This window comes from Tamandua tetradactyla, chromosome 8 (assembly GCF_023851605.1).
Source record: "Tamandua tetradactyla isolate mTamTet1 chromosome 8, mTamTet1.pri, whole genome shotgun sequence".
NCBI classification, from domain to species: domain Eukaryota; kingdom Metazoa; phylum Chordata; class Mammalia; order Pilosa; family Myrmecophagidae; genus Tamandua; species Tamandua tetradactyla.
Window position 1 is genome coordinate 21797203 of NC_135334.1, and position 69186 is coordinate 21866388.

Sequence of the window (69186 nt, forward strand, 5' to 3'; positions counted from 1 at the left end):
TTGTACAGAGGTCCAGAGGCAGCGGGAGGCTAGGAAGGCCCCGCCCCACCTCCCCTTAACTCCCTCCAGCCACTCCCATTGCAGGGACCTGCAGTCAAACACCAACCCCTGGCCAGCACGCTCACTCACTAGCGCTGAGACCTGCAGACCTGCTTGCCTGCCGAGGGTTCTCCAGCCCCCCATGTGGCTGAGCTGGGATTCTCTTCAGCTCTGTCTCACCCTCAGCCCTCCCTCCCTACTCATCCAGCCCTGAGCCCAGAGCTCCCCTGCACCTCCCAGCCATCCCAGAGTCTTGCTGGCTGTCACATGTTCGCCTCAGATTTCCCCAGCTTTCTTCTTTTCCAAGAGTGGGTTAAAAGGCTCAGCGGTTCATCCCTTGAACCACTCCCATCCCATCCCAGGGGCACAGGAAAAGCCAGGGAAAGGTGATCAAGGCAGGGGGCTAGGAGATTGGGCTTTAGAACCCATGGGCCAGTTCCACCACCCAGCTCTGCCTGCTCCTTTCCAGCTTGTGACATTGAGGGAAGCACTTACTCTGCTCTCAGCTTCCTGTCTGTAAAATGGAGGTGGTAGTACTTGCCTCAGAGGGCATAAGTAAACGAAGCAAGGTATCAGAGCTTGGTGTTTGGCACACAGTAGGTGCTTAAAATAACTTCCCCTCTTCTCTCCACTTTGAGGCTCTGATAAAGAGGTTGAATGAGAGAAACTAGGCTCAGGGGAGAGAGCTCTCCCCCAGGGCAATGAGACACCTTGGCGTAGAGGGACGGGTCTGTCTCACCCAGGGTGGAGGGAGAGGAGGGGAGGGAGTGACTGAGCCCTCCACCCCTCCAGCGCTTCTGCTCACTGTACTCCTTGGTCTGGGCCTGAGGATACTCCTCTGGGAAAGGATTCTTCATTGGGGAAGGAGGTCTGATCCGGAGCCTGGTGCGGGGGGTCTGCCTCTGGGTTTTGAACACCCCACCTCTACTCCCCTACTCATAATCCGATTTATATTCCTACTCCCTCCTCTGGACCTGTCACCATGGCAACAGTTTTCTCAGTTGCACTTCATCAGTTCCTCAGCAAATCTTTTCTTCTGCCCCTCCTTCAATCTCTTTTTCTTCTCCTCTAACAGTCTGCATTTCTACGTACTTATGGTGCTCACTCTTCTCTGTCTCTTGGCTTCTCTGTTTCTCTTATGCTCTCCATTGGTCTCTGCCTGTCTCTGCCCAGATCCTTCTACAGCTTCTCCCTTGTCTCCCTTTCCACGTCTAGGATTGCAGCAGTAAGATGGTGTCAGTTGCCTAGACAAAAACTTCTGCTCCTTCTGCTATCAGGACAGAGAAATGAAGAGTCCTGGAGCGAGAGGGTTTGGGTCCTGGACAGAGGTTTGCCCTCAGTGATGCGAGGGTGGGGATAAGGCTGGGCTGATCTGTTGAACTCTGACCAGGGGGTGGGGATGGCAGGAGGGAACTCAGTGGCGGGCAGTTTATTCTCCAGTCCTAAGTCAGAACCGATGTGGCTCTGGGGGTGTCCTACAGGGCACTGTGCTTTGTTCACTTCCCAACTCACCCCCAGAAACCTCACTCAATGCCTAAAGCGGTCACTGGCATGGGGTGCCTGCCAAACATATAATTTTGGCTCTGACTTCTCTCTTTCCAAATTTCCAATCAAATCTCTTCATCTATTCACTGGTCATAGCCACTGGGGCATCCTACTACCATGCCAAAAATTGACAACTCTAAACCTTCTTCCCCAAGGCTCAGCTCTCTTTGTACTTCCCTGTCCAGTGTGAAATCCTTAGCATTATCTATGAGTCCTCTGTGTTATCCTCCACATCTAGCCAGAGTCCAAGTGCCAACTCTTCTTTTGAGATGTCATTCATATCTGCCATTGTCTCTTTGTCATTCCATATATATCCCCTACACCAAAAGCCCAGCAAGCCATTCCAGGCCCTCACTATAGCCTCCTAGGCAGCTTACTACTTGGGCTTTACCATAAATATAGTCAGCTCTCAGAAACCAGCCCAGCCTTAAACATGATCTTCTCCTTCTCCCCCCTCTCCCCTCCTTCCATTTTTACTTCATTTATTGGGCATCTGCTATGTACCAGGGTCTTTATATTTGTCATCTCATTTAATCTTCACAATAAATTTATAAAGCAGGTATTATCCCATTTTACAGAAGAAATTGATGCCAGAGTAAAGTAATTTGCCCAAAGTTCTATAGCTAGAAAGTGATAGAAGTCTCAAGTCAAGATCTACATGGTTCTATTTGAATAGGGCATGAGATTTTTTTTTGGTTTGTCCAGAGTGATGCCCCGATAAATCCTAGAGTGATTTGAACAGTGAATAAAAAAGTATTTGCGAAGTCCCATTCGGGGAATGGTGAGAAAAGGGGAAAATTCAACTTCCCCAAGTTGAATTCTTGATATTCTCACAAGCAGTGGGGACAATCAAAGGAATAGGCTGAGCCCCCAATTTTGGGGTTTGTTCATGTGAAACTTAACCCCACAAAGGATAGGCTAAACCTACTTAAAATTAGGCCTAAGAGTCTCCCCCAAGAGAACCTCTTTCGTTGCTCAGATGTGGCCTCTCTCTCCAGCCAACACGACAAGGAACCTCACTGCCCTCCCCCTGTCTATGTGGGACATGACTCCCAGGGGTGTGGACCTTCCTGGCAACGTGGGACAGAAATCCTAGAATGAGCTGAGACTCAGCATCAAGGAATTGAGAAAACTTTCTTGACCAAAAGGGGGAAGAGTGAAATGAGACAAAATAAAGTGTCAATGACTGAGAGATTCCAAACAGAGTCGAGAGGTTATTCTGGAGGTTATTCTTACGCATTAAATAGGTATCACCTTGTTAGTCAAGATGTAATGGAGAGGCTGGAGGGAACTGCCTGAAAATGTAAAGCTGTGGACAGGCCACAGTGGCTCAGCAGGCAGAGTTCTCGCCTGCCATACTGGAGACCTGGGTTCATTTCCTGGTGCCTGCCCATGCGGAAAAGGAAAAGAAAATGTAGAGCTGTGTTCCAGTAGCCACGTTTCTTGAAGATGATTGTATATTGTATAATGATATAGCTTTCACAATGTGACTGTGTGATTGTGAAAACCTTGTGTCTGATGCTCCTTTTATCTACCTTGTCAACAGACGAGTAGAACATATGGAATAAAAATAAATAATACAGGGGAACAAATGTTAAAATAAACTTAGATTGAAATGCCAGTGATCAATGAAGGGGAGGGGTAAGGGGTATGGTATGTATGAAGTTTTTTCTGATGTCTTTTTCTTTCTTTTTCTGAATTAATGCAAATGTTCTAAGAAATGGTCGTGATGATGAATATGCAACTATGTGATGATATTGTGAATTACTGATCATAAAGTTAAGAATGTTTGTGTTAGTTTGATGTTATATTTTTTTAAAAAATTAAAAATTAATAAAAAGAAAAAAGAATTTGAAAGAGAGGGGTCAGGGAGAATTGTGCGTGTAAAAATTTGCCTTATTAAAAATAAAGCCTAGCAAGATATTAAAAAAAGATGATGAATATGCAACTATGTGATGATATTGTGAATTATTGATTATATATATAGAACGGAATGATCAAAATAGGAAAAAAAAATAACAATAAAAAAAGATCTATATGGTTCCAAAGTTAGTCAGTCTTTTTTTTTTTTTTAAAACATGGGCAGGCACTGGAAATTGAACCCAGGTCCTTTGGCATCACAAGTGAGCATTCTTGCCCACTAAGCCACCATGGCTTGTTGGTGTTTTGTTAGTTTGTTTATTCTTTGTCTACTAGACAGCTTCCCTACATGACTCGAACTCAGAAATCCTGAGCCTTCCTATTTTCTTAGTCTTCTATTAGACTTTTGAGGCCTGTTATGTTGGACCTACTCCCTCTACCAAATCATATACCTCGGCTACTTCTCCATGTGACCTGGATTGGTGTCAACCAAGAGGACATTTGCATTCTTTAGGGCTTTGTCTTCATCTCTGTCCTGTTATATCTTTTTATCAACAGTTTACATGAAGATATAGGACCGGGCGGGCCAAGGTGGCTCAGCAGGCAAGGACGCTTGCCTGCCATGCCAGAGGACCCGGGTTCAATTCCCGGTGCCTGCCCATGTTAAAAAAAAAAAAAAGATATAGGATGCTGTTTCCACAGCTCTAAGCCTGGAGGGATAGTAAATACTTTGAAAGGCAGGGTAAGGATCCAAACCTCTCCTGCATGTGTAGCATGATAGACAAACATAACAGGAAGTGATCAGAGGTCTATGTGAGGCCTTAGTCTGGACCAGACATGGCTTAGAAGCAGTTCAAGAGAAAAAGAATCAGGAGTTTTAGTGGGTTCCATTTTGAATCATCATGATGTGCTTGCCAAAAGTGAATTTGGTAGTAATCTACGTTAATAGAGATATAGTATCTCAAATAAAGGGGAGGATTGATTATCCTGCTATCCTTTAAGTTGGTCAGGCGTCATCATGGGAGTACCAGTGAACTGGCCATGTTTAGGCTAGAGAAGAGGAGAAGAGTCAGGAGTCATTAGACTGAGGCTGTGCGACCCCAAGTAGTACATGGACTAGTAAGTGGAGATCACTAGGAGATTGAGTTCAGCTCAAAGGAAGGAAAAGCATGTTCATAATAGAGTATATGGAAATCCTGTATTTTATGCATGATTGTTCTCTAACTTAAAAGTAAGAATAAAATAAATGTTTATAAATGGAATGTGCTGCCTTGGGAGGGAGTGAGCTCCCATTACTGGAGGTATTCAAGAAGATGCTGAAGCTCTGTTTGCCAGGTTTGTTGGGAGGAAATTGAGCATCAGAAAGAATATGAACAAGATAGGTGGTCTTTGAGAGCCCTTCCCACCAAGATCTCTGATGTCTCCTGTTTTTGCTCCTCTTTCTCCACCAAGTCTACCTGAGAATCCAACCTGCACTGATCCTTTAATTATTTACCATCTTTTGTTGTTCTTTAATCGTCCCTACCTTATATAAGCCCCTTGAGGGTAGGTGTTTGTATTATCCATTACAGGATAAAAATGTATTAATCATTGACTGTTCCCAGCTTTCCTCTCCTTCCCCTCACCCCCAAGATAATTTTAGCCCTCATCTGTTGTTGGAAATCTTGCTTTGGCCTGCTCCATTCCAGAGCTTTTGTAATACAGACATGGAAAAATAGGAGGTGAGAGAGGACTAGAGAGGCAGGAGGAGAAGGTCAACTTTCTGGTGTGTTGGGGAGAATCTGGCTAATGGATGAATGGAAAAGGGAAAAATTGAAACCTGAGATGATAAACCAATTCATTTAATAAGGAATTGACATTTGGCAAAGAGAGAAAAGCTCTGGTGACTATGAGAGAGAGAGAGAGAGAGAGGAGAAGAGAGTGGGGCTGATTTTGGGTTTGCAGAGAGTGATTAACTGCTGTAAGGTACAACAGAAGAGGAGTAGAAGGGGAATTTTAACAAGGGGTACTGTCGATTAGGAATTGGATCACCTTCAAGAGATACGAGGAAACACTGGAATTCCTTTTTGAAATAACTTTGCATTGCAGGGGTCCAGGATATATTCAGATTACATATCCTGTGACGCTCACAGAACCCAGGATGGTGCCAGGGGCATTGCAGGTACCCCATTACGCAGCACCCTAGTACTTACAGTCTGAGAAGATGTGGTCCTAAGGTTGTGGGATCTTGCAGAGAGACAGAAAACATCAAGGTTATTTCTTACTAGGAGTCATATCTTTAAAAAACCACTTGCAAACGTGGGATTTCAAGTTAAAAATGCCCTAGGAGTTAGACTAGGTAGTAGGTCTTGACAGATGGAATACATGAGGCCCAGGGAGGTTAATCAGCTTGCTCAAAGTCACAGAGCAGGTTTTAGGTCCGGATGGGACTGGGGCATGCCTCGCCCAGAGCCTGGACCACAGTCCAGGGCTGTCTCTTTGGGTTAGGCCAGAGAGCTGAGTGCAGATAAATAGAGGTGTGATGAGAGAGAAGTTGTGTGGGGGGGAGGGGGGGCTGTGAGTTCTGAGCACCCCTTCCTCTGTTTAGATCTCTGCTCCAGGCTCTGAGGGATGTCCAGATAAGAAGGCCAGGCCTGCCTTCCCAGATCTTATGGCCTCACAGGGAAATGAGCCAGGCATGGGAAGAAGGCCAATGGAAAGTTGGAGGCAAGTGCTGCAGTGGTGTCGTGGAAAGAGTCTGGATTGGGAATTAAGAGACCTGGGTCCATCTTCCAGCTATCACTCACCAGTCCTGTGATTTTCTGCAAATCCTTTCACCCCTCTGGGCCCAAGTTTCCTCATCTGTGAACATTCCATCTCTAAAATTAAAAGTTCTAAAGTTCTTCATTTAAGAACAAATGAAAGTAGTAACCAAGTGAATGCTGTGAGGGTGTCCCGCATGGTCCCCGCTTCCAGCATAGTCTCAAAAAGGAGGGCAAGAAGGAAATGTCCCTGGGGCTCAAAACTGTCAGGCCCAGTTGAGCAGTGAGGCGTAGGAGGTGGCTCCGTGGGTCTTTCTCCTGGCCCTGCCTTTGTGGCCTCTGCTATCCCCATGCAGACTAGAACTATGTGAATATTTTGCTCTAAACAAACAAGCCTCCTCTTTAATCAGGTTGAACTAGAGCTTGGAGATAAAGTCATCCAAGTCTCTTATTTTACAGCTGAAGAAACTGAGGCCCAGAGACTGGGAGTGACTAGGCTAAGGCCACAGACTCTCAACTCTCAGCCAAGTCTTCTTTCTTTTGGGACTTGGATCATTTATTAGAAATGGGTTATTTGGGAATGCAGCCTTGGAGACTTTTGATAAATTCTGTCGCAGATTCCTTGTAAGGGTCCTCTTCTATCTTTAGACCCCACCGTGAGATGTACTGTCTGTTTGGCCAGAACCTGTATCTGAGGCCGCAAGAAGTGTCAGCTCAGATGCCACTCCCTGTAGGAAATTTAGTCAGGATAAGTGCCTCTCCTAAGTGTACCAGTATTTCATACACTGGATTGAAATTACTAGTTTGTTGTCTTTTCCCAACTAGACTGTAGGCTCCATGATGGCAGGGAGAAAAAAGGTGAAGGAAAGCTTCCTCCTACTGATCCCTTCTGTTAGATTGAAGATCCTGGCAGGACAGGGCCTGTGCCCAGGACCATATCTGTCTTGTTCACCAACATATACCTGGTGTCTAGTCCAGTGCCTGGCACAAAGTAGTTACTCAATAAATAAGTATTAAATGAATCAATAGATGGAGTTGGTTAGTGAAGGATTCCAGGAGGAGAAGGCAAATGTTAAGTGAGGTATCACAGCCTGGGAAGAAGATAAAATTTTCCCTGGTCAGGGGGGATCTCCTATGCAAAGGGAGGTCTCAGCCAGAGTGTAGGGGAAATGAGGAGAGGGAAGGAAGACAGGCAATTAAAAAAAAAAAAAAAGGAGTCCTTCAAGAGCATGGACTTTGGTTCCCTGGGAGGGCTGCCTGATAGATGGAAGGAAGCGCCTCGCCAGACTGGGGACATGAGAAGGCTGTGATCCCCTAGAACCTCTCAAGAGGAGTCTCTGTATGGGGAGAAACCCAGAAAGCAGTTTGGTTGGTGGGATGGGAGGTGGAGGGATGCTGAAGTGGGGCAGGAGTGGCAAGTAAGTTCGGAAGCCTACCAGGTCTCATATTTGGTACTAGGATCTGGGTGGTGTGGTGGCAAGCTCTGGAAGGTCCTAGGGCACAGAGAAAAAGGACGAAGGAAAGCTTCCTCCTAGTGACCCCTTCTGGTAGACTGAGGACCCTGGCAAGCCAGGACCTGTCTTTGGTTTGTGTCCTATCCTCCTCCAGATGCCTGGGCCCTCGGGTTCTACAAGCAGAGTCCCTAGGGCCGCCTCCAGAGGTAGGAATGGCACGGTTGTGGGAGCTCCTGCTTTCTACTAGTCTTCTGTCCCACAGGGGGAGCATTCGTGCAGGTTCCAACTTTTCCTCCTCTAATCCCCCACCTGAGAATGGTTTTTGCTAGCGGCTGCTAAACCAGATCCAACCACCAGGGGGCAGTAAAAAAAGCAGCCCTTAGGTCAGTGGCCCTCCTTTTCCCCACCCACCAACACCTGAAGGCCAAGAAGGGCGGTGACTCACCTGGCTCTCAAGTACACCCCGGTAGCTCTGTTAACCCCTTCCTGCCTAGGCTGAGGTAACTCCTCACAGCAGAAATGGGGGACAAATTTGATTGGTGGGGTTGTTTTGTACGGGAGGGGCTACGGGAGAGGTGAAGTCAGGGTTTCCAGGTATGCAGACCCTTGTCCTAGCTGGAACTGGGGGTGGCTAGCATCCCCTGTCTCAGTTGGGTAACTACCCCCTCAGGAGCTCAGATGGATTCAGGAGCCCCTCTGGAAGCAAGACAGACAGGAGCTGTGGCCACCTGCGCTGGGCCTACGAAGCGGGATATGGCGGAGAAGGTTGAGGCAGCCACAGAACCCAGACTTCCGGGCTCCCGGCAGCCCTCTATATCAGCCAGGGACCTTTACAACAACCGCGGGTTGAAGCGGTGGGGGGAGGGTGACCAAAGAGTGCAAGGAGAGACGCAGAGGGTGACAGGAGGGCGACAGTGGAGGGGAACGGGTGAACGGTCAAAATTTGGAAAGGGAGCGACTGGATTATGTGCAGTTCTCAAGCGCTCGGTTTTGCGTGTCGCTCCTCGAGTACCAGGCAGCCTTCCAGGGCTCAGACCAGCTCAAGTTCCGGGATTGCGTTCCGGGCCACAAGGTGTTAAGTTCCGGGCCACAAGGGTGGGAGTGCCGAAGTCCCTCCCTTCTTCTTGCCTTCACGGCGTCACCACCTCAGAGTCCACCAGGCTGGTACACAAGGAGTTAAGTCTGCCCGCAATCTGCAAGTCTGGAGCCGGGAGGGGGAGGAGGGGAAGGAGGAGGGGGTAGAGGAGAAGGGGGAAGCAGACTGCAGGGAGACAGCACCAGGAACCCCCTCCCCAGAGACCTGGTCCCTGGGCCCCCAGCCCCAAAAGAGGCCCTGCCCTTCTCGGGGTCGTGCTCTCCTCCCCGCCCTGCCCCCGCCCTCCAGCTTTGTGTCCTCAGGAGGGTGGGCTGCAGGATTTCCAGCCAAGCTTTGGCTGCCTGCTCAGTTTTTCCAAACCCTCCAGTCGGGGAGGCGGGAGCCTTGTCAGGATAAAAGTCCCTCCCCCCTGCCCCTGCCGGCCCCCTCTCTCAGCCTCCGGCTTCCTGCCCCCGCACCTTTTCCAAACTCCTTTCCCTTTCAGATCCTGGCCCCGGCTCCCCCCATCCCTACTGCCATTGGCTCCCAAGTTCCAAGTTCAGGTTGGAGGGGGCCAGGTGGGTCCCACAATCCTGGAGAGGCGCTGGGAAAGCCACATTCCGCAGGCAGTCCCTGAGACGGGCTGGGTGCCGGCCCGACTCCCAGCCTGCTGGCGCCCGCCCCACCACGGGACATGACCCCAGGACCACTGGGAATGGTGGTTCTGGGGTCACCGCCCGAGGATGGAGGCGGTGCAGGGGGCGCCGGCAGACCTGGGCGGCAGGGTCTGCGGCTGGTGCCAGGCCCTGGGGCGGACTTCGAGAAGGGGGCAAAGTGTTCCGAGCGCTGGCACGCTCTGACCAGCAAGTCTATTATATAATAATCACCATCTATCAGGAAGCCAGGCAGCTGGGTGAGTGGGGAAGCCAGGATGCCCGGATCCGCGCCTCCTACAGAGCCCAGGAAGGTGTCTCCACCAAGATGGGGGTGTAGGCGCTGTCTTGAAGTAAAATGACGTGGGGGTCGAGGGGCAGGTGTGGGGCTCTGGGCAGTCGGAAAGCGGACCCGTAAGCCCCGCCCCCGGAGCGCTGACTGACAGAGCCTTGAGCCAATGATTGAAATCACTGTGGAGCTGAAATTTAACCCTTTCTTGGGCCCCTACTTATTTGAGGGGATAGCGCCCCTTCCCAGAAACCCTTCGCCTGCCTGGACCCCTCCCAACTTCGCCTGCTTTTGCCTTAAGCCTGTGAGGGGTACCAGCTGGCGAATCCTTTCGACTTAGTTGCCCCAGGAACAGAAACCGACAGCCTAGCTCCGCCCCAGCCCAAGAGTAAATTGTATTACAAGATATGGTTGTGTGTATACACACTGTGTTTCCAGAAACAGCCTCTCGTGGGGCTGGTACACCCGCCCTGTGCCACGAACAGGTACCCTCACACACCCGCGCCCACGCTGGCACTTCCACCGACGAATGCCGACGCCGATACCCGCTGACACAGCTGTGACACCCCTCGAGACACACTGACACACGAATACACGGACACACGAAGTACACGTGGTTCCCGAGTTCGCCAGCAGAGGGAGCCGCTCGATCCCAGCAGTGAGTCGCCTGCTCTCACACTCGCTGCCTCTAGGGTTCCACCCAGGACGCGTGGCTGCCCAAAGCTCCGCTCCGCAACCCAACCTGGAACCTACGCTGGGGGAATGAGTCATGGCCCCACCCAAGGGAACGCTCCTCATGGCTGCTCCAAAGAATATGCCGAACACTTTTGAACTTTACTGTGTAAAAAAATTCCTTGCAACACAGCCCTCCCGCACCCCTACAGACATTGTTTTCTGGACCCACTCTGAACCAGGCAATATGCCAAACAGATCTTTACTAGCCCATGGACTTGCCCTGTGTGTAATGTGGGAGACTGGTGTACATAAATGGGATGGACCTTTCCTTTTAAGGAGCATCCTGTTTGAGAGATGGCCTTCTCTGGTATTCTATCTGCAGGATCCTGGAGAGGGAAGAGGAAATCAAACCCTACTTCCATAGGTCAGTTACCCTCTTAGCTGCCAAGGTCTTTCATATGAGATCTCAGTCCCTCTGGCATGAGTTTTCTTTTCTTTGAAGTGGCAATAATACCTACCTCGTAGGACTGTGCTGATTCAATCCCAAACCTAGTATAGAGCTTGACAGAGCAGTTAGGAGGCACTCAAGAGGTTCTTGTTGATTGAATCAAAGCATGATCACAAGAGAGAAAGTGTATGAAAGTGCTTTGCAAATTGTCATGGGTTAGGCAGACTTAAGGGGTTATGTTACCATCTTTCAGGATTTGTCCCACTTTCCACCTGTGCCTCCCAAGGTGGGAGCTAAAAACAGCTCAGTGGACCTTGCCCTGTGCCCAGGTGCTGACACCCTCAGTCTATTGAATCAGTCTGTCCTGAAATCCTACTGTGACCCTGGCACATGAGTGCTACAGAGGCTATGGAGACGGAGGAGACATGATTTGGGCCCTCGGGAATCTTTTGGGTAGACCAGACCTCTATGGGAAACATAAGATAAAGCATATCATCAAGTCCTCAGCTGGGTGCTATAGTGTGAGAGGGGGTCAGAAGAGAGGGAGGTCAGTGAGGGCCAGAGCGATCTGGGGAGTATCTGTGAGGAGCCTCAGGACAGAGGACAGAGGACCACTTAGCAAAGGCAGGCAGCTCTTGTCCCCTGTTAGTATTAATTCTGGGTAAGTGGGAGGCAGTGAGATAAGGGAAAATGCCCTGGGAAAACGAGACCCAAATTCTAATCCTGGGCTTAGCCATTTCTAGCTGTGTAATCCTGTGTAATTCATTTAGTTGATGTAGGCCTCAGCTTCCTGCCCTGTGCAATGGGGCCATAACATCTTTCCCACAGATCTGTGGTGAACACTGACACGTGAGAAATGCTCTTTAAAAGTACTTTGTAGTTGTGTTTTTATTGCATCTACCCTCCCATAGGGTCTTGGGTATATGTGTGTGTGTTACTTTGAGGTTGAGAGAGAGAGTTCTTTTGAGAAGCCAAAGGTTTAGCTTGCACAAACATTTTCTCACTTAGCATCCACTCTGAGCTTCTGAAAATTGAGATGAAAAATTTCAGGCCCAGTCCTCAAGGACCTCCTGATCTAGTAGAAGAGACAGATGAAAAACAAGAGATACTTATTGCATAATGGATGTGGGTGGGGTACAGTGAAGAGGGGACCCAGTGCGCGGTGGGAGGCGGGGGGGGGGGGGGCGGCAGGGTTCAGGCAACTAACTCGCCTCCCAATCAGTGCAGGAAGGGGGGTAGCTCGGTCCGATCTCTCCCTCGCTTGGGATGTTGCTGGCGCGCCCTGAGGAATGGGAAGGCAGGCAGGCAGAGGAGATCAGAAGCCCCCCTCCCCACCCGCGGTCCCACCTGCCTCCCGCTAGCCGGCCGGGCGCCTTACCGAGTCAGACCACTGGGAGGCTGGGGGAGCCGGGTTGGGCGAGGAGGCGAGCGAGATGGGGGAGCTCTTATTTTGACAGGGGCCTCTCCGGGCTCTGGTATGAAGGCAGAAGGAGGCAGCCAGAGAGCCCCGATGCTTATTCAGGCTGGGGAGAGCAGCGGAGTGGAGGGGCGAGCGAGGCTCCGACAGCGCAAGGGAGCCCGGGGAGGCGGCGGCGCGCGGCGGAGCCAGTGGCCGGACATGCCCCGGACCCGGGGCCGCTGCACCACCGCCGCTGCCCGGAGCCAGCCGGCCGGACGCCTGCACGCCTGGGTCCCCCGGCGCCGCGCCGCGCGGGGGCTGCGACCCGGACCCTCGGCGTCCGACCAACAATAAGCGCCCAGACAGCCCCCTCCCCGCCCCGCGCCCGCCGTCTCCGCCGGCCTCGGGGAAAGTGAAAGGAGGAGGCGAAAAGGAAGGAAGGAAGAAAGGAAGGAAGGAAAGAAGGAAGGAAGGGAGGGAGGGAGGAGAAGCAGGAACCGGAGCCGTAAGGTTCGGGGCCGAGACCCCAGCCCCGAGCTCGGGGCCGGGCGGGTGTGTGCTCTCTCCCGCCGCTGCCCAGCGCCCACGACCATGCTCCGCGATTGGGAGGCAGGAACCTAGGCGTCCAGCGATTCCGGATACCCTCTCTTGGGCCGGGCTGGTATTGAGATCAAGGCGTCCAGGATCAAAAGATCACCGCCTGCCCGCCCCCCTCCGTACCTCCAACTGGCGAGCAGGAGGACCCCAATTCACCCACCGACCCTGACCTGGTCATGGCGTCCAGCTCCGGCCTGGCGTGAGGACCCCTGATCCGCGCGAGGTGAGGGGTGGGCTGGGGACGAGGGTGAGAGCCATGCCAGGCCAGCAGAGGCGCCAGGAGGGAGATCCAGTTTGAATTGGGGAGGGGGGTGAGGGGTACAGTCTGATTGTCTCTTGCCCTCTGGCATGCACCCTCAGGCTGTTCGGGGAACGGGAAACACCCCCAGGACCAGTGGAGGCTACTTTTAAGTCCCAATCACCCAATCAGGTTGGCAGTCTCAGAGCACCTTGGGGGGGTGGGGGAGAAGGCCTAGGGGCAGCCAGGGGACCCTGCCACCCTAGCGCAGAGAACAAGGCCGGCCTTGGGCCAGCTGAAGCAGCGAACCCTGCCCTGGGGGCTTCTGGGAGATGTAGTCCCCCTGCCAGCCTCACCAACCCCTTGGGTCTCAACACCCCAGCACTCTCCCCGAGCTGATGGGAGCCTCCAGGGGGAGGAAGGCTGGGATTAGGGAGAGCTGGGGAGGGGTTCACCCTCTGCCCCCAGGCACTGCCTAGGAGCAACCACTGTGACTGGAGGAATCTCCCTTGCCGCGGATTCTTAGTGGTGTGGACTTGGCCGGGTTGGGGGGTGGGGTGGGGCAGTCACATAGTCCCTGAGAAGTGTCCCTGCACTGCTAAGGGGGAGGTGGCCCCTGACTTGGTCCGAAGGAGCCCTTGGGGGAGGAATGTGGAAGAGAGAAGTGAGACTTGGGCTTTCTTGCTTGGCTGGGGTATGTTCTATCCAAGGGCTGCTGGAATTTGGTTTGTACTCTTCCTTTCTCTTCTTCTTTTTTGGGGGCTGGGAAGGAGAGTGCCCCTCACAGCCTGGGAGTCTGGACGGTGTCTCTCTGGAACAGTGAAGCCAGGATCAGCTTCTGTCTGTCTGTCCAGCTTCCTTCCTTCCGGGTTTTTCTGACACCCCCTCCTCCCTCTTCCTTCTGTCTGATGCTTGGGGTGTGTACCTGTGTCTGTGTCTGCAGGGGGCCTCGGCTGGGTGAGCAGGGGCATGTGCTTGAACCCTGCCAGAGGGGCTCTGAGTCCCCTTGATCTCTGGCCCTCCCACCCAGCCTTCGTTTCCTGTTTTACCCAAGAAAGCTGTCTTTGCACTGTATCTGCTTAACCCTACTGATGTCCCTGAGCCATTTTCTGAATGAGACCTCCAGGGTGGGTGGGCTTCCACCCCCACCCGGCCTCCCCTGTGCCTCAGCTTCTCCAGGGAGCAGCCACTTCTGGGCAGGGGCTTCCTGGTTCCTCTGCTGTCCTAACAGCCCAAGCGTGGAGTCAGGACCACGATTTCATGGCCCCAGGGGAGGAGCATGCTCAGGCCCTCTCTTCCTGGTGTCAGCTCTGAGGCGCTTGCTCCTGGGGGTGAGGGAAGGGGGCCTGATGAGAGCCACAGGATAGGGGATGAGCTGGTGAGGAAGGAGAGGGCTTGGGAGGGAGAAGGGGAATATGGTACCAGCAAGGAAGGCACTGCCTCCCCAGAGTGATCTGGCTCCTTGACCTTGGAGAACCTGGCCCAGAAGGCCAGCCTTCTGGCCACCTCCTGCCAGGGGTTGTCCTCTGCTTACCTGTGTTATTCTTGACTGGGCTGGGGTGGGAGTTTGTTGAAGGGGATGCTGCTGGCGAGGGGTAGGATACCTATATTTTTGGATCCAGAGTAAGTCTTGTGCCTGGGGTGACTGGAGGCAGATTCTGGAGGTCCATCTGGAGGGTCAGAGTGAGTCTTTGATTGCTGAGGCAGGGAAGGGATTATAGAGTCTTGGAGAAGGATTGATGGTCCACGGAAATCTGGTGCTAATACAACAGTGGTAACGTGGCATCTAGTGGTCTTGCTTGCTGCATCTGCATTGGGCGCCCATGACTCTGCTTCTGCCTACCTGCTCCTGGTACCTGGGTTAAGCAGGAGTCCTGGGCTGGGGCCTCAACTTCCATGACCAGACTGGGCAATACACTTTTGGGCAGAGGCCTAGCGGGTGGCAGTGTTGGCTCGGCTAGGGCTGGAATGCCTGGCACCTGCTTTAGATTAAAGGAGATGCCGTGCAAAGGGGGGCTGCCTGCCGGTGGGGGGGAGTGGTTGGGATGGGGCTCCGGGGAGCCCAGGAGTGGGATGGGAGGGGAGTACCAGAGTAGCAGGCTGTGGCAGCTCAGGCAGGAGGGGTGGGAGCCACTGGGTTACCCAGCTGTGTAGCCCCTCCTCCTGGGAGTCTTGAGAGGAGGAGCTGGGGGCACCCCCCACACTGCCTCTGGCGCCACAGGCTGAAGTTCTGTCCCAGTACCCTGAGAGTGCTCTGAGGAGCCAGGGTGTCTGAATATCCAGTCTTCCCAGGATTGGAAGAGGCCTGCAAACAGATGAGGGGGCACATTGTCTTGATGCCCTGTCATTCCTCCTGGGGACTCCCTGGGTACTGGTGGCGAGGCACCTCAACAGCCTGGGCACCCAGGAGTCGACCGAAAAATGGCATCCCTCCATTCCTTGTGCCAGGAGCCCTGGGCACTGCCCGGGTGCTGACCCGGAGGGAGGGGGCAAAGGGGTATGTCACCGTGGGAAAGTGGGCAGCCGTGGGAGCTGAGCGAGTACAGGCTGGGTGCCGCGGGCAGGGAGCCTCTGCCAGGCCCGCTCTCCCTGGGGTGGGGCCAGCTGTTCCAGGGACTGGCTCAACCTGTTGAGCGCCTGGCTGCTCTGGCTTGGCATCTGTGCCCCTGCCTGCCAGCTCTGCCAGCTGCCCACCCGTAGCCACACAGTGGGGCTGCCCCAGGGGTCTGGGGAATGGAAGGACCAGGATGGGGCTGTGTGTGTGGGTGAGGGTGCTGCCAGGGCTGAGTAGCTCATCCAGAGAGTGCTCCGTTTCCTCAGGTCCCATCCTTCCACCCCCAGAGCCCGGCTGGAGCTCTTTGAGAGCTGGGTAGCCAGGGGCGAGTAGCTGAGGGGCCACACAGACGAAGAGCTCTTAAGGTGCTGCTGCCTGACACTTAGATGGGCGTCCCTGAAGGCAGCCTAGAGTTCCAGCCTGGAATTTCCTCTCCCTGGTGCCAGGGCCAGGCCTCCAGAGCCCCACCCCCAGCCTGGCCTGACCTCCCTTCCCTCCCCTCTCCTCCCTCCCCTTCCTCCCAGAGCACAGCCGACTTTCCCTGGAGCTTGGGGGAGGGGCAAGAAGGGTATTCTGGCTGTCTTGGGAGGGCCAACTTCCTGGGTGTGGGGTGGATTTCACTGCCTCTGTCACCCAAGGTCCCCCCGTGGGAGGGAGGGAAGCGCTGGGTTCCCAGGCAGATGAATCCACCTTGCCCTGAGTGTGGGGAGCCCTGGGTCTACCCTGCCCCCTGCAGGCTCTTGGTGGTCCCCCATCCCCTCTGACACCTTAGCCCATAGAGATGGGCTGTGTGTGGCTCCCCCATGAGTTCTGCTGACTGGTGGGGAAGGGGAGCCAGGGTGCCACTCTGCAGGGGAGAAGGTGGTCACCACTGCCCATAAGTGGGGGAGGGGGCACAGGCAGGGAGAGGGGAAGCCCCTTACCCCTTCCTCGCTTTTCCTGTCAGTGGCCAAAGCCGAGGCCTTCCCTTCTTTGCCTCCTTTCCAGCCCTCCCAGGTTTTCCCAGCTTGGCACTGGGCCCGCTGCCCCTCCTAACCCTGCCGTCTCTTCCCAGTCCCCCTGCCCCGGGGGCTGGGACTCCCTCTGCCCAACCCCTCTCCTGCTCCAATGGGCTGGCAGCCTTGGGCCGCCTGTCGTCCCCCCTCCCCCTCCCTCCCCACCCCCAGCCCCAACTGGGAATGGCCCTGAATCCAGCCTTTCCAACATTTCGAAACCAGGATTGTTTTGAAATCCATGAGTATTTCACCCCCCTCTGCCTCCCTTCCTCCCTACCAGCGCTGGGGAACATTGTCCTCTAATCTGACTTCATGCTGTGCGTTGCGAGGTGGTGTGTATGTGTGAGTGTGTGTGCTAGCACATGGCCACGTCCAATTTTGTGTGCGTTTGTGTATATCCCAGGGTGGTTGTGTCTTCTGTCAGCAGTTCTCAGTGACTGACCGGATGTCGTGTGTGCTTCCTGAGTTCTCCTGGGCCGTCTAGATGAATGTCGGAATCTCTAATGGGTCTTAAGGGGCTGCACTTGGGGGAGTGTGGTTTTTTTTTAGGAGATATTTTGGATGTGCCTCTTTGGGAGCTGTGTCTGGGTGTCTCTCAGTTGCACGTGTCTGGGGGTATCTCTGAAGAGCGTGTGTGTCTGGGGGTGTGTCTCTGATGTGTGTTTGTGCATGTGCGTGCACACGCGTGCGCTCCACCACCGCTCCCGCCTCTCTCGCGTGTCCTTGGAACATGTCTGGGGTGTGTAGTCACAGGTGTCCCCGCATCTCCCTGGGACATGAAGTCCTCTGCCCTTTGATGGGGGAGGTTTCCTGGAGTTGGGCCAATGCTTCCGGCAGTTCTGTGATCCTTGGAGAGAGAGTAATGGAGTGGGGGAACTTTGGGGTACAGTGTCCCTGAGGCCTGGGTGCCCTTATGCTGCCCCTCACAGGTCCACACTGCACGACCGGCCTCTTGCCCTGATGATATATTGGTGAGTGGCATAGAGGAGTCCAGTGCTCTAAAGGAAAGGGCTGGGAAAAAAATAGTTAATCCCCAACCCTGGAGTCACCTGTTTAACAGGTGATGAGAAACAGCTTCCCACATCACACCTGGGAGCTTAGTGGCAAATTTTAAGTTTCAGAAAAGTTGATTTCTCCAGCAAAGGGTAGAGAGCAAACAAATCTTATTTCCAGCTACTCATATTTCTAGGCTGAGCAGAGGAGAGAGGAACCTGGAATGCTAAAGGGGTGATGATACGAGGATACAGAGAAACAAGGCCTTGGGGGTGAGGCCAGCTTTCATTGTACTCTTGAGTGTTTCTTCATCCAGATCTCTGGAAGTCCTTCTGTGTGTTTAATCCAAGTCCTTCCTGCTGCAGTTAGTGCTGTACAGGGTGGGGGGCGGGGAGGGAAGTGGGGAGAAGGTTGCCAGTGGAATTAAAAAAAAAATTTTGGCCAAAGCCAGAGTAGTGACAGCAGTTATGATCTCAGGTGGTAATTCAATGCTTTTCTTTAGAAGAACTTGTGAGGAGATCAGTGAGGAAGAGGAGGGCTGGGGGCAGGGGCTGTGTGTACGGTTCAAGAGCCTGTGTAGACAGCAGCAGGAGGTGGGCATAAAGATACACTGTCCCTTTTACCACCCCCCACCTCACCCCAGGGCCTCTGGTCCCAGGATGCAGTGGGGGAAGGGAGGGGTGGAGGCACAGGTTGGTACAGTGCGCCGTGCCCCGGCAGGGGGAGGGCTATGATGAGGAATTTTCAGTTTGTTTCCCAATCTCTGTCTCCGAGACACGCACACACACGTCACGGCAGACACCTTCAGGAGATGAGCCCAGAAAAGTAATCCAGGTGGTGGCAGCAGGGTGGTACCAGATCCAGATGGGGACACGTGGGACCAGCCACGTTCTGCAAGCGCCCTACCCTGGCCCCTAGAACTAGAAGTAGAGCCCGGCTGGAGGCCCCTCCGCAACAACCCATCCGGGGCCTGGCAGCAACACAGGGTGGAGAGGGTTAAGTTGGGTTGGCAGGGACAACTCCCCCCCCCCCCACTTGCCTGCCCCCCATCAGTGCGGTGAGAGAGAGAGGGAGGGGTGGTTAGCAGCTTGCTCTAGTTGGCGACTCTCCCAGAATTCTTCGGAAAAGAACTCCCCTTTGACCCCCAGTACAAACTGAGCCCAGCCACCAGCCTCCCTCCCGCCGGTCTGTAGGAGCCTCATCCAGCCCCCCTCGCACTGCACGGCTAAGCCTAATTCTCTCACCCAGGCCCCCCAACCAGTCTAGGTCCCCAGGACTTGGCATCTTCAGGGGACAAGAGGTAGAGCCAAAGAGACCACACAGGGTCACAGGACACACAGCCATTCTTCCCCCTGACAGAGGACAACCCTGGGGGTGGCTGGTGCTAGAAGCTGGGGTCCTCAGTCACCCTAACCCCTCCCCTCCCCCTTGGTCCTCAGGCCAGGTCGTGGGAGTCTTCCCGCCCCTTTTCTCTCCCTGTGGGGCCGAGCTCCAAGGCTTCTTCTAGGCTGCCCTTCTTCCCTGTTTCCCAGCTCGGGAGGGGGAGCAGTGTGGTGGGGCAGCTGGGTCAGGCCTGGCTCCCAGCCAATCCACAGAAGTCCTGGAGGGGGGGGTTTGGTGTCTGAGTAGCTCAGAGACTTCCTGGAGCTGCAGGCTGTGTGTGTGTGTGTGTGTGTGTGTGTGTGTACATGTTTATGTGGTGTGTGTGCATGCTGGGGGTGGGGCTGGGGTTCTGGGAGGAGCAGGGGCATAGATGACTGGCCAGGGGCTTCTAGCTGTGACCCTCTCTCCACAGGGAGGCCCCATCCCAGACCACACCCTTGAGCCTGAGCCCGACACACAGATTCCAGAGGTGAGAGCTCCGTGTGCTCGTGTGTCCTTCTCAGCCTCTGCTGATTTTCCTTCGGCCGCCGCCGCCGCCGCATCGTCCTGGCTTAGCCTCCTTGCTTGGCTTTTTGTCTTTTGGGCTCCCTCCTCTTGGCTTTCTGCCTCCACTTCTCCTTTCATTCCCCTCCCCCCAGTCCCAGGGAGGCCTCCTCTGGCTCCTGGTGGTCAAGGAGTCTAACAACCTGGGACCTGGTAGGGAGGGGGGCGGGGCCGGAAAGAGAAGGGTTAAAGCACTAGGCAGTGAAGCCCGGGCCCTTCTCTAGGCTGGAGGCTTCCCCCCACCCACCCCGGGGTGGGAGGTGAGAGCTCCAGCCCCAACACCTCTGAAGGCCAAGGTACTAGTTCCTGGTCCTCGCAAGTACTTGCTCCCCCATTTGGCTTTGGCCCCAACTGGCTGAGTCAAAGCCGGGGTGGCTACCAGCCATCAGAATGTGGTTTCTGCCCTGGCCCCCTAACGCATGCACACGCGCGCACACACACACACACACACACACACACACACACACACACACACATCCCGGACTGCCATCCCCCTCCTTCCCTCCCTCCCCTCCTTCCTTACTTAGCAACAACTCCCTGAATTCACAACAAACACTCCTGTGGGCTCCTGGTCTGACTAGGGAAGGCTGGAGGAAGCCGAGGACGAGGAGGACGCTCTTCTCCAGTGTGTCCTCAGGAGGGAGGGGTTTCCAATCCCGCTAACTAGTCCCCCCGCCCACCCTGCTGGAGGGAGGCCACTGCCCCTCAGGGAGGGGAATGGGAAAGAGAACCAAGTGGTCCTGCTTCTAACTCGGGCAGCTGAGGAAATGGGAAACAGTGACAGGTGTGGCTGGGCAGGTGGGGGCAGGGCTTGGACTCCACCCCTCACCCTGAAAGTCCCACTTGACCTTTGACCCCCACCTGGGAAGTGGGAGGGGTGGCAGACTCCTCTCTAGCCTATTGGTCCCTCTCAGTAGGGACCTTGTGCTGTTGTCATGGTAACTGGCCTTGTGTCCTCCCCTGACTGTCTCTTAGGGACCAGGATGGGTGAGGATGTAACCAATGGGGGTAGGCAGGCTGGGGGAGACCCGGGAACTTTGCTCCCAAGGCAGCAGCCAGGCTGGGCACCTGTGTTGAGGGGGTAGGGAGTGGCGTGTTCTCTTTGATCTGTTTCCTGGGCAGAAATGTGGCCTCTAGCCCAGGACCTGGAACCTGACAGGCATGGAGGGAAATGTCTGTGGGGTGAGTAGTGAGGCCCACTCCCAGGTCCTTCATGGCCCAGAGGATCCATCTCCTGGCATATCTATATTATGAAATACTTAAGAATCCAATTGCTGGAGTGGCTGTGTTCAAATCCTTCTAGTTATGGGCTGTGCACCTTAGGCAAGTTACTCTCCTCTGTGCCTCAGCTTTCATATCTGTAAAGTGGGGATAAAAGATACTTATACCTTGTAGAGTTGTTCTGAACATTAAAAATTAGATAATGAATGTGAAGCACTTAGGCCAGCTTGCCTGTTGCACAGAAAATGCTCAGTGAATGTTAGAGACCTTTATCATTATTATTTGTCATAGCTCTTCACAAGAACTCTTAGCCCTCCCAGGGCTTTAGCAGGGGAAGAGTTGATGGGGCAGGGAGAGCATGTAGAGTGTGGGGGCTGGGAAGAGATGGCCTTTGCAGGGCTGCAGACTCCTGGATTTTAATAGTCCCTAGCTTTGCACCTTTCCAGACCCACCATCTTGCTGCCTTAATTTCCCTGCTGTTGGTGCTGGCTGCTATCTTGATTATACGTTTGCCAAATAGCTATGGGCCTGCAGAGGGGCCCAGAGATGGGCCTGGGGAACTTAAGGACTTGCTTCCTTCCCTATCTCCCCTGCATTTCTCAGGGCTGAGCCCTCCCTCCTCCAGGCCTTGGCCCTGATCAGCCTTCAGCACCCCTCCCACCACCCCATCCCCTGCTGCTCTGTCCTTTCACTAGGCTGAACAAGACATTCCGTCCTTAAATGGCTGCCTCCTCCCCTTCCTGGCCTAGGGGTCAGGGACCTTCCTCGGGAGAAAAGTGGCAGTGTGGAGTTGTGACATGGATGAGAGCTGTTAGGCCTGCCCAGGGGCCGGGGTCTCCCGAAACCCCTGCACCCTGCCTGGACACTTTCTCTGAGTGTGGCGGGGCAGCGCCTGGACCTGTGATGAGTATACCAGCCCAGACAGGCATGTTTGGCACCCACTGGCCCCAGATGGGCAGGGAGGGGGCATCCTTGGGCCCAGAGGAGTCATATCAACATCTACAGCTTCTAGATGACACCCCTGGAATCCTTTCTTGTGCTGCAGGGGGTGAATGTGGACCATGCTGGAGAAAGTTCCGCCTTAGCTCTAGGTTCCCTGGAGCAGGGGAGAATGCTGAGTGAAGCTAGACAGACAGGGTTCCTGAAGCCCTGAGATGGAAGTGGATGGTGGAAGGGACTGAGGCTTAGGGAACTTTTGGGTGAGGGGCCTGGGAGTGGGCAGCAGAGATGGGGTGCCAACAATGAGGGAAGCTATGCAGACAGGTGGTTGGAGTCTTCTGGTGAATCAGTGTGCAAATCTTTAGAGGAAGTTGATTAAAATGTGGTAGAAGTACCTAGGAGACCAGTACTCTTTGGTCTGTGTCCTGGGCTTGGCTAGCAGGTGACCTATCTGGCTTGGTCCCGAGAGAGGTGGACAGGAGGCCCTGAGCCTGCTCCCCACCTCCTCCTGTGGCCCTGGGGGTGAGGACTCCAAGCTGGCCTGGGCCATGCCTTACTGCTGGGCTGGCCATGCTGCCTGTGCCCAGCCCCTGGGGCCTGTTCCTTGGGCAGGCTGGGGCTATTTTTGGGCTGGGGCTCTGGGGCTGGTTTCAGATGTTCCAATGTGAACAGAAGAAAATGGGAACAGATGGCTGGAGGGTTCCGATCAGCGGGTCCTGCTGGGAGCAGGTTATTTTTAGGGCCTTGTTAACCCTTTTGGGGCTTATGGAGCCACCCCGAGAGGTACAGCCCTCTCTAGATGAGTAAAGACCAGGTCTTCTTCTTGGACCTCCACTTTCCAGAACTTCATGCCCAGTTCCCCTTCCACCCCTCTCAGACCCCACTCTTCAAAGAGGTCTGTGGCAAGAGAGTAGGTTCAACTTACTTGCAGCCAAAGCACTGCAGGGTGACAGCCAAGGGTCAGGCGGGGTGTGGGGTGCCTGGTAGAATTTCTGAGCCCCCGCCTCCAAGGCCATGAAAGGAGGGCACGCAGGCCACTGTTGGAAGGGAATCCCTCTGCACTTGCCTCGTGGGGCTTCAAGACATAGTCCTGTGACTGAGAGAGTAGACAGTCATTCTCTGGGCCCACGCTCCGGGATTGAAGGTATTTGGGTTGGCAGTGTGATACCCAGGGCACTGCTAGCAGAGGGAACTGGTCTCTGCAAGGAAGACAGAGGAAAAGCATGTCTTTTTACTTGTTGCCACCAGGAAGATGCTGTTGGGCCCTGTTCACTTGGATACAGACTCAAAGGGCAAATATTGGGACAGTGCCCACCTTTACCCAATGCCCATGTGTTTGGGTGCCATGGCAGAGGGTAAAGAAGGAGGCATCATGGCCAGTGGTAGTTTGTGGAGGGCTGGGTTTGTCTTAGGCATTCTGCTAGATACTTTTTCTAATATTATCTCTCTCTGTAAAATTATCCATACTTTCACTGTTATCTCTGTCTGTAAAATTATCCTCATTTTGCAGAGGAGGGAAGTGAGACACAGAATTTCTAAGAGATGGACGAGATGGACGAGGTCCCGTAGCTCAGAAGGGTGGGGTGTGATTGGTACCTGTCTGCCTACCTGCCAGGGATCCAGGCCCAGAGTCGAGGATGCAGTGGGTACCCGGACACCCCAGGGAGCAGGTTTATGGAATGGGTGTAGGAAAGGAGGCCCGGAGGCAGGGGACCCGGCCTGTCACTGCTCTCACAATCCCCTAAGCCCTTCTTGCCTGAGGGTGCCAGGACTGACACCAGAAACCACATTTGGCCTTCCTGTCTTCCCTGCAAGAGGATCACAGGCATACATCCTGTCTCATCACCCCCACCTCAGCCTGGCCCGGCCCCGTATGCCCCTCCTTCCTTTACGGCCACGGCAGTCTGGATGTCAACGTGGGCAGACTCGAGGGCCCTCCAGGCACTGTAGTGCCAAGAGTTCGAGAAAGCAGGCGAGGGGGGGGGGGGGGGCTGGGAGGATGCCTCTGCCTCCGGCAGTACCTGGGGGAGAGCACGGAGCCGGAGCCGGCAGGTGCTGGGTGAGGTCCCGCCCGCCGTGTGGTGAGCCGGCTCTGCCAGCAGTCTGCCCGCACCCCACTCCTCCCACAATGGCCCCATTGTTCCCAGCAGCCAGGCAGTTTGGAGGAGGTTCCTGGGCCACCTCCCCACCCCCCTCCAAACAGGGGGCAGATTAACCCCTTGGAGGATAGAGGCCAGGTGAGGGCTCAGGGGTAGCTACCACTGCCCAACCTTCCCTGTTCTGAGAATCCAGGCTTGGAAGTCACTTTCTACCCACGTGCACCCAGCAATAGGGTACCTCCTCGGATTGGGGTCTCTCATGCAGGGTAGGGACCAACACTTAGACCCTATCCCACCCCCACCCTGGTGCAGGTGCCAGGGGGCAGGAAGTGCCAGTGGGGTGGAGGGTGGAGACCAGATATATTTGGGCTGGTGGGGCTAATTCCAGCCACCACCGCCTGCCCTACTGGCTCTTGAGTTCCTTTCCTTCCTGTGAAACCAGAGCTGGGTTGGGCCTAGCTCAGGATTTCGGTGGATTTAAAGAGGCAGCAGCATCCCTGCCAGCCTCTATTCCTCTCCCCCTCCCCAGGTAGGGTCTGGGGCAGAGAGAGGACTGGGGCAGAGAAAGGACTGGAGCGGAGGGCTTCTTACTCCTCCTTCGCCCTGGGCTAACCCCTGGCTCTTTCCCCTGTTGGGGTACCAGACTCTTGGCACTCCTCTCTCCCAGGGCCTTGGGCGGGTGGGGTGGGCGGGGGTGGGCTGTGGTTTCCTGTGTTGGCTGTTTGTGCCTGGCCCAGAGTGCCCGCCGCCTGCCTGGGCTTCCTGCCCTGTCTTGTTTCCTTATGCCCCCCACCCCCTCTCCACCCCCACCTCCCCGTGGGAGGAAGCAGCCAGGGATTGGGCAGCAGCCTTTGGGGTGCCCAGCCACCCTGGGCACTGGCTGGAGGAGCCAAGAGAAGTTGGGTGACCTCAGGCCTGTCCAGACAATGCCACTTGTCCTCATAGGCTCCAGAAGGCACCAGACTGGTCAGAATTCCCCAGAAGTACCCTGTACAAAGATCCCAAACTGGAAAGGTCTGAGATCAGGAGTTTCCATGGCCCTGCAGGGTTGGGGTTGCCTGACATTGCCCTGGGAGTGCAGGTGGGGCCGGGCTGGAAACTCCCAGGCAAAACCTCCCAAGCAAAAATGCTGATTTGCATGGTCTCCTTTGGCAGGGGGTGCAGGGAAGTGGGCAGAACTTCTAGAACCAGGGCAAGGGGAAGGCCCCCTAAGTCTGGAAGTCCCCACATAGGGGGTCCCAGAGCAATACCTGGTCCCTGAGCAGGTTTCCCCCTGGGCCATGGATCCAGGAAGAAGAAGTGACCTGGGTGGCAGAGGAGAGCTTCTGGGGACCAAGGAGTCCTGATATCCAGGGAAAATGGGACTTGGGACCTTGCTGTTCTGGGGGCTGGGTCTTCCTGAGTCAGAGGCCGAGGGTCCCCCCTCCTGCTGCTCCTAGCAAGACCCTGGCTTACACCAACCCCCAAATGCAGCACATTTTCCTCTTAGAGTTGTCTGCCCACCGTATGTATGTGGGAGCAGGGGTCCTGCAAACCATTTTCTCACTGCCTCTTAGGGTGGCTCTGAGCGAGACAATGAGACTGCTGGGCCAGACAGAGGCTCCCAATGTGGGGGCAGCTGGGAACAGGCAGGCTGCCACTGGGTGCCTGTATGCCCGCAGGTCGTAGGTCAGACCACTGGGCTCTGGGCAGCCAAGCCTTCCTTGTCTCCCTCCCCCAACCAGGGTCAGACACTTGGGCTGCTCCTCCTCCCCCAGTTACAGGGGAGGACAAAAGATCTCAGGCTCTTTACCTCAGCAGCCTCCAGGCTCTGTTTCTCTTGGGTTTGCTCCTGGCCTTTCCCTCAGGTGACTCGCACCTGCTCCCAGTCAGTGAGCACGTCACCCCTCCCCACTCCACTCCCGAAGAGGAAGCCACAGTGCTGGGTTCCCAGTGCCCCATCTTCTTCCTCTCACCCATCCCAGGGGCTCCTGGCTTAGTGTGGGGAGGGCCCCTTCACTCATTGTTTAAAAACTGCACTGGCAGGAATCAGCCCTCCTGCCTCCCATGCATTCCACGGCTCTTCTGGGATGGTGAGTGAGTAGAGGAGAAAGGGTCTCTGGGAGTCGGGACAGGCTCCTGGAGGGGGTGGGGGTTGAGATGGGAAAGGTCTGACTCATCCATGCTTGACTCAGCTCGCCCTGCGTCTGGGTGGGGGCAAGGGGGCAGAATCCCAGACGGGAGGGTGGCTCCCGAGCTTCTTCTGGGGAGGGGCCTTGATCTGACTGGGGTCACAGGGAAGACTCATTTTCTAACTGCCCCTCCCCAAATTATTACAGGCTGTGAACCTATGAGGTAACCGGTGGCCCTTGCCCTGTCCCCCCACCAATGGGGGCATAGCGGCTGGAATGCAGAAAACCCACCTATCAGGTATAGGCAAAGATGCCTGGAGGGGCCACTCCAGTGTAGGGAAAAGAGCTCTGGACTGGGGGTCCTGATACTAACTTCCTAGACCCAGGGGACAGATCCCTTCCTTTTCCCAGACCCAAGTTTCCTCTTGAAATGGGGATAATGATACCTCTTGGGGTAGTTCTGAGGACCAGCGTGAGTTCGAAGGCCCTTTGACACAGCACCTGAGTGGTCAGCATAGGCCTGCCCTAAGCCCGGGTGCCTCAGCTCTTTCCTAAGGGCCTTCCAGCCTGGGGTGGGGGGGCATCAGAGGCTGGGAGTGGGGGAGGGGACAGACAGGCTGCTTCCCAGCCAAGCCCTGGACTTTGGAACCTTCCCCTGAGGAGCCTCCTCCCCAGAGACCTAGCCCTAGCTCTGCAGGGACAGCTAATGTGCCCCGGGGGCTAAGTTAGGGTTAGACTCCCACAGGGTGACGGGTGGGGCTCCTCAGCGGGGAGGCCCAGCCTCCAGCTTCCAGCCTCCCAGCCGGGAGCACCAGGACAGCTAGCTGGGCCTGTCTGTGCACAAAGCTCCAAATGGCCACTGGGCCCCAGATGCTTCCCCTCCCCCAGCCCTCACCGGGATCTGTTGGAGGGGAGGGGTAGTGCCGAGGCGGCTGGGTGAGGCTTGGGTTGGTGTAAGTGTTTGTTGGTGTATCTATGGCCCCGTGTGTGTTTCTTTGTCACTATCAGGCTCAACTTTCTCTAGCTCCCTTGGGGCCCAGCCTCAGTCTTTTCATCTATTCAATGAGTCGGCGAGCTCCCTCTCTACCCTCTGGCAGCCTCCCTGTCTGCGTGTGCCCCAGACTGCTTCGGTCGCTCTCACTTTGGCCGGTGCTTGCCTCGCCTGCCCTCCAGCAAATCTCGGCGCGTTGGGCCTGAGCACGCGTCTGGTTTCCTGGGCCCCGTGCGCGTGGCTTTGTCTCCCTGTCCACATGTGAGCCGTGAGTGGGTATGAGTCAGAGTTCGGGTGTTTGTCGGCATCTGAGCCCCTGCCTGGCTGGGCCCAGGGGCCAGGCTGCGTCTCCGGCCCCGCCACGGCGCGCGCCCCCGCACGGCCCGCTTTCCGGACGTGTCCGTAGGGGTCTGTCCGGGCGCGCGCGCGTGCGTGGGGCCTGGAGGATCACGCTGCAGTCTTGTCAGCCTCCCGCCCCCCCTCCCCCGGCTCGCTCGCTGGCTCTCCCGCTCGCTCTCCCGGCCTCTCCGCTCGCTCGGGCTCTGCCGAAGGGGGCGGGTGGGGGTGCAGGGGCGGGGGGAGGGGAGGCTCCTGCATTCTTGCGGTCGGGGAGGAATCTGAGCCAGCGTTACTGGTCTCCAGAAGGGCCCAGCTGCAGCCCCGGGGCCCCGCCAGGCCTCCCGCTGCCCTCCCGGGCCTGCTGGGATGGGCACGGGCTAGGCCTGAAGCTGGGGGCGGGGCGGGGCATGGCCCCCACCCCCGGCCCCTTCAACGGCTGGGGTGCCTTAGGGCAGGGCGCCGCGCTGGGGGGCGGGGCGCGAGGGGTTCCCCACCCTGGGCGAGGGGCGTGCCAGCGATTGGGAGCCCCTCAGGGGGCCAGAGCAGACTTCACGGCCCGCAGCGGCCACCTTTACAACCTGTCCTTTTAGTGAAGTCTGCCTCTGCAGCCTGGGGCGATTGCTAGAGACTGCAGGCTCCCTGAGGGTAAGGCGTGGGAGGACCAGGGCTGAGACTAGCCTCTGGGGTTGAGACACCCCCGCCTAGCAGTCCTCCCCTTCCAGCTCCATCCTACCCCTCCAGTTCCCCAGTCCCAGGGCTGTTGGGTCCTCCCTTCTCCCTTCCCCTTCCCCCACCCCCTCCCCAAGTTACAAGTTTTCTCTTTGGGGCTTGTTGCTGCAGTCCGTGCTTCAGTACCGAGTACCTGGCTGGGCCCTGGGCACGCACCGGGGCCGTAGCCCCACTGTGTGTGGGAGCCATGAGGATCCTGGCTAACAAGACAAGGTGTGTGGGTGTCGTGGAGGGCGGGATGTGTGTGTGGCGTGAGGGGAAGGGAAGGGCCCAGTGGGGTCCTTGGAGAGTGAGCCCCTCTGGGCACTTCCAGGCCTCCAGTGGTCTGAAGGGCAAGGGCAGTCGGAATGGGGAGGCCTGCTGGGAGACAGGAGCCGACAGCCAGCCTTCCTGCCCCGGCCCAGTGGGTGGAGGGGACTGGCAACCAGCTATGTCTGCTGCTGCTAGTCCCCTCCAGCGCTTCCCTCCATAAAACCGAGCAGACCCCTGCCCACCCCACTGTCGGTCCGCCGGTGAGGGTGGGAGCCGGAGTGGGGGCGGTGCCTGCCTCCCTCCCCCTCCCCTGGAGAAGCCAGCAGACAGGGCCAGGCGGCAGCAGCAGGACAGCAGAGCTGAAATAAATCTGAGCTGGTGTGGAATGAGGGGGGATAAATATCCTCTCCCGTGATGTGATCTTTCCAGCGGCTATTAATAGGTCTCCGGGGAGGGGGAGGCAGCAGGGGGAGCGGGCTGGAGCTTAAAGGGCCCACAGCCTAGGCTGCAGGAATCCTTGGCTTTGAGCTGCACTCCAGTCTGCTTGACACACACACTATCCCCCCTCCCCCTCCCCCCTCTGCTCCTACCGGCCTGCCGGGCCTGCCGCCCGACCCACCTCAGGCCCTCCCCTCCCACTCTGGGGAACTGTCTGGAAGAGTGGGTACCACTCTTGCGTGTGCATCTTCCCTGCCTCCCCAAAGGAATGGGGCTGGGGTTTAAGCAGTGACCCTCACGCCCCATGGCCCTTCCCTGCTGGTGTTGGGACATGTGGGAATGAGTTGAGGTTTGGGATTAATTAGGTCTGGGACCTTGGGAGGAGTCTGGAGACCTCAAACCCTAGAAGAGAGGATGCTTAAGTTTGGGTCGGGTGCTAATGGAGATGGATTGCCATGGAAATTTGCAGTCTGATAGACATTGGAGCTAGTGGTGGTGCTGGTGAGGTTTTGCCAACTCAAGGCCCCGGTGTTCATTTGAATTTGTGTGTGTAGGATTGCCCCATCTCCACTTCCCAAGGTGGATAAGGGCACAGGCACTAGCCCCTGTCTGAGGGAGGTGGAATAGCTGGTGGCCTTGAGATGCCACTCAACTCCCCCTCTCATTAGGCAAGGCAGGATGGGGTAATTAGAATCCAGAGATACCTAGCCCCTTGCAAGATTAACTTTTTCACATCTCTCCCACCTTCTCCCAGGTTACCCCACCCCAGGAGGAGAGAAGCTCCAGGGAGCCCGCCGCTCTCCCCTCGCGGCCACTGCCCCCCTGCCCCAGCCAAGCCAATGCACCCAGAAAATAAATTGACCAATCATGGCAAGACAGGGAATGGCGGGGCCCAATCCCAGCACCAGAATGTGAACCAAGGACCCACCTGCAACCTGGGCTCGAAGGGCGTGGGGGCGGGGAACCATGGGGCCAAGGCCAACCAGATCTCACCCAGCAACTCAAGTCTGAAGAACCCCCAAGCAGGGGGCCCCCCTTTCAGCTCGCTCAAGGGCAAGGTGAAGAGGGAGCGGAGTGTGTCTGTGGACTCTGGAGAGCAGCGAGAGGCTGGGACTCCATCCTTGGATTCAGAGGCCAAAGGTACCCTCCCATTTCTGGATCCTCGCGGCCCCCAGCAGCTGCCATAGTTCAAGGCCCAAGCTTGCTGGGAAACCAGCTTTCTGCCCCCCTTGCCTAATCCTTATCCCCTGTTCCCCTCGAGCATTTATGTAGGGCCATCCTTTCTCACCCCCATCACACTGGCCAACCAGAAGCCTGGTCATTCTTCCAGGCTGGGGTTGGCCGGGGTGGAGACTGCTGGGCCTTAGGTGCCACCCAGGGAGGGGACCACCCAGAGTGATGGAGCCTGAGACAGAGGGACTTCTGGTCTCATGGTCCTCTTTCTTTCCACCAGAGCCCCCAAAGGGGGGTGCTTTGGGGTGAGGAGCAGACCCACACACCTCCTGGGAGCCTCCTGGGATCCTGGGCGTGTGGGAGCCATTTGGGAGCCTGCACCAGGCCTGGAAGAGTAGCAGCGGCTTCCCCCTCCCCACCCCCAGCCCTAATTAGAACCAGTTGTGGTTGGGGATTATGCTGCTTGGTGCTGGGTGGGGGGGAGGGGAGACGGGTAGCCAGGCCTTTGAGCAAAATCAGAAACAAATGGTGGTGTGGTGGGGGCCGAGGGCTGGCAGAGTGCCCACTGTGGCCTGGGCAGTGCCCTCTGGGGAGGGGCATCTTAGCGAATGAGCCTGGAAGGGACATCCCAGACTGGGTACCCAGGCCCCTGGGTGTGGTGGGCAGGGCCTCTGGGCACTCATTCTGAGCCCTGCCTGCCTTCTGTCCTGCCTGGGCAGAGGTGGCACCTCGGAGTAAGCGGCGCTGCGTGCTGGAGCGGAAGCAGCCCTACAGCGGAGACGAATGGTGCTCGGGACCCGACAGCGAGGAGGACGACAAGCCCATCGGGGCCACCCACAGTGAGTGCTCATCGGTGCCAGGACGCTGTGGTCCTCAGTGCCCCGGGGAGTGGCTACCCAGCCTCCTTATATAGAGCTTTAGAGAGCTGGGCAAGAGGTGGCAAGAGTCAGGAGCCCAGCTCTTTCTCTTCCCTGCGCTTGGACTGTATTCCTCCCTCCATTGTGACAGCTCAGTCTTTATCTTCCAGGTGCTCAGTGACCCCCTCTCTCTGGAGGTGGGGTGAACCTCTGGTGGCCCCTTTTCTGGCCATCCACCTATACCTCTACCCTTGAATTCCTGGCCTCTGCTGCCACCTACCCCTCTATCCTTGAATTCCTGGCCTCTGCTGCCACCTACTGGTCACTGGGGGGAGGGCAGCACGGGCCATCATCTCCAGAGCTGGACAGTTGGCTCCGTTGTGTAAAGCTGTGCTAAGCCTGGGTTAGAGCTGACACTGGGCTGTGTCTCTGGCACCCTTCCCTAACCTCTAATTGACTCCTGGAAAGTGCTGGGGTGCACCACCAGGGTGATGAGGAGTGGGTGTGTATGGATGCCCACGCTGCTTGTTCATTTATGGACCCAGTGTATGTAGATTTGGGTCTTTCACAGGTCTGGGGGACAACAATGACAACCCCTGCCTTGGGGACCCCACAATGCATATGAAACTAGCCAGAGAATGTTAAATTGTGAACTACTTCAGGGCAGGGACCGTAGAATGAAGGAAGAAAGAAAATATGCTGGCCATTTTCCTAGTTTGTTTTAGTTAATCCTGTGAGGGGGTTGCTTTTAGATACCTGTTAGGAAGAGACAGGCTGAGCAGATGGGTGTAGAAGGAGTGGATAAGTAATCGAGAGGCTGTGTCTCTGGCACAAGGTGATACACAGGCTGGGACTTTAAAGGGTGTCGGGTCCCAGTCCCCCCTCCCCCATAGGGTGGTCTAAAACCTCTGGCTGAAACCTTCAGAGATAGATGGGGTGGTCACTGCCTCCCAGGATCCCCTCCCACCCCACCCCGATCCACTTTTTATAACCTTAGAATGCACCATTGTAGGAAAGTTGGAAGATGCAGGGAAGTACAAAGAAGAAATTGCTAGCGACCCATACCCAACACCCCAGCCAATGCTGCCACTATTTTATTTGTATTACTGTTGGATTCTTGAAGCATTTCTCATGGAGATGCACAGGCTCTGGTCAGACCGCCTTGGTTTACACCCCAGCTTCTCTACTTAGTACTTGTTAAATTTGGGGAAGGACCTCAGTTTCACCTTCTGTAAAGACAATACTGGCCCCAGAGAGTTGTCATGAGGGTTAAATGAGTTGATAGATAAAACATGCTTAGAGCAGTGTTGGCTTTTATTGTTGCTATGATTGTACTGGGAAGCTGTGTATTGGAACAAGAGCTGCTTCCCTCCCTCCCTATAACTTGTCCTCTGTCCTGTTGTGTACTTAGCGTCCACCTTTCTTTACCCCAGGGTAGCCCTTCACACATTGAGGTCGGTTCTTAAGTGTCCCCAAAGTTTCATCTCTGTTCTCCTGTATGAGATGGAAGAGACAGTGTCCAGGGCAGGGCAGGGCCATTATGGGATGGGACTGTGACAGAGAGACAGAGAGAGAGAGCTTATCCAAGGAGGGAAGCCTAACATGGGGCCTGTGGGAAGCTGGCTGCTGTTTTGGGTCACGGGAGGTGTCTTCATTTTATATTAATTGAGTGTACTCTTACTTTGTAAGCCAGGCACTTCGGCTTGTTTTTTCCTGGGTTGACAGTGGGACTTGCCATTTACTTAGACCCACTGATGACCAATAGCAGGTATTTTTAAAACTAGGATTTGGAGTAAAATTTGTGGCCTTGGAATAAAACCTAGGTGCTGAGGGTGACTCATCTATCCAGGAGGGACCCCAGGATGGCAGCCTTCTCCAACACTCTTTAATTCTCAATTTTCCCAACACTTTAGTCTGCTAGGTATCTCTGAACGTACCCTAAAAGTGTATTTCTTTGATCTGCCCCTTGTGCTGGATGGGGTTTAAAGCTTCCATTTTACAGATGAAGAAACTGAGGCTCAGAGGGACAAAGTGTCTTGTTTATAAGGTGCCAAAGTAAGTTACTGGTGTAGCTAGAATCAAAAGCCATTCATCATTTGGAGCAACAATTGAGGCAATTTCTTTGCCTCTCCCCTCGGGCACACACATACACACACACAGCGTGAGGGCTAAGAGCCCCTGCCCTGGGCTCACATCTTACCCTGCACCAACTAGCTGTGTGTCCTTGGGTGAATTACTTCATCCCTGCGAGTCTTCTTTGCACAGTGGAGTTTATGACCCATTCCTTCCAGGGATGTGTTGATTAAATAAAATCACATATGTAAGTGTCCAATGGAGGTTCAGGACCCAGGAGTCTGTCATTCGGGCCACTTCCCTCTCCCTCCTCTCTGCACAGTCACCAGTCTTTCCACCCTAGTCAAAGACTAGTCCAGGGCAAGTGAGTGTGCAAACCAGATTGGTAGGAACACCGCGTGTGGCAGTGCCTGGCCCTGAGAGCAGGAGCTGGAAGGCAGCGGGCTTCTTCGTCCCTGGGCGCCCTTGCGATGGGATGGAGCTGGGGATGCCAGCTGGTTCTCCTTTCTAAATCTGGGCTGCTCACTTCCCTTTTCCTCTCCTCTCTCCTCCTACAGATTGTAATGTAGCAGACCCAGCCATGGCGGCCCCACAGCTGGGTCCCGGCCAAGCCCCCCAACTGCCCCTCAGCGAGAGCAGCACGCCAGGCCCCCTGCACGGCCCCCCACCAGGCCTTCGAGCCGATGCCCCTGGTGCTGGGGGTGGGGGCGTTCCCGGAAAGCCTCCTTCCCAGTTCGTGTATGTCTTCACCACCCACCTGGCCAACACGTAAGTGCCTCAAGACCAAGTCTGCTCTGTCTACCCACCTTTAGGGGTCCTGTGGGGTTCCAGGAATGAGTGCTAATCGTCGGCCGTGGGGACCTGAGTCAGAGCCTGCCAGGAGCTGAGTTGGGTTGGGTCACTGGGGTGAGGGTGGGGACTCCTTCCCGCCTACCCCTCTGAGCCCCCATGGCCGGCTCTCCGGTGCAGGGCCGCTGAGGCGGTGCTCCAAGGCCGGGCGGACTCCATCCTCACCTACCACCAGCAGAATGTGCCTCGGGCCAAGCTCGACCAGGTGAGCGTGGCGTCTCCATGGACAGCGGGATTGGCTGGTGCCTCCTCTTACCTGTCTAACTCTCCACCTTCATCCTCCCACAGGCCCCCAAGGTGCCACCCACTCCTGAACCACTACCCCTCAGTACGTCCGGAGCAGGCACGCCGCAGTCCCAGCCGCCTCCATTGCCACCGCCACCACCGCCACCCCCTGGCAGCGCCCCCCCAGCCCTGCCCCCGGAGGTGCCCCCTGAGGACACCAGTCAGGACCTGACGCCCAACTCGGTGGGGGCTGCCAGCACAGGCGGTGGCACCGGGGGCACCCACCCTAACACACCCACAGCTGCCACCACCAACACCCCTCTGCCTCCTGGAGGAGACCCCGGCGGTGCCCCTGGGCCTGCCCTGCTGGGGGAGACCACTCCCACAGGAAACGGGCAGCGCAGCCTGGTGGGCTCCGAGGGCCTGTCCAAAGAGCAGCTGGAGCATCGAGAGCGATCCCTGCAGACCCTGCGAGACATCGAGCGGCTGTTGCTGCGCAGTGGGGAGACAGAGCCCTTCCTCAAGGGGCCCCTGGGAGGTGCTGGTGAGGGGGTGCCTCCAGCACAGCCCCCTCCCGCCCCCCAGCAGCCACCCCCAGCCCCGCCCAGCGGGCTGAAGAAGTATGAGGAGCCCTTGCAGTCCATGATTTCGCAGACTCAGAGCCTGGGGGCACCCCCACTGGAGCATGAAGTGCCCGGGCACCCCCCGGGTGGGGACATGGGGCAGCAGATGAACATGATGATGCAGAGGCTGGGCCAGGACAGCCTGACGCCTGAGCAGGTGGCCTGGCGCAAGCTGCAGGAGGAGTACTACGAGGAGAAGCGGCGGAAGGAGGAACAGATGGGGCTGCACGGGGGCCGCCCTCTGCAGGACGTGATGGGCATGGGTGGCGTGATGGTGAGGGGGCCGCCACCACCCTACCACAGCAAGCCTGGAGAGCAGTGGCCGCCTGGAGTGGGCACCCAACTGCGGGGACCCATGGACGTTCAAGACCCCATGCAGCTGCGGGGGGGCCCCCCCTTCCCTGGCCCCCGCTTTCCGGGAGCCCAGATGCAGCGGGTGCCTGGGTTTGGGGGCATGCAGAGTCTGCCCATGGAAGTCCCCATGAACGCCATGCAGAGGCCCGTGAGGCCGGGCATGGGCTGGACCGAAGACCTGCCCCCCATGGGGGGGCCCAGCAACTTTGCCCAGACAGCCGTGCCCTACCCAGGCGGGCAGGGTGAGGCGGAGAGGTTCATGGCGCCCCGGGTCCGTGAGGAGCTGCTGCGGCACCAGCTGCTGGAGAAGCGGACGATGGGCGCGCAGCGGCCCCTGGGCATGGCCGGCGGTGGCATGGGGCAGGGCGTGGAGATGGAGCGGATGATGCACGCACACCGGCAGATGGACCCGGCCATGTTTCCGGGGCAGATGACCGGGGGTGAGGGCCTGGCGGGGGCGCCCATGGGCATGGAGTTTGGGGGGGGCCGGGGCCTCCTGAGCCCCCCCATGGGGCAGTCTGGCTTGAGGGAGGTGGACGCGCCCATGGGGCCGGGCAACCTCAACATGAACATGAACGTGAACATGAACATGAACATGAACCTGAACGTGCAGATGACCCCGCAGCAGCAGATGCTGATGTCGCAGAAGATGCGCGGCCCCGCTGACATCCTGGGGCCCCAGGGTCTCGGCCCCGAAGACATGGCCCGGGTTCGGGCCCAGAACGGCAGCGGCATGATGGGAGGCCCGCAGAAGATGCTCATGCCCGCGCAGTTCCCCAGCCAGGGCCAGCAGGGATTCTCCGGGGCCCAGGGACCCTACCAAGGCATGCCCCAGGACATGGGCAGTGCCCAGGACATGTTCAGCCCGGAGCAGAGCTCACTGCCCCTGGGCAACGTGGGTACCACCCGGCTCAGCCACATGCCTCTGCCCCCGGCATCCAACCCTCCTCCCGGGTCCATGCATTCAGCCCCGAACCGGGGGCTGGGTCGGCGGCCGTCAGACCTCACCATCAGTATTAACCAGATGGGCTCGCCGGGCATGGGGCACCTGAAGTCCCCCACCCTGAGCCAGGTGCATTCGCCCCTGGTCACCTCACCGTCCGCCAACCTCAAGTCACCCCAGACGCCCTCACAGATGGTACCCTTGCCTTCTGCCAACCCGCCGGGACCTCTCAAATCACCCCAGGTCCTCAGCTCCTCCCTCAGCGTCCGTTCGCCCTCTGGTTCGCCCAGCAGGCTCAAGTCCCCATCTATGGCGGTGCCTTCTCCGGGCTGGGTTGCCTCGCCCAAGACAGCCATGCCCAGCCCTGGGGTGGCTCAGAACAAGCAGCCGCCTCTCAGCATGAACTCTTCCACCCCCTTGGGCAACATGGAACAGGGTGAGTCCACTGGGCCGGGCGAGCTGGCGCAGGGCTCTGAGGCAGCAGGTGATTCCGGGCGAGCTGGCCTGCCGGGGTGGGAGGGTGAGTTAAAGCATCTGTCCCTGGGCCTGGAGGTGGGCAGCTCTGCAGAAGCTGGCAGTGGTGCGTGGGCTTTCTCATAGAGCACCACACTCATCAAGCAGGCATTTTTGGGGGGGAGGTCATGCTGGGGATCTCCCCGCTGCCCATGGCCCTGAGGTTGCAGGAATTGCTTGAAGTAGAGGGAGGCCTTTGTTCAGTATGACATCTGAAAAGAGGTGTGCCTGCCTAGAAGGGTCAGGTAGAGATTGGGGGAGCGAACCTCTTTCTGACCCCTCTCCAGCCCTCCCAGTCACCCTGCTGTCTTTCTGTCTCCCTGCTCCCATAGGTGCTCTCCCGCCGGGCGGCCCCCGGAGCAACTCCTCCGCACCCCCTGCCAACCCTCCCAGTGGTCTCATGAACCCCAGCCTGCCATTCACTTCCTCCCCGGACCCCGCGCCTTCACAGAACCCCCTTTCCCTGATGATGTCCCAGATGTCCAAGTACGCCATGCCCAGCTCCACCCCACTCTACCACAACGCCATCAAGACCATCGCCACCTCGGATGACGAACTGCTGCCCGACCGGCCCCTGCTGCCCCCACCGCCCCCACCGCAGGGCTCCGGACCAGGTGTGGGGGCTTGGGTGGGATTGCAGGGAGGAGAGCTGTCGGATGGGCAGTGCCCGCTTGCCCATACTTTTGAAGGCCCCTGGGTGCGGGGGCGCCGTGGCCCGTGACTCTGCGTCCACTTGCAGCAGGCGTTGAGTAAAACCAAGCCCAGAGCACTAGGGTGTCTTTCCAATGCCTGGCGACATGTCCCAGGCAGAACGAGGCCAGAACTTTGGTGCCTTATCTTCTAGCTTCAGTGCATTGAGCCGCTTCCTGCACAGCCAGAACAGTGCAGTGTGGTGGAAGCCCCCATCCCGGCCCCCGCCCTGGCTGGAGAGCAGGGAAGCTCTAAGTTCTGCATCTTCCCCCGGCTGGGGGTGCACAGCTCCTGACCTCCTTCTCCTCTCCCTCCCGCAGGGATCAGCAACAGCCAGCCCACCCAGATGCACCTGAACTCAGCTGCTGCCCAGGCCCCCATGGGCATCAACCTGCCAGGCCAGCAGCCCCTGTCCCATGAGCCCCCGCCTACCATGTTGCCCTCCCCCACCCCGCTGGGCTCCAACATTCCACTGCACCCCAATGCGCAGGGGACAGGAGGCCCCCCTCAGAACTCAATGATGATGGCTCCAGGGGGCCCAGACTCCCTGGGGGCCCCCTGCGGCCCTGTGCCCAGCTCTTCCCAGGTCATGCCCTTCCCCCCTCGGCTGCAGCAGCCCCACAGTGCCATGGCCCCCGGCGGGGGAGGGGGTGCGGGGCCCGGCCTGCAGCAGCATTACCCTTCAGGCATGCCCCTGCCCCCCGAGGACCTGCCCGCCCCGCCGCCAGGCCCCATGCCCCCCCAGCAGCACCTGATGGGCAAAGGCCTGGCCGGGCGCATGGGCGATGCGTACCCACCAGGCGTACTCACTGGGGTGGCCTCCGTGCTGAACGACCCCGAGCTGAGCGAGGTGATCCGGCCCACCCCGACGGGGATCCCCGAGTTCGACTTGTCAAGGATCATCCCTTCCGAGAAGCCAAGCAGCACCCTGCAGTACTTCCCCAAGAGCGAGAACCAGCCCCCCAAGGCCCAGCCCCCCAACCTGCATCTTATGAACCTGCAGAACATGATGGCGGAGCAGACCCCCTCGCGGCCCCCCAACCTCCCGGGCCAGCAGGGCGTCCAGCGGGGGCTCAACATGTCCATGTGCCACCCCGGACAGATGTCCTTGCTGGGCAGGACAGGTGTGCCCCCACAGCAGGGCATGGTGCCCCACGGCTTGCACCAGGGCGTCATGTCCCCTCCACAAGGCCTTATGACCCAGCAGAATTTCATGCTGATGAAGCAGCGGGCTGTTGGGGGCGAGGTCTACAGCCAGCCCCCCCACATGCTGTCCCCGCAGGGTTCTCTCATGGGCCCCCCGCCCCAGCAGAACCTCATGGTGTCCCACCCCCTGCGGCAGCGCAGCGGGTCTCTGGACAGCCAGGTGGGCTACCTCCCGGCACCCGGCGGCATGGCCAACCTGCCCTTCTAGCGGTCCCTGCTGGGGCCGGAGCTGGAGGCCATAGTGCAAATACGAAACCTTCCAGACGTTTCTTCCCCTCCAGTGTTGGGATGGCCTGGGGAAAGGGGTGGGGTGGGAGGGGGCTTGTGTGGTGGGGAGTGGCATTTGTGGAAACCAGATGTGCTGGCAGCTTTAGGGGGAAGTGGCGGAGTGGGGAGGGGGGAGGGGCGGATGTTGGATTGGGGTTTTGTTCCATTTCGGCCGCTAGGATTGCTCCTCCCCCACCCGCCCTGGTTCCTATGGAGCCTCTCTTTTTTTCCTCTCCCCACCCCCCCCCCTCCCGCCCTACACCCCTGCACACTCTCGTTAGAACATGCTTTCCGAGTCCTGGATCCTGGGAGGGGGGAGAGAGAAAGGAGAGGAGAGACCCCCGGCCCCCCGGCCCCGGTTCCTTTCCCTCTTCTGCCACTGTCTCCTGGGCCTTCTGTCTCTTCATCTCTCCAGCTCCACTTTCCTCCCTGGTATCTCTGTGCCCACCTATTTTTCATTCTGTCTTTTCCTGCATTCTTCTCCCTGCTGATGTGGCTGACCCCCTGCCAGGGGCGCAGGTGCCAGCCGTTGCTGTAAATAGAGCGCTGGGCTTTTGTGCTGGTTTGTGTGTTTGCTGTATTTCTGTGTTTTGATAGAAGTCACACAACAACAAAAAAAAGGATAAAAGAAACCCTCCCCGCTTCTTCAAACTATTGCCCCCTCCTTGCCCCTGGACCCAGGGATGTGTAGCCGTCCACACCCCCCGACTGCTCGGGTGGCTCTAGGCTCTAGGACACCATTCCCGGCCCCTCCCCAAATACCGAAAGGACACAGACGCTTCCCACCTAAACCGAGTCAGACGGCCGCGGCTTCCGCCTGCTGAGGGACTCAGGGAGCACGTGGGTGTGGAGGCATGCGTGTCAGCCCACGTCGCGACACGGAGCCCTGGCTGCCCGGCTGTGGGTGTCTGGTCTCCTGCTGCTACATCTTAGCCAGAACTTGAAGTCCTTTGTCCCCAGCCTGGGGCAAAGGGAAGGAGGATGGGGAGGTGGCTCTGGGGAGCCGTGGTGGTGTGACCTGTGGTCGCACAGATGGTCCTGTACCTGCTGCAGTGTCCTGGGCCACGTAACCCCCAGGCCCCGGCTCTCCCAGAGGCTGCTGCCTACTTACATAAGGAGGAAGGAAAAGGGTTTGGCTGAGTCAGTCTGCCTCCCCCCAGTCTCCTCCCCTTGAGGATGGAGTAGAAGGAATGTTGGGGGGGGAGTAGGGGGCGATCCCACCGCCCCCTTGCTGGCAAGGGCCCTCTCAGCCCAGGGCTTGGAGCAATGGGCCACGTCTGTCTGTGCCCACTCAGGCTCAGCCATTTCCTCCTCCTCGGCCCCCTCCTCTTCCTGAGAAGGGTTCCCTCACACCCGACCCTGGTCAGAGCTGAAGCCATACACAAATGGGTGTTTTACCCCCCAGCCCTGCCTTGGCCCCAGGAGAAAAAACTTCTCCTTTTCTCACTTCCTTTGCTGCCTCGTGAGGTGGTGGGCAGTTACCTGGCCAGGGGCCTTTTGCGCTCCTCCTCCAGCATCAAGGGCCATTTCTGGACAGGATGTCTTCTACCATGGCCCCCATCCCCCAGCCTGCCTGGCCTGCTGGGCCTGGCCTCATGTTGGCAGCTGTGACGCAAAGGGAATCGCACCCCCTGTTCCTCCCAGTCTGGTGCTGCCCTCTTAGTCCACCACCGGCCGGGACAGGCTCTTCCTCCCCAGGCCAGGGCCGGCTCCTCCGTGTTGGGGCCCACCTGCCCCCCAATCCCGCTGGGTGCCGTGCCCATCCCACCTCATCCTTGAGCCCCCCACCCCTGACCCACGACTTCCCAAACTGTCTTGACTCTCAAATGTTTGCTGCCCCGAGGACGAGGGGTCAGACCGCAAAGGACCCGTGCCCTCCCCTCCCCGCCCACCTCTGCCACCCGACTAGCTTTCCAAGGTGAACCCCGCAGGCCAGCCCACTTCCTCCATTCATGGCCATATCCCCAGCCATTTTGTACCATTATATAAATATATATATATAAATATAAATATATAAATACAATATGTGAAGACATCTTCTTGGTTTTTATTTTGAAACAATTTTTAGGCTTGTTCCGGGGGTCTCTGTGCTGCCTGTACTGTATTGACCTGTTTTATAGGTGCCTTTTTATTAAAAAGAGAAAATTCAAAATCCGACCTCGTGCCTTTTTGCTTGTGTCCAGCTCCTCCACTGCCTAGCTTGCTGGTGGGTGCTGGGAGAAAGAAAAGGGGACCCCAGGGCTTCTCCGTGCTCTGTGCTGAAGGTGCCGTCCCCAGGGCCTGGGGATTCTTCAGTGGGGGCCTCTTGAGTGGGATTGGGCAACCCACGTGGGCCCTCGGCAAGTGTGGGGTCCCTGACTTGGAGACCCTCCCCACCCCAGATCAGAGACTATGTAGGAGGGAGGAAGAGCCCAGAACTGCCCAAGGGACCCCCAGCGCAGAGCAGCTTCCTCTGGTTCCATCTGAGTAGTATCCTCTCCGGGGCAGGCCACAGCTTCCCCAGGGGCCTGGGGACTTCCCTGCCCAGGCCTGCTTCCTTCACGCTGCCCTCTGTGCTCTGGATCTGGCCGGTAGGCCGGGGGCTCAGTGAGATGACTCCAGAGTTCTCCTTCAATCTGTTGGTCTTGGCTCCTCTTTTCTTTCTCCTCAGAGGAGCCACCTCTTCCCCCCCACCCCCACCTCAGGGGGCTACATCTCCATTCTGCCTCTTAAGCAAGTGCTTGGGACCCCTCTGCCAGTCTAGGAGCTTCCATTGGCACCTACTGGCTTGTGGGAAAGGGGTCAAGAAGGACCAGTCTGCCTCCTTCCCCATTATCAGTGCTCAGAACCCACCAGGGCTCTGGATTCTGCCCACGTTGGCCCATCCTGAGAGTTCTGCCCAGACTTTGCCTGAACAAAGGAAATAGCTGGGCTCCATGATGCTTTGTCCCTCTTCGGGGCTGGGGAAAGAGAAACTCTTCCTTCCCACCTCGGGCTTCTCCCTTGCTGGCTTGGCCTTGGTTCATTCCAGGATACTGGGTGTGCCTCTGAGGGCACCTGGAGCCTGTCTTGGTCTACAGACCTCCCAGCACCTGCTCAGAGCCAGGGTCAGCTACCCAAACTGGGTCTGTCCAAGCCTCCTCCTTGGTCATGATGGCTACAGGGCTGGGGGCCTTGCAGAATGTCTGTGTCCATTAGGGTGTGAGCCGTGTCAAGGCCACACTCCATTGTCAGCTGGCCTTCCTCAGCCCCAGCCTCCATTTGGCTCCATTTGCTAGGAAGGGAGAAGGAGAGGGTTGCTGCAGAGGCCAGTGGTCCCCACAAGCTGGTGGAGTGTGTACTGGGAGGGAACTGACTCTTCCTGTTGGCAAGAACAGAAGTAAAAGCTGTTTCTTGAGCTCTGGGGAGATTAGGGTGAGAGAAGTTGAGTAGGACTCTCAGCCCAAGGTGATGCAGATGGCTACAGGTATCTCTTGCTTTGCCTTTGCTTGCCCTCCCCTGGGCTCCAGCTTAGCCCTGGGGCTGGGAGAAGAGCTGGCTGCCCTAGAAAGAGGGGTGGTTCAGCCTGTTCCCCAAATGAGGACTCTGGCCAAGGTGAGCTCTTGGAGCCCACCTCTTGCCGGGAGGGGTTTCAGAGTCGCTGCATCCCCCAAGAAAGCAGAAACAAAGGAGGGTGCTTGGACCTAGAAGGTGGTGAGGGAGGTAGCATTCTCTGACTCAGAGAGGCTGCTCTTGCGCCAACTGGGGAAGAGCTGGCAGAGGGAGGCTGGGCCGGCACAGCCCAGCTTGGCCAGAAGCCGAGACAGGTCACTCCGGAACTTCACGCCAGCAAAAGTGTAGAGCACAGGGTTGAGGCAGCAGTGGGCCAAGCCCAGGAACTCACTCATGGTGATGGCCACGGGGAGATAGCCACTGATCTCACAGCTGTTGCCCACGGCCCTCAGCCTCACCAAGGTGTCCAGGAAGATGACGACGTGGTAGGGAGACCAGCAGAGAAAGAAGATGCTTGTCACCAGGATGGCCACTCGCACGGCCTTCTGGCGCTGAGGGCGCCGCTGGGCCTGGCACAGCCTGTGGACCACGCCCACGTAGCACCAGCCCATCACCAGCATGGGCAGCAGGAAGCCGCCGATGTGGTAGAGGAAGCGGGAGGTGAACCAGGCATTGGTCTCCGCTTGGTTCTCTTGGGAGAAGGTGCAGCGGAGCAGGGAGTTGTTCTGGCGGGGTTGGCTGATCTTGGCGAAGAGGATCTCCGGCAAGGCGAAGAAGAGGCCGGCCAGCCAGACGGTCGCACAGGTCATGTGGATGGAGAGGAGGCGGCGGTGGCGGTAGGCGTGGACGGCGTGCACGATGGCCAGGTAGCGGTCCACGGCGATGCAGGCCAGGAGCAGACTGCTGCAGTAGAAGTTGACCTTGTGCAGCGCGATCACAGTTTTGCAGAGGAAACTGCCCAGGACCCAGCCCACGAGGCCCTCGGCCACGGCAAAGGGCAGGACGAAGACCAGGAGGAGGTCGGCTACCGCCAGGTGGAACAGGAAGGTCTCGGTGGAGCTGCGGGTCTGCCGGTGCCGCTCCAGGATCACCAGAACCAGGATGTTGCCCACCATGCCCAAGAGAAAGATGAGGCCATAGGCCAAGGGCATGAACACGGCCTTGAAGGAGGCAAGTAGGGACCCCTCCTCTGAGGCGCAGAGGTGGTTTTCCACCAGGGTCTCTGTGCTGTCACTGTAGTTGCCGAACTCCTTGTACTGCAAGGTGGAGACAAGAGTGTGGAGAACTGAGGACCAGGAGGTGCTTTTTCCTACCTCCCAACCCCCGCCAGGCTAAGTGCTTTTGTCCCTGCACTCCCCAGATGTCCCACTGACCAAATTTCAATTTTCCTTTGTGAGTCCTTGGACAAATGACTTTGCCTTTTCCAACTCCAATGTTCTCATCTGTAAAAGAGACTAATTCCTCACAGGGTAGGGATGGAGATGAAAGGAGATACATGGTGTAGATGTACCGTGCAACCTCTGAAGTGCTGTGCACCTGGTGTTTATGTGTCCTCAGGTATGGGAGGCTGCGGGCTCAGGGACTGGAGTCAGAGCTTCGATTTTGGGAGAGGATCTGAAGCCTGGGACCCCACTGGGTGTGGGGTGGCCCATGTGGCCTGCTGGCTTCCTCTAGGCTTGTCCCCCCACCCTCCCATTACTGTCTTCATTATAATTGTAATTGTAGTAATAGCTGCCCATTTGTTGAGGATGCTGGGCTTTCTCAGGCCTCATTTCCTCTCATCTGCACAACAAGCTCAAGGTATGTAATACCTTCACAGATGGGATTTACCAAGATCACAGAGTAGTGCATCTCAGTTTGTTCAGACCCGTGTTTGTCTATCTCCAGGACCAGTGTCTCCACTGCCAGGCAGCAGTGCCTGCGCTCCCTTCTAGGGCCATCGCCAGCATCCCCCCTTCCCATCCCATCTCTCCTGACAGCAAGGAGAGCTGTGAAAGCTTGAAGCCCAGAGACAGAAGGAAGTGAGGGGACCTAGGGAGACCCAGGAACTGGGGTGAGGGGGAGCCCATTCCAAATGAAGGGAGTATGCCCACTTTGTCCCCGGAAGCCTCTTCCTCCCCCTCCTCCCCTCCCCCCTGCTCCCCAGCGCTCAGGTTGTTTACCCAGCTAACCACAAAGGAAGACCTGGTGCCTGTTTTCATACCTTTCACTCACAGCTGTCCTGCTGCACCTGCGCCTCTATGCACCCCAACCCTGTCCTTCCCACCCTCCCCTTCCCTTCCCAGTCCCCTCCCCACGGCAATTCAAAACCAAATAACCAGCTAAGCGGTTCGAAAAGACACTTCTCTAAAGGTTGAGTCCCAGGAAGGCAGAGGATGGGGTTCTCTTTTCCCCAGGCTCTAGGTGGTCTCACAATGCCTTCCTTCCAAGAGAGGAGGGTCCCGGGTGCAAGCGGAGTGAGACTGCACTGGCTAACCACAGGAGATTCCCTGCCATCCGTGCCCCAACCCGGCTCTTTCCTTTCTGGTCCCCCGATGAGCCGCACTGTGAGAAGCAGGTGGAGGGAGACCATCTGCCCCCCGGCCCCTCCATCCTCCTGCCATCACCTCAGTCCAGCCTTCATCTTCCTGATGTGTCTCTGGGGGTCCCCACACTGCTGTGCACTTCACTCCGCTCCCATCCTCCTCCTACCCAGAGGGCACGGTGAGTTTCCAATACAGACCCATCGCATCCGCATCCTGCTCCAAATTCTTTACTGGCTCCCTGACACCCAGAAGCAGTGGTTTTCTTTTCTTTTTGTCTTAATCCTTTTTTCCCCCCCCCTTTTCTTCTTTTCACTGTCACATTCCCTGACAAAGCCAGTTAGAAGTGAAAGTCATGTTTGTCATAAAAGTTCATCAGTAGAAGACAGGACTGAGGCAAGCCCTGTGCACTCACATAACAAGATTAATGCAACGCAGTGTGCAAAAAGAAATGAGTTTTATCTGCATGTTCTCAGATGTCTAAAACAAATTGCTAAATTTCACAACCAATTGCAGCGCATACAGCATGAATCCAATGGACTTTTTTCAGTGCCTATGATTGAGGGTATATCACAGGATGTTCCTATGGGGGGCGCCCCAGACTCCCCTTTGTCCTTACCCAAAGCTTTCCACCTTTGTCTCCTGTGGCGGTTCACACAAAAACTTTCTTTCTTTTTGTTTGGTGCATGGACCGAAAATTGAACCTGGGTCTCCTGCATGGCAGGCAAATATTCTACCACAGAACCACTCATGCACACTCAAACATAATTTTTGTAGGATAAAATGCCTCTACTTCTCACAAAAACCTGTTGGAAACGATGGGCCTGCAGGGTGAGATCTAAATTCCCCATCAGGACCTTTAGATTTCTCCAAAATGTATAGTCCCCTCACCTTTCAAACCTCATCATCTACTTTACTTTAAGCACCCTATCTTCCAGATACCTCATTCTCCCAGCTGCCTGTTCCCAGTACGACGCATTCTTGTCTCCAGAACTTTGCTCAAACTCTTCCTTTTGCCAAGCAGTATTTTCTTTCTGTGTACTTCCAACCTTCTTACGAGGCCCAACTCAATCCCTCCTTACTGTATCCTTCCCAGTTTTTCCCACTCGGAGTTACACTTGCTGTTCTCTGTGCTTTGTGCATGCCTTTACTGCAGCACTCAGGGCTGGATGGATTTCTCACTAGAAGACGAGCTCCCGGAGGCAGGTGCCATGGCTTTGTCTTGTGTGTCTCCCTTGTGGGGTTGTATGTTTTATACATGGCAGAAGTGCCACAGATGTTTGCTGATATGTTCTTAGAGTCACTTCCCAGAGAAGGTCAGGGGCCTTCCAATTTTGGGTCTTTAGGGAGTAACAGCTCCTCTCTGTGCCTCTTCAATAGCTGCTCCTGTCCCTTCACTGTCTGGAGCCCACCTTGGGTTCTCCCTGGGGATCGGGAGCTGTCTCCTATATTGTCATTGAACATGGCAATTTGACTCAGGTTGAAATTCAGCAGGAGCTAAAGGGGAAAAGCAGTGAGATGAATAAGCTCCGAGCAGAGCAAAGCAGTCAGAGGGAGGAGAGATGCAAGGCAGGGGTAGTCAACAAGGCTGGACGCTGCCTGCCTCAGCCATGGTTGGAGCTTGACTGTCCCACTGCCCGCTGGAGGGCTTGGGTCCAGCCAGAAAGTCCTTTAAGAGAACCACTCAAGTTCTTGATCTCCAAAACACCCAGGCTGAGTAATTTATTGCTCATTTAAAGTCAATGTGGTAGAACATTCCTCAGGCCCCAGAAGGGAAGCTGGGTTTAGAAGAGGGTGGGAGTTTAATGCCCCTTTCTCCTTGCCAAGGGGCATTTGCTTGGCGAAGTGCTCAAGTAGAGAGGAGAAGACAGAAGGAAGATGGTTTGTGGGGTGCTGACAGTTGGCAGTACATCTCAGCAGAAAGTGTCAAACAGAAGTTTTGGGGGCTCGGGAGTGGCACGTGTTAAAGCCACTTCCCATATACAGGGTATCAGGCACCCCCACCCTGCCCCACACAGTTGAGAGAGGAAATAAAGCAAGGTTGGTTCTGGCCTGATGGTAGGTTGAGGAATTAGGGATCCTGATAGCCTGGGGTGTATGGGAGCCTCTGCGACCCATAGCCAGAGGGAGCACAGTGTGGGCACGTTGGACGGGTGACTCACTCATTCTCTGACCTAAGAAGCTGCAGAACACAAGACCCTCACACACACACACACACACACACACGCACACAACACGCGCCTGTGTAGACACAGACTTGCCCTCAGACGGGGCCACCCCAGCATGTGGCATAAACAGGCATGTAGTAGGTCATGAGAACATGCAGGCCAAGGGTCTGTGCTCCAGACAAGGCAAGAAAACACCAAGACTGGAACGAAGCTGAGCATGGAGCCTGGAGTCTAGTTAGCAGCCTGCTGTGGGCACTGCGAGGGGCCAGCCAGGGGTAGGGACGGGCACAGTGGCCTGGGGTTGAGGTGCCAAGGGGTAGAGGTAAGAGAGGGGAAGAGATGTCAGACGTGGTGGGATTACAGTATGACTCTTCTCCTCCCCTCCCTTCCTCCCTTCCTTGGGAGCCATTTCAGGATGCAGGTCGCGCCCTGGGTAATTGAGTTCTCCCAACCTCATTTGATTCCTCTAATCCCAAGGTGGCCTCACCGCCCGGCACGGCCAGCACCAAGCTCAGGAAACACGCTGAGTGGGATTCTATGTCAGCAAGTGGAGGGAGGGCAGTGGTCTCTAGGGGATTCCTTGGGAGGGGTGTGTGTCTGTTCTGGATCCTCTCTTTCTTAGCACTCATACCCTGTCTTGGATGAAAAGACAGCTGAGGGATTGAACACCCTTCAGACAATTCAGAGTTCTCCACGGGCTGGAACCAGGGCATGGGGAATTGCATGGGGAAAAGCGTCGAGACCCAGATTCAGGTTGAAAGTGTCAACTGTCAAGTACGAGGTAAGAAAGAGCTGGCTTAACAAGAGCTCATGAGAAAAAGACCCACAAGTTTGTTGTCTGAAAGTCTGAGATGAGTCAACAGGGTGATGTGGCTGCCAGAAAGTCTAGTGTCACCTTACTCCAGGTGAACAGAAACTCGTAGGAGGTCAACTGGGTACCAACCCGCCAGGCCACCGCAGTGTGGCTGGGGCCCGTGTCTGCACAAGGGTGACCGGTTTGCTGAGGGATCTGAAAAACCACGGGAGCAAGTTTGCAGGTTCTTGGCGTATAGAGTCAAGGGAAGAGGAGCCTCGAGTCCATTAGAGCTGCCTTCAGGGACTGGAAAGAGCCTGGGTGGACAAGAGGGCAGGGAATGGGCAGAAGCTGGCGGAGGACTATTTCCAAGGAGAGAGAACTTTCTAAGAGGCAGAACTATCCAACAATGGAAGGGGAGTGTATGACCCAAGTGAATGGGAAGAGATTCCTGCCCTGGCAAGGGGCTGGATCCTGCCATCCGATGTCCCTTGCTCATAGCTCCCAGGTCCTCTGATTCTTTATCTGTTGCTGAGCTGCTTCCCAGAATGATCCTCATTTAGCTCAGTGCCTGGGAGCTGCTTTGCTTCTTTGGCTTGTTGTGCAGCCAGTGAATGTTCCAGTCTGACCTTTTCAGCCCCCAGCCTGGGACAGGGCTGTCTGCTGAGTGCCTGGCTCATCGTGACCGAACCCCAGGATGCCAGGCGCCCGAGTCATGCTAGCTGCAGGAGGTGTCGGCACACAGGACGTGGATTACAGCCTTGGCGATGGGGAGTATGCAGGCTCCATCTCCTTTTATGTCCCTGTCTGGAGCTGGGAGTGAGGCAGGCCCCGGGGCATCTCATTCCAGCTTTCAGTAGCTGGAGGGGTGCAGGGTCTGGAGGCATGTGACTGGGCTAAGGGGTGAGGATGTCGGTCTGTATCCCTCACCCCCCTCTCAGAGGACCTATACTTCCTAAAGACCATCTGAACTCTGGCTTACTATTGATTTCATCTTTCCCCTTTCCTCCCCCTACCCTGTAGGAGTAAGCCTGCCAGACTCCTCTTCCCACTCTACCCAAGGGTTTTGGGCCACTGGGAACATGGTGCTGTACTGGATGCGGTTCTGTGGGAGACTTTAGGCTAACACAGACGACACTGGATCTTTAGGTTTAAGGTGTCCCACTTGTAACTCTGAAATCCATTTACTCTTTAGGTACAGAGTCACTCTGTCCTAGGGACAGGTAGACATGTCTCTTAGATGTGTAGAGGAACCACTTGAAGCCAATTTCTTGGGGAAGTACTGATTTCATATATTTAGTCCTATCATTCCTAAAAGAATGCTCCTTCTTGGGTCCTGAGTCTCAGTTCCAAATATATGGTCGCTCTTTAGGCTGCTCTGTCAGAGGATAAAGGGCTGAGGCCACAGCCTGCATCCTCAGAGAAGGCAAGGATCCCTGCTGGAGACTGTGAGGTCTGTGTGCCTGAACCCAGATTCTCACCAATCCAGACTCTCACCAGCCTTCCCCAGGCTGGCCCTGGGTCTCCCCCTCATCTGGGACCCGTCCACCCACCCACAGTCGGGGCCTCTTGCACTGGTGCTCCTCTGGGACTTTTGATCTGGTGGCGGGGGTGGGGAGGGGGACCTTCCCATCCCCCAACGTAAAGCCCAGAGCCAGCCTGACTGGTTTTGGTTCCTCTTCTTCACACCTCCTTGATGAAATGAGAAGGTACATGTGAATGATATCTGGACACACTTAGGTCATGGTTGGTGGGGACATGACTGGGGAGAGAGGTCAGGGGAAGTCAGTATGCCCTGAAGCCTGGGCCAGCTCCACAGCTGTTGCCCTCCTGGCCGGTGTGCAGGGTGAGGCTGGAGGCATCGTTTTTGACTGTCCTCGGCAGGTGCCCCAGCCCAGGCCCCAGTCTGCCGAAGGAGGCTCCATGCTCTTAGCTCAATGTTCTTATAGACAAGATGGCTCTTTGGCATGCCCACCCCAGGCTCCTTCTTGTTCCTGGTATTAGTCATCTAGATTTGTTTTGTGTTTGGAGCTTCCCTCCCTTGTAATTTGCAGCCCACCATAAGAGAATGGTCATTTTAAGCAGCTCAAGTTGATCTTAGAATTCAAGAGAAGGAAGGGAAGCAGGACAACCAACACTTGGCATATGGCCAAGAGTCCTCAATTCCTATCCTAACATTGGAGGATAGAACCCAGTGTTCTACTAAAGTGAGCCAATGCTTGGTGTGGGCAAGGATGGGGTGGGGTGGGCGGGAAACAAAAGGAATGGAAGGAGCTAGGATAACTGCAGATAGAAATGGTGAGAGAAGACTTTCAATGCTGCACAAGTCAAAAAATACTCACTGAGACGCTACCATGTGCAAGCCTCTCCTGCCTACTCTGCCGTTCAAGAGCCAGGCCATTCCAGAGCCTCTGTGCTGGGGAGCCACCCAGGCGGCTCAAGACCCTGTTGAGAGGCAGAGGGAAAGGGTCTGTACTTCCGGGAGGGCAATGGCTCTGGAGAGAGACTGTGTATGTGGGACAGTGAAGGTAGGAGGGGGGAACTGGGAGCTGGCTGAAGAAGAGCTGATGGTCCCAGGACTCCTGAGCTCCTGGTTAGACCCTGACTGAGGGGTCCTAGCATGCTCAGATGCCTGCCAGAGGACCATTTATTTGAAGTGTGACCTGAAAATGCCACCAGATCTCTCCCTGGGCTGTAGATTTCCTTTGTGATATGGGACTTGCCCTGCTGCTGTCCCCTGCTCCCTGCCACCACCTGTCTGCAGTAGGTCACACAGTGGAGCGAAGCGTGAAGCTCGGGGAAACTCTTGAGGTTTCTCAGAAGCCAGGATGGGCCAGGTCTCAAGTTGGTTGTTACTATGATTTCCAACTGGGTCAGGGCTCGTGGTCAGCTTGAATCTGCGGGCAGAGGAAGGCACCTAGTAACCTAACCAGGCGAAGCTGGGCCCCAGGATGGGCGTATGGGGTGGGAGCACATTGTCTTGTCACAGCAGTGGGGTTTGAGTCTGTAATTAGACTCAGGGCCAGTTTCATGCAGTCCCCCAGGGCCCTGTGCTTAGAAAGACCCCACGCTTGGTTTAGTGCTCAGCTGCCACTGTCGAAATTCTTAATAATTTTTGAACAGGAACCCTGCATTGTCATTTTGCATTGAGTCCTGCCAGTGGTGTAGCCAGTCCTGATTCGACTGATGGTTCTGACTCTGCTTTTAACTGGGGATTTTATTTGGATCTGAGAGGCTGAGCTTGGGAATAATTAGCTCTTCTCTCCTTCTTCTCCCCATGTTCTACCTATACTCCCATGCCTTGGGATTTGGGCAAGTGAGAGGCAGACTTTTCCAGGTAAGTTTGGGTATAGGTAAGACTCCAGCCTGAGGAGCTGGAGGGAGTTGGAGAATATCTGAGGATGAATTTAGGGCCAGAAGAGTTGGTGGCACAGGAGAAAGGCCTGTGGGTCCTCCACAGGGTAGCTCAGAAGGCAGCTCAGAGAGGAGTCCTTTCCCCAGAAGTGCCCTTGGCCATGAAGGAAAGGGAGAAATGACTGCAAAGAAGTTTCCCAAAGGCCCTTTCCGTCTGTGCCAGCACACAAGGAGCCCTGGGGGTATCTGGTTGAGCTGCACCCCCTGCAATCCTCGGGAGGTCCTGTGACAGCCAAGCCACCTGACCATGATGATTTGTTGGGGAAACTTGGGTGGGAGGTGCTGGGGACTATTTTCTTAATCTGCCTAAGCAAACTCTTTTCCAATAATTGCTTATCTCCAGAGATGCCAGTCCTTTGAGGAAGTCTGCAACATGCTCTAGGACATTTCTGGGTTAATACGGAATCAGAAGTTCATTCACCAACTTGGCACCCCTCCCATCCCTGACTCCAGCCCGCTGGGGTCCGTCTCCCTTTGCTGGCAGTCTGGTTCCCTACTTCCTCAGTTTAGCACCTGGTTATTGTCTAATCATTTCCAGTGAGTGTTTTATTTTTATTTTCTTGGCTAGACTGTAAGCTATTGGTAGGCAAGAACTAGATCTTCGACTTCTCCATCCAACTCAGAATGTAGTACCCGGTTGAAATATCTTATAGCAAGAGATGAATAAATATATGCAGATTGATTCAATTAGCTATGCCAGCCTCCTGACATGAATAAAGCCTCCAAAGTAGTTTCCTGTCTACTTCCTTATTCCAGCCCTAAGAGATCAGGAGAGGATCCCCTATTGAAGAACAGAGAGGCAAAGTGATTCGTTCCAGCTCACACAGCAAGTCAGTGGAGGATACAGGACCAAATTGTACCTTCCATCCCCTCCAAAGGACGTCTATTAAGGACAACCAGGGTAGCTAACTGCTTCCTCCATGAAATGGGAAATAAGGCCCTAAAAGTCAGGTGCTGATGGGCCTGTATAGACTGCACTGATCCACAGGGGGAGGGGACTCCAAGCTGTCCCTTGGACACAGGGCAGAGTATTTAGAATTCCAAGCAGGGCCTGAAGACCAGGAGCTGCCTGTCCCTACTCACCACCTCCTCCAGGTTGTAGTTCATAAGGTCCACGTCCAGGGTTAGGTAGTTCATGTCCGCAGCCGTGCCGTTGCCAGCCTGATCACTGACATGAGAGACTCTCCGCCTGGTGCCGATAGAGAGGTGGCAGCCGTCAACTGCAAATTTAAACAAATGAGCTACGCAGTGTCCTGGGCCTGCTAATGCCTCCTCACAACTCATCTTTTTTTTTTTTTTTTCCACTGGGTCGCTCTGTTTTTTTTTTTTTTTTTTTAAGATAAAGGGAAAATCCCCATAGCATCAGTGCTAGTCAAGCATTTCGGCTTCTTTCCTGGCAACAGTTGTCTCAAATGGGGCTTATGACTTGTATAAAGGCTGCCCCTCACTTCTCCTCCCTGTGCCCAGCTAACCTCCAAATAAGGGACACACACCTTGTAACAGAAAAACACCAGACAAGCCACAGGTTGGTGAGGGAAACTCCCAGTAGAGAGGGAACATCGGGAGAGCCCTCCCAGCCACCTCTCCTGTCAGCCACCTCCAAACCTGCATCTCTCACCATTACATGACGGACCATCTCAGTTTACCCAGGACTGTCCACATTTTGAAACTGAAAGGACCTTGGCATGGGGAACCCCACAGTCCTTGGCAAACCAGGAAGGTTGCTCACTGTCCTGGTTTGCCCAGGACATCTTGTCACCATTCTTTACCCAGGCAGGGGCAGAACGCTTTCCCTTTCCAGCTCAAGTTCAAAAGATAGGTAGGAATTTTTCAAAGCAAACAAGGCTAAAACATCATTGAAAAATGAAAATGAAATTACTCAAGGAGAGCACAAAGACATAAACATGGTCTCAGAGTCTTTTTCTGATGCAAAAATACTGATGGTCCAGCTACAAGTTGGCTCGGTTGGCACATAGACCATGAACATCATAACTACCCAGTTAGAGGGGACTTCAGGGACATTGAAGACCAACCCATTAATTTTGAGGCAGGAGGGACTCAGAGCCCAGAGTGGGAGAGTCACTTACCAGCTAACCCGTGGCAGAGCTGGGACTTGGCCCCAGGTTTCCTGACTCCATGTTCCTTGTCTTCTCCATGACGCAGGGCTCCCACCCTTATGGACTCTGTCTCCCCTTTCCTTTCCCTCAGCTCTGCCCTGTCTGAGGACCCCTTCCTTTAAGAAGCTTCTTTTCAGACATGGATCCCTTCGAGTCTATTCCTTGTACTTTCTCTTCCAGGGCCCTGAGTGGCCAATGGGTGGCCAGTGCCATGAAAAGGAGAGGACATTTCCTCCCTGGGTCCACAAGGATGTAAAGACAAGGATTACACGCACAGAGGTCCCTCCACAGGACACACACGTTGTTTTGCTCCACTCTCTACCCACTTTACTGACTCCCCTTCCAGCCAAATAATGTCATTCTTTAGGATCCTACCCTTTCTAGAGCCCCATATTTCTCTCGCACACACCTTATTTATAACCCCTCCCTGCCCATCCCATGAATGGACACATCTTTCTTGGGGTTCAATTTCTTGGGGAGTAAGGATCTTCAGCTTTTATTTGTTCTATTAGGGTCTTTCTTTCTTCGCTTCCCTGTTCACTGACTTCAGAAATTGCTTTCAAGGAGGAAGAATCCCAAGACAAGGAGTGAGGGATTCTCTCCAGCGTTTCCAGTCCTGACATACTCTGGGAGGAAGGTGCCCCAGCGTCTCCTATATTCCAATCTTACTGTGCAGTCTCCACTCTCCCAACCCCTCTCAACATCCCCCCTCCCAATCCATCAGCATTTCAACTCAGCGCTTCAGGAAGGAATATGGTATATAGAATCAGAAAGGAATTAGAAAAGACAAGCCAATCCATCCTCACCCCCATGTCCCCAGCAAATGCAAGATTCTTTTTTTTTTTTTTACCATATGATCCGTCCATTCTTGGTATATAATCAATAACTCACAATATCATCACATAGTTGTATATTCATCACCACAATCACCTCTCAGAACATTTGCATCAATCCAGAAAAAGAAATAAAAAGAAAAAAGAAAAAAATAACGACCCCCTCCCCCTCCCCAATCACCAGCATTTCTTTTTTTTAGCATTTTTTTAATCACATAGTTGTATATTCATCATCATGATCATTTCTTAGAACATTTGCATCAATTCAGAAAAAGAAATAAAAAGAAAACAGAAAAAAATTCACACATACTATATCCCTTACCCCTTCCTTTCAACAATCACCAGCATTTCAATCTACTAAATTTATTTTAACATTTGTTCCCCCTATTATTTATTTATTTTTAATCCATATGTTTTATTCATCTGTCCATAAGGTAGATAAAAGGAGCATCAGACACAAGGTTTTCACAATCACACTGTCACATTGCAAAAACTATATCATTTTACAATCATCTTCAAGAAACATGGCTACTGGAACACAGCTCTACATTTTCAGGCAGTTCCCTCCAGCCTCTCCATTACATCTTGACTAACAAGGTGATATCTATTTAATGTGTAAGAATAACCTACAGGATAACCTCTCAACTCTGTTTGGAATCTCTCAGCCGTTGACACTTTATTTTGTCTCATTTCGCTCTTCCCCCTTTTAGTCAAGAAGGTTTTCTCAATCCCTTGATGCTGAGTCTCAGCTCATTCTATGATTTCTGTCCCACGTTGCCAGAGAGGTTTACACCCCTGGGAGTTATGTCCCACGTAGAGAGGGGGAGGGCAGTGAGTTTGCTTGTCGTGTTGGCTGAGAGAGAGAGGCCACATCTGAGCAACAAAAGAGGTTCTCTGGGGGTGACTCAGGCCTCATTTTAAATAGGCTTAGTCTATCCTTTATGGGGTTAAGTTTCATATGAACAACCCCCAAGATTGAGGGCTCAGCCTATTGCTTTGGTTGTCCCCAGTGCTTGTGACAATATCAGGAATTCTCTACTTGGGGAAGTTGAAATTTCCCCCTTTCTCACCATTCTCCCAAGAGGACTTTAAATGCAAGATTATTATCACTGTGTCCTCATTAGATGGTCACCCAATATCAGACAAACATCACCAGAGGTGAGAAACTTGCTCCATTCAAGGGATCCTGCTTTAAAGTAGGGTAGTTTGTTATTAGGACTATATTCCTCATGCTGAGTCAAAATATGTCTTCCTATAATTCATCCCCAGAGGTCCTGGTTCCGCCTTCTTCCAGACTGTCTAATCTCTCTACCAATAGGCACTCCCTGAAGACAGGTATCACATGGCATCTCCATCTGTCTTCTCTTCCCCCAAATAAACGTCTCCAGTATCTTCAACCATTCTCAAAGACTTTACTTCTGAACCCCTCATCAGCCTGTTTCTTGACCTCTGGGTGATTTCTGGTTAATGGTCCAGATACTATCTGACTAGGACAACAAATAGGAAGATATTAATTACCTTATATGAGACTTCATACTTACACTATTGCAGTTAAAGGAGTTTGTTCTGTGGGCTCATGCTCTCCTTAACAACATGCTTAATAGATTTCATTTTGATGGCTCTTGTCTATCATTTCCATCTCTAAAGGGAAGCCTCTGAAATCCTGATTCAGTTCTCTAGTGATAAAATGACAGCTTAGACAAGCATGCCATCCTTGGGTTGATCCAAGTCCTGAGAGAAAATATTGACAGGACAAAGTAAAAAAGAAAGCATTGATTCATGCCATTAGATACCTACATTCTCCAAAGTCAGGAAGACTGCATGGAAGAATAGGACATGAGCTGGACATTGAAGATTTGGTAGGATTTGGATAGGGTGAAGGTATAATGCGCCTGGAGGAGAGGGTGCATGGTGGGAGAGCATGGGAGGTGATGAAGGCTGCATGAAAAGCTTGTAGAAGGAATTACACTGGGCCAGGCACATGGTGGTATGCAATACTTGGGGGGTGTGGTTATGGTAATGAGGATGATGCCGAGAGGAGGGGGAGAGGATGAGGCAGGAGGAGGTTGGAGGGCACCCTAGACAAAGTAATGTTTCTCTTGTTTTCTCTCCTATTCTTTCCACGCTTGCCCATTTCTTTTTATGGGTTGCAGATCTGGAAAAGGGGCTTTGGTGGAAACTCTAGACTTCTCATGAGCAGCAGCAGGCTACAGCCAGGAGTGTCAGACACACCAAAGCTGTGATACTATGGAGCAGTGAGGCTGTCTACCCAACTTTTCAGTGGCCAACCCAAGCCTTATGGAACACAGGCAACCGAGTCTGTCACCTCAACTCCCCTTCCATCCCTTGGTTTCCTGGTGCTTCTTGCAACAAGGACTCATTCAGATATGCTCGTCTGTCTCTCCAGCTGCTGGTTTCTCAGGTTATCCTATTGGTTCCCATGCCCTACCTGCCCTTACCACTTATGCTTGATGGTCAACAAAGTTTGCTCTAAATGGGTAAATACCTCCTGACCAAGTTCCAGTGCTCTCTCAGAAGGTTCAGAGAGTATTACCTTTGGTGAGAAAGACTATTTTATGAACTTCAAAGCCATGAAGCTAGACTAGCCCACCAAGATAGAGAGGGCAGTGCCATTGACTAAGGTTGCGTGTGACAGTCAGATGTGGGGACCCTTCCAGGTGAGGCCACCCACAATTTATTTCAGTTTGCAACTTCTTTGTATTTCTTCTATGTGGGAGATCACTTTTCAATCCCCCCACTTTTCAATGGGTGGCCTAACCAAAGCTAGATTGTTTTCTAGGCCTCTCATCAAAATGACCACTGGTGCGTCTGTCAAGAATGTGTCTGTGTCCAGTTTAGGTGTGCAGGGCTGCTCACATGGATTTTTCTCAGTAATTATACTTTGCAGTATTTTCATGGATTATATTAAATTTAAATTTATTCCAGACACTAGATGCAGTCACTTGTTTGGAGCTCATTTCCCACATTCCACAGAAGAATTAAGTTGTTCCACAGAGTCTTTGGATGCCAGTACAGGAAATGGGTTGGGTTCCCCACTCCTTCCCCATTCCCATTTCTTTCGTTAACCTGGGATATTCTCCTTTTCAGGCTCAAACAGAGATTTTGCTCTCTTCTTTCTCTGGGTCTTTCCCAAGAGTTCAGAACAGAGTTCCGTAGGACCCAACCTAGTAAATCAGCCTGAGAAAGAGTTGGGCATCTCTCTAGGCACCCAGGGAGAGTAATAATAACATTTTCATAGCATTTACCAATCTACAAAACTCTGTTCTTTTTTTTAACATTAGAATTCACTCTTTGGTGGTATAGTTCTATGGGTTTTAAATTCTTTTATTCTAACATATAGACAACATAACATTTGCCATTTTGACCATTTTTAAGCATACAATTCAGTGGTATTAATTGCATTTACAATGTTGTACAACCATCACTACTGTCTATTTTCAAAATTTCTCATCACCCCAAACAGAAATTCTATACCCATTAAGCAAAACTCCCCATTTCCTCTCCCCACAGCCCCTGGATATACTTTAATCTACTTTTTGCCTTTATGAATTTGCCTATTCTAAATGTTTCATATAAATTGAACATACAATATTTGCCTGGCTTCTTTCACTGAGCATAATGTTTTCAAGGTCCATCCATGTTGTAACATGGATCAGAACTTCATTCTTCTTTATGGCTGAATAATATTCCATTGCACAGATATACCACTTTATTTATCCAATCCTCTGTTGATGGGTAAGGCTGTTCTGGCTTTTGGTTATTGTGAATAATGACGTGATGAACAGCATTGGTGCTGGAGTCCCTGCTTTCAGTTCTCTGGGGGTGTATTCCTAGGAGTGGAATTGCTGTGCCATGAGACAGCTCTATGCTTAACTTTTTCAGGAACTGCCAAAGTTTTCCATAGTGGCTGTACCATTTGACATTCTTGCCAGCAATGCACTAGCATTCTAACTTCTCCACCTTCTCACCAACTCATCATTTTCCATTTTTCGATTAGAGTCACCTCAGTAGGTATGAAATAGCCCTGTGATTTCTCAACTTTAATTTTACTTAATCTTCACATGGATTTTATTCACTCTTCAGAACACCCTTGTGCCAGAGGGTTTGGTATCATCCCTGGCCATATATTTAGAGGCTCAGTTCCTTGCTCATGATGATAGGGAGCGTAACGTGATGACAGGGAGCGTCAGGGCTTGGGGCCAGCTCTGTGGGTCACCAAATCCGAGGCTCTCTCCACAAGACTGCACGTCATTCCCAAAGAAATTCCGTTGTCTCTTGTAGAAGACAGGTGCTTACCTGGCTGTCTATGGGGTATATGATACCTAAGCCCTTTGTGGAGGAGGGTGTATGACCAGAGGAAGGACTGTTTCTCAGGTTCTTACTACGTGCCATGCCCTGTGTTGAGGTTGTCACACCCTCTCATCTCCTGCAGATTCTCGAAGTGGTGGGTATTTTTACCAACATATTACAGATGTGGAAACTGAGCTTCAAGCTGTAATGACAGTGGTTATGAATATTAGCAGCTCACCGGGGCACCAGGGACCCAAAAGCGTGATTCGAGTCAACACAGGAAGTGGGGTGGTAAGAGTTGTAGCTGCTGGGAGCCGGCACCCACGCAGACTCCTCTCTCATTAGGTAACAGGTAGGAGTCCTGCAGGGAGGAAACGGGCTGCAGGTGCTGGGTAGGCACGTCACGGTTACCACAAGCTTAAAGGGGCCACCAATGTGTTTGGGAACCTCGGCCCAGAGCCAGGCTGTGTGGCCGGCGTAAGAAAATGAGTCTGGGACTTGGCTCAGGTGTTCGTCCTCAGATTACTGCGCTGAGGCCCAGCTGGATGAGAAAACTCAGAAGACTGAGGTAAGCAGAGATTCAGGCTCTGGCCTGGGAGCAGGATGCACAAGGTTGCACACTCGTGTACACACGCAAGCTGAGAATACTTTCAAAATGTACCGTGAATGGAAACAGCACAGGCCAAGTACATCAGGGTGGAAGGCACACAGAAAGAAGGGCATTCCTAGTTTCTTCACGCCTAAGAGGTGTGTGTGAATGTGCCTTGAAAACTATGAGGCTCAGAGGGACAGTGGATCTTCTATCAGGAGGCCCAGCATTTCTGTTTTCCAGCAAGGCTGCTTTTAGGCCAGACCCTGCCCCCATCTCCTAAGACACACCAAACACAGAATGCCAAATGGAGCAAGCAAAAGCACCCCTAGGACAGTGCTTCTCAAATTCCAGGGTGCCTCAGACTCACCCTGTTAAAGCACAGCTTGCCCCAGAGTTTCTGTTTCAGGAGGTCTGGGGTGGGACCAGAGGATTTGCATTTCTAAACAGGTATCCAGGCGAGGTTGATGTCCCTGGCCTGAGGGCCACACTTGGAGAACTACTGCCCTAGACTAATGGAGTTGGACCACCCAGATGGCTTGGGCCAGACAGCTGGAATCTTCAGCTGAAACTCCCAACCCAGCCCATCCATGCAACTTATGCCTTAGTTGGGGTCTTTCCAGAACAGCTGATGGCATCTCTTACAGCTGACACCATGACCCACAGCCAGTCTGCCCCGGCTCACTGGCTTTTCTGCAGCCTACTCTGGCACAGCTGAGATTTGTATCATGTCTCCTCAGGTTCAAGCTGGCTCCCACCTCTGGTTGCTCTCTGGTCCATCTCAGCCTCTACTGTAACTGGTGTTGCCTAAACTCTGCTAGTTAACCTGCAGTGTGTTAGGTAATCCAGTCATTTTGACCATGACCCAGAGTAAGAAATACATTTTACATCACAACCTAGTTTCACACACACACAGCTAACAAGAACTTCACAAAAGTACATATTCTTAGTACTTGTGGTACACATGTTTTTTAGAATTTTCCTCCTTCCCCCTTTGCCCTCCCTCCTCCCCCATTTCTGTTTTTTTCTTTTATGGTAGTTACTCAACCAAACTGATTTCATGGATTCCCAAAACGTCACAATTGCTGTTTGAAAATTACTAGCATAACTTCTTTCTCTGAGTCTGGCTTCCTAATTAGACTTGCAGCTGCCAGTGTTGCTATTGTTTGTCTTGATAAATATCATGTGTATGAAATGTAGAAACAATAAGTACAAGGTGCTATTACACACACACACACACACACACACGCAGTCTTTTGAGGGCTAGAAATAATAATTCGTTTTTTATTCCTCAAGCGTCTGCTACATTCCAGGCACCCAACTAGATGCTGGGAAAGTAGCAAGAAGCAAACGTAAATGTGACTCCTTCCCTAAGGTAGCTTACACCCTGGTGAGGAGGTGGGCATTAAACAAATAAACTGTGTGCTTGGTAATAATGATAATTCATAACTATAAAAATGTATATGTGCTATGAAGGGAAAAGAACAGGGTGCTAAGAGAGAGAGAACAGCATGAACTCAACCTTCACAAACTAAACTGGAAACCACAGCCATCTATTCCCAGGTTAATTTCCAGTTCAAAAAGTGCTTTACCTTCTTTATCTCATGAGGCCCACGGAGAAGGCCAGCGGGGAGTTCTTAATCTATTTTATTTATAAGAAAACTGAGACACAGCAGGTCTCATGATTTGCATGATAGAAAAGAATCCCAACGAATCCTTCTGACCCAGGATCTAGCACTCTGCCCTCCAAAGAGCAGCAGTGAAGAACTGGTCCCCAGCGGGGCAGTCAGCCTGCTTGTTCTGGGAGGTGATGCTCAAGAAGTTAAATGCCCCCCCTCAAAAAAAAATTCATCTCCTTCATTTGCACAGTCTCTGAGTTTAAGTGAGGCCAGAGGGAGGAGCTGTGGTCAGCGATAAGGCGAGCACAGAGGCCTGGCTTGGAGTGGCCGAAGCCGGGTGGGCAGGGCCCAGCAGCCTGGGGAGCTGCAGCTGAAGCAGGAGCAGTGAAATTGTGCCGTCAAAGCAGCCGCAGTGAAAGTGAACCGGCACCTTCACCTCTGCGCCTGGGGATGAGGCCGCGATTCCGGCCCGTCCTGCTGTCTCAGCGCCTTGATCTCGGAGCTCATCAGAGAAAGGTTTCCAAATGACTTGGCCCCTGCTACCCCAGGAAGGAAGGTTTCTGGGCTGCAGCGTGGGGGCCTCTGGGTGTGCAAAAGGCACTTGAAAGAGCGTAAGTGATGACACAGCAGTGGGGGCCAGGGCTGCTGACACGGTGGCAGCCGGCTTAGGGAGGCTGGAACACGGCCTGGGTGGGGCAGCCACCTGGCCTCTCCCATCTGGGAGAGGATCAGAAACCCTGGCTCCCCATTAGCAATGAAACCAGCTCTAAAATGCTGTAGCTTGACCTTTTAGGTCCTCTCTAGCCTGGCCCCAAATTTCTACTTCGTTTTGTTTTGTTTTTAGGTAGTGACTATTTATAGAGCGTCTGCATGTGTTTACAAACCTATCTCCTGCTACTCCCTTTCAGGCACCACACTCCAGCCACATGAACCCCTATAGGCTCCCCTTTCCCTGCTTCCTCCACCCTTGTTGTGGGTTGAATCCTGACCTCCAAGAAGCTATTCGGAATCCCTAATCTCGAGTAATTCAGAAGTTGACCTTATTTGGAAATCGGGTTATTACAGATGGAATTGGGCAGGTTAAAATGAGGTCACAGGATGGGCTCTTAATCTTATATGACTGTTGTCCTTAGAAGAAGGGGAGAGGAGACACAGACAGAGAGAGAGAGATAGCAAGGCCGCCTAAGGACTGAGGACAAGATGGCCAAGGACCCCCAGCCACTCCAGAGCTGGGGAGAGGCTGGGAACAGAGCCTTCCCTACAGGCTTCCCTACGGCCTGGCCGCACTGACCCCTGACTTTGGACTTCTGGCCTCCAGAACTGTGAGAGAATGCGTTTCTGTTGTTCTAAGCCACCTGGTACGTGGAAATTTGTTCCTGCAGTCCCAGGAAACTGACAACCCCCTTCCTGCCCCTACACCTTTGCTTCAGGTGTTTCCTGAATCTGGGGAACCTTCCCTGACATTTTGGAATGACCAAAACCCAAAAGTCCCCAAGGCTCACCACAGTGTTCCTTCCTCCATGAAGATTCTCATCTAAATCAAAGTAATTTCCCTCCCTTTGAACCTGGTCTAACACTTTACCTATTTCTTCACATTTTCCATTGTAATTATTTATGTACTATACTTTCATCCTGGGCTGTGAGATCCTTTGGTGAAAAAGCCATTTATGATTTCCTCATTTCCCCTCCTTACCCCAACAACTTTGCGCCTACTACTCATAATTGTCTTTGACTGACTGAATGAATGAATGAAGAGGCTGTGGCGTGGGGGAATGAGGGAGGGCCAGGAGAGGACTGGGAGGGAAGTCTAGGGAAGGGCCCCATGTTTGGATCTCCCTGGGGTTGACAGCAAGGTCCAGGAGAAAGAGCATGGGCTCTGGTTCTCAGCTTTGGCGCTCAGTAGCTACGGGAACGTAGGCAAGACTCTTATTCCTCTTCATCCATAAATGGTGCGACACATACCTCACCAGTTATTATGATTCAGCCATAAAAAGGAATGAATTGCTACCTATCATAACTAGCCAAACCTCAACCAAAACCATTCCTTCCACTCCTAAAGAACATCTAGGGCATTATATAAGATTCTACAAAGGTTCCATGCACTAGGGTAACTCTCCAAAACCTACAACCTCCAGATGGGTCCCTGGACCAGATAAATCCTGAAATGCTGAGGGGGCAGCCCTTCCAGAACTCCAGAACTAGTTCCATCCCCCTGTCCCATATTATTGACAGCCCCTTCCTGAAAAGAAGTTAGAATGGGCATAGTCCAAATACCCCTAAAGAGTGGGAGAAAGATCAAAGGTGATGGTGGAGTTGTATAGATGTCGGGTTTAACAAATGAATATGAGTGCTGAATCATTATGCTGATATTTCTTTTAGCTTCCAGTACCTTAGAGCAGCCAGAAATGAAAACCTAAAATTGTGAAATTGTAACCCTTACCAAACTCTGAAATCTGTTCTACAACTAATTGCTGTGATGTACTTTGAAATTTATTGTTTTTACATACATATGTTACTCAAAGAGAAGATTGGATTTAACAAATGAGTATGACTGCTGAATCATTATATTGATATTTCTGTTGGTCTCCAGTGTCCTGGAGCAGCTAGAAGAAAAAACAAATGATTGTGGAACTGTAAGCCATACCGAACTTTAAAATCTGTTCAATAACTGCTTGCTAAAATGTACTCGGAAATTTCTTGCTTTTTTTGTATACGTGATATTTCACAATAAAAAGATGCTAAAACCAAAAACAAATGAAGTTTACATGGATGACCTTGAAAAACTTTTATGCTGAGTGAAAAAAGCCAGACACAAAAGGATGTATATTATATGATTCCATTTATATGAAATATCAAGAATAGGCAAATTCATGCAGGCGGAATGAGAGTAGAGACTTCCAGCGGCAGGAGGGTGGGGGATGGGGAGCTATTGCTTAATGGGTACAGAATATCGGCTTGGGGAAATGAAAAAGTTTTATTCATGGAAAATGGTGATGGTAGCACACCATTGTGAATGAATTAACTGAATTGTACACTTGAAAATAACTAAAATGGCTAATTTCATGGTATATATATATATAAAATCACAATAAAAAACTTTTAAAAAGATTATTGTAAGTTGGGAGAGAGCTCCCAGGAATGAATCCAGACCTGGCACTGTGGGATCAACAATTCCATCCTGACCAAATGGGGGATAATTATTTATTATTAATTAATAAAGTATCAGTGGCAGAGAGAGTTCAAATAGAGTCGAGAGGCTACTCTGGAGGTTGCTGTTACGCAAGCTTCAGGTAGACTTTGCTACCTATCATAACCTGCCAACCCCCAACCAGGACCATTCCAGCCAATCCTAAAGAACACCTAGGGCAATATATAAGATTCCACAAGGGTTCCGGGCACTAGAGTAACTTGCCAGAAACTTATAACCTCCAGATTGGTCCCCGGTCCAGATAAGTCCTGAAACCTAGCCCAGCCTCTCCAGAACATCAGATAGTTCCATCGCCCTACCCCATATTAGTAACAGACCCTTCCAATAGCAAAAATTTAGAATGGCCATAGCCCAAACAACCCTAATGAGAGGTATGGAAAGATCAAAGGTGATGGTGGAATTATACATAGAAGATAGGACTTAACAAATGAATATGAATGCTGAATCATTAAATTGGTATCTCTCTTAGCCTCCAGTATTTTAGAGCAACTTGAAGTAAAAACCTAAAATTGTGAAATTGTAGCCCATGTCAAAGTCTGAAATATGTTATACAACTAATTGTGGTGCTGTGCTTGGAAATTTATAGCTTTTTTGTATATATGTTATTGTTCACCAAAAAAAAGTCAATTGTGTGATAGAAAGGTATTTAAGCCCTCTAGCCGCCTATATTCTGGAGCAGCTAGAAGGAAAATTATGAGAGGATTGTATGGTAGCCCATGACAAACTCTGGGATCAATCCTGTAACCACTTTTTTTTCCTCTTCACAACTTGTTCATTTTATTTGTTTTATTTTTTAAAATACCAAAAAACACATAACAAACGCAAACATTCTTATTTTGATCATTCCGTGTAACCACTTTTTGAAGAGCACTTTGAAAACTATTTTTTATTTCTGTGCTTTATATATATGTCATACTACACAATAAAAAAAGTTTTTTTTAAAAAAAGATCATTGTAAGGATCTGTACATGATCAAAGCATGGAAACCTCCAATACTTAGTAGGTGCTCAATAAAGTTTGTAGATGAGTTAACCAACTGAGAGTAATTTTTTTTGTCTCTTTCTTTTCAGGGGGCGGGGTGGGGTGGCATTTGCCTTCCTCCTCCTTGTGGTGGGGACATCTGTGTACTTGCTGACCCTTTCCTGCTAGAGTAGAACCTAGGGCAGTGCCAGGCACACAGGGCAGAGGCAGCGTCACCAGGGGTTTGAGGGGTGGACGCGTGAACACGCAAATGAAAAGCGTCTAGAAACTAAAACCTCACTCCCGGCTAAGCCAGGGGCTCTGAAACTGGAAATGAACCAAAGTCGCGGCTGTCACTCTTGCTACTGTTCTGCCTTAGGCAGCAGAATTCTTGTCCTCTGGTTCTCCAGGGTTCCCAGCCCGGGCACAGTGGCTAAGAGAGAAGCTCAGCTTATACACATGAGCATTCACCCTTTACCTGGTGGCTGACCTAGGAACTCACCGGTGCTTATTCTGCCTTCCCAGGCCTGTGGTGGGGAGGAGAGGGCCGCAGGGCACTGAGCCCTAGGGCTCCGCCCAGGGCCCAGGAAAAAGACGTTCGGCCAGGCTGGAGGGAGCTCTGCGAGGTGGGCGGCCGCAAAGGGAGGATTCCTTGGGTTGGGCAGTGGGGGAGGGTAGTGGGGCGGGGCCTGGGGATTGGAAAGAAGGGGCCTCAAACTGGCTTCACTAACTTTCCATGCACGCGATTTCTCCTCTGAGTCGAGCAGGGTTTGGAACACATCAGAGGGAGGTTCTCAGAAACAAGCTGTGGGCACAAAAGGCTTATCAAGGGCTCCTTTCTGTAATCTGAGGATAGTGCAGTGACGTGGCGTGTGTGGGTGGGTTCTTGAGAGAAACTGGCTTCGCTGCTGGCCAGAGATCACCGAGCTGTGCTTGGGAGGCTGTGGTCTCTCTGCAGCCTTCTTGTTTCCCTCCAGGCCAACTAAACCCTTGTGTACCCACTTTCAGAGGCTCAGGCTGGGGTCTCTGGTAGGAGTGGTTTACAGTCCTGTTGAAAGCAGAGGGAAGGGGATTGAGAGGGGGTTTTCCGCACCCATCCACGCCCAAAGCCAGCCGGGGACTTTGGGGTGTGTCACCTGGAACCTTCTCTTTGGGTTGGTGGGGGAGGGGAGTTTCCAGCCCTTTCTCTAGCTCCAGCGTGTGTATAGGTGAAGGGCTAGAAAGAGACGTTTTTCCCCTTTGGGGTAGGTGTTAACTACAGACCCATTTTGTTTTCTTTAAGGATTTTTTAATTGATTCCCTCTAGCCTTGTTCTTTTTAAAAAATCATCACACAATATAAGAACAGATTATTTTCTTAAACAATTTCAACATGTCAGGAAAAAAGCCCTTTACTGTGCGTCCACCTTTCTTTCCCTTCTCCCCAGAGATAACCACAGCCGTCAGATCAGTGTAGTATCTTTCCCATATCTTGCACCATAGAAAAAGTATTGTTTTGCTTCACTTCTATGAAAATGATATCATGTCGCTTATGTTTCAGTAAGTTAACATTTTTATTTTAGAGTCAGCATTGGAAAATAGAGAGAAAATCAGTTATAATGCTATGATGATAACTAATATGACTTTTTTATTTTAAATATGGAATGCTTCACGAATTTGCGTGTCAGCCTTGTGCAGGGGCCATGCTTCTCTTCTCTGTATTGTTCCAATTTTAGTATATGTGCCGCCGAAGCAAGCGCTGATAAGACTTTTAAAAATGCAGTTGCTCTCTATTCCCCCCACCCCAGCCTGCAAACCACTAATGTGTTTTCTGTCCTTATGGATTTATCTGGATGGTTTATGTAAATAGAATCATACAATATGTAACTTTTTGTGTTTGGCTTCTTTCACATAGCATAATATTTATGAGGTTCGTCCATGTTGTAGTATGTTCCAGAACTTCATTCCTTTTTATTGCTAAACAAAATCCCATTTATGGAGCAAAACTAATAACGTTTGTGCATCTTTTTTTTTTTAATACACGTCTTGTGAATTTTTAATCAGAGTATATGTGTAATTTTGCAGCGTGCCTTTTCATTAAACATGATCCCATAACCATTGGAGTTTTTTGCAAGAAATGTTAAGGCTTAAAATTTTCTCTTTCTGTCTCTTACTGTTGCCTAAAAGTTAAAATCACAATGAGCGCTCATCAGTAAACTTATTCAACAATTCTTTATTGAAAACCTCTTAGGTACCAGGCTTTGTTCTAAGTTCTGGGGATGTAACCGGGAACAAAAAGGACAAACATTCCTGTCCTTAAATCTTCATGGGGTTTACTTTCTAATGGGGAAAGACAGACAGCAAACAAAATAAATAAGTAAATTAAATAGTATATTAGAAGGTGCGTAAGTGTTAAAAGAAAACATAAAGCAGGGAAGGAAGAGAGGAAGTGCTGGGACTTGATATTTAGAAGGCAACCCTTGAGCGAAGATTTGAAAGAGTTGAAAAAGTGAGCCGTGAGGACATGGGGTGTGTGGGGGGGGCGGGGGGGGGGGGGAGCAGCGCAAAGGGCTCCAGGAAGAGGGACCAGCAAGTACAAAAACTCTGGGGTGTGGAAACACACAAGGAGACCAGTTCTGGCTGGAGCAAAGCAGGCAAGGGGGGATGTAAAGAAGATGGCGAAGAGGTGGTTGGGGGGCCAGATGGTGTAGAGCCTTTGGCTTTTACTCTGTAATGGAAAGTTCTGGAGGGTTTGGGGCAGAGGAGTGTCATGATATAACTTTGTTTAAATAGACGCCTTCTGGATGGTGCATTGAGAATAGGAGTAAAAATGGGAGCAGGAGACCTTGAAGCTATTTCGTTAGTCCCGATGAGAGTGATGGTGACATGGACCAGTGGCCCCGCAGTGGAGGCCGTGAGAATCAGTCAGATTCTGGGCATGTTATGAAGGTACAGCCGACGTGATTTGCTAGTGAGTGACTCCAAGGACTTTTGGCCTGAGCAGCTAGGACTGGAGTTTCCATGCACTGAGATAAAGAAGACCATGGAAGGAGCAGGTTTGGGGGTAGAGACTGAAGGTCCGGTTCTGGGCACGGTAGGTTTAACACATCATTTGGACGTCCAAGCGGAGATGTCTGTCAGGTGGTTGGATATTCGAACGTGGAGTGCAGAGGAGAGGAATGAGCTCAAGATGCATATTTGGGACTAGCTAGCATGTAGATGTATTTAAAACCAAGGAAGTGAATGTAGACAGAGAAGAGATTCAGGATTGTGGCGTAAGGGGCACCATCGTTCAGAGATTAGGGAGCTGTAATTAGTTCATTTACTCCTCACCACAACTCTCTGAGGAAATTGCTATTATCATCATCATCATTTTATTAGTGATGGAAATGAAGCGCAAAGAGGTTAAATAATTTGCCAAAAGTCACTCAGCCATAAGTGGCAGAACTGGGATGTGAACCAGGCAGTCTGGCTCCAAGTAGCCTACACTTAACCTCTAGGCTGCGTGGGCAGGGACTTAGTGGTTACATTTTACAAATAGGGAAACTTCGTCTTAGGTTATGTAACTGGCTAATACTTGTGGCCACGCTGGGATATGAATGTTCTCACAGGCCCTGCTTTGGGAATACAAGTTCCTAATGATTCTGCTACACAACCTTCACCACAGTTTTTTCTTTTGCATCTCTCAAAGCACAGCCCTCACGCCCATGCAACTGCTTTTCCTACGCAAACACAAGGCTTTCCTGGCTTGTCGTATTTGGAGATATGGGACGCCAAGTCTAGCGGCCAAGTCAGACTCGGCTCTGTTACCCATCCCGTTGCCCTCTCCTGGTTAGGAAGCCCATGGTTGGACATGGTTCCTGACTTCAAGAAGCTTAGGTCTTAAGGCCTTTGGAATGTGTGACTTCTCAGCCTCAGTTTTAGCTTCTGTAAAACAAGGGTACTTGGGTCAGAACAGTGGTTCCCAAACCTGGCTACCTGTCTGAGTCTCCCGCCTGTAGATTGTTTAATGCAGGCAATGTCCAGGACAGACCTACTGAATTAGAGTCTTCAGGGTTGATGCCCAGGGATGCCCATGGGTGTTTGTGTATACCTTTGTTGAAGAAGCCTTGGTAAGATGTTCTTTTTTTCAATTATTCATAAAACAATGTACAAGCACATACATTCTTAACGTCCAAGCATTCCATTCATGTTAAACAATCAATGACTCACAATGTCATCACATAGGTGAGATGTCCTTGAAGGTCTCCTCTTTGATCTGACAAGCTGTAGATCTGGGGCCTTGTCTTGAACTGTGCTTCTCTGCTGTCTCTCTCAGGGCTCAGTGGAAGGTGAGACCCTGAGTAGAAGTCAGGAGATTGGGGTTCTTGTTCTATGCAAGCCACTAACTCAACTCTAATAGGTTACTTCCTCTCTCTATGCCTCAGTTTCCTTTAAGTAGGGGTGGGAAGAGTTGCCCTAGATTCATTCATCTGCAAAGTGTTTATTGAGCACCTACTCTGTGCCAACCTCTACGATTCACTGGGTCCGAGCCTGAGCCATGCCGAAAGGTAACTTAACAAAGGGTGAGTTGTAGGAGGGGTGCTGCTACCAGGCACCCATCTACATTGCCTAGATCTCCAGGCATGGATGCTACAGTATCAGCGTGATGGTCATCTCTCCAAACCCTTTTCCCACCCCTGGCAGCTGCCTTCCCCCACAACTCCAGCTGGTGTCCAAAGCAACAAGCAAACCTCCTGGGTCCAGAAAGGGAACTGGATGCAAAACGGGTCAAATAAAAATCACTAGCCTTTCTAGAGAATCATACTAACCAGTCTGAAAATATTAGGC

At 53.4% G+C, this 69186-nt stretch overlaps 2 protein-coding genes, 1 long non-coding RNA gene and 1 other non-coding gene across 12 annotated transcripts; 1 reads left to right on the forward strand and 3 right to left on the reverse strand.

Annotated features, from left to right (window-relative positions):
- Positions 1–11953: 11953 nt before the first annotated feature.
- Positions 11954–13142, reverse strand: LOC143644142 (uncharacterized). Its single transcript, XR_013156533.1, has 3 exons — positions 12946–13142; positions 12158–12302; positions 11954–12061 (listed from the first exon to the last, which is right to left on the reverse strand). It is a non-coding gene; the product is annotated as an uncharacterized LOC143644142 (long non-coding RNA).
- Positions 12490–40530, forward strand: BCL9L (BCL9 like). Of its 9 annotated transcripts, XM_077112713.1 has the most exons (11): positions 12490–12998; positions 19351–19407; positions 26059–26149; positions 28022–28123; positions 29355–29740; positions 30493–30612; positions 33261–33471; positions 33673–33757; positions 33841–36133; positions 36543–36824; positions 37221–40530. In XM_077112713.1, exons 4-11 carry the CDS (start codon positions 28098–28100, stop codon positions 38312–38314), a joined length of 4497 nt encoding a protein of 1498 aa, XP_076968828.1. In that variant the 5' UTR covers positions 12490–12998; positions 19351–19407; positions 26059–26149; positions 28022–28097; the 3' UTR covers positions 38315–40530. The 9 variants fall into 9 exon arrangements, with proteins under 9 accessions (XP_076968828.1, XP_076968827.1, XP_076968826.1 ...); XM_077112712.1 differs by lacking the exon at positions 26059–26149 and having other exon boundaries at positions 12490–13707; XM_077112711.1 differs by lacking the exon at positions 26059–26149.
- CXCR5 (C-X-C motif chemokine receptor 5) lies at positions 40406–51956 on the reverse strand. The gene is made up of 2 exons (XM_077112721.1): positions 51825–51956; positions 40406–43100 (listed from the first exon to the last, which is right to left on the reverse strand). The coding sequence occupies exons 1-2, from the start codon at positions 51876–51878 to the stop codon at positions 42036–42038; spliced, it is 1119 nt and encodes a 372-aa protein (XP_076968836.1). The 5' UTR covers positions 51879–51956; the 3' UTR covers positions 40406–42035.
- A 14053-nt stretch (positions 51957–66009) lies between these two features.
- Positions 66010–66116, reverse strand: LOC143645326 (U6 spliceosomal RNA). Its single transcript, XR_013157050.1, has one exon. It is a non-coding gene; the product is annotated as a U6 spliceosomal RNA (small nuclear RNA).
- Between the last annotated feature and the right edge of the window lie 3070 nt (positions 66117–69186).

What these genes read in the sequence shown, in the direction of transcription:
- CXCR5 (XM_077112721.1), bottom strand. Translation starts at nt 51,878, where the DNA reads ATGAACTACCTAACCCTGGACGTGGACCTTATGAACTACAACCTGGAG. An exon ending in ACTACAACCTGGAGGAGGTG is followed by an intron (nt 43,101 to 51,824) that starts GTGAGTAGGGAC and finishes TCCACCTTGCAG; the next exon opens with TACAAGGAGTTCGGCAACTA.
- BCL9L (XM_077112712.1), top strand. Translation starts at nt 28,098, where the DNA reads ATGAGGATCCTGGCTAACAAGACAAG. An exon ending in ACCACCCACCTGGCCAACAC is followed by an intron (nt 33,472 to 33,672) that starts GTAAGTGCCTCA and finishes TCTCCGGTGCAG; the next exon opens with GGCCGCTGAGGCGGTGCTCC. An exon ending in ACCGCAGGGCTCCGGACCAG is followed by an intron (nt 36,825 to 37,220) that starts GTGTGGGGGCTT and finishes TCCCTCCCGCAG; the next exon opens with GGATCAGCAACAGCCAGCCC.